The 57342-nt window shown below is 41.5% G+C and overlaps 1 protein-coding gene and 2 long non-coding RNA genes across 3 annotated transcripts in view; 1 reads left to right on the top strand and 2 right to left on the bottom strand.

Annotated features, from left to right (window-relative positions):
- Positions 1 to 2416, bottom strand: part of SOX4 (SRY-box transcription factor 4) — a 4107-nt gene extending 1691 nt beyond the window's left edge. Inside the window, exon 1 of the mRNA XM_085051694.1 lies at positions 1 to 2416. This exon is cut by the window's left edge and continues 1691 nt beyond it. Coding sequence (XP_084907820.1) covers positions 941 to 2263 — 1323 coding nt within the window. The 5' untranslated portion in view covers positions 2264 to 2416 and the 3' untranslated portion in view covers positions 1 to 940.
- Positions 2417 to 28230: 25814 nt separating this feature from the next.
- Positions 28231 to 53916, top strand: LOC146441431 (uncharacterized). Its single transcript, XR_014849911.1, has 3 exons — positions 28231 to 30506; positions 46123 to 46208; positions 53607 to 53916. It is a non-coding gene; the product is annotated as an uncharacterized LOC146441431 (long non-coding RNA).
- On the bottom strand, positions 38039 to 51300 carry LOC146441432 (uncharacterized). Its single transcript, XR_014849912.1, has 3 exons — positions 51124 to 51300; positions 44806 to 44876; positions 38039 to 43646 (listed from the first exon to the last, which is right to left on the bottom strand). It is a non-coding gene; the product is annotated as an uncharacterized LOC146441432 (long non-coding RNA).
- Positions 53917 to 57342: the final 3426 nt, after the last annotated feature.

The raw sequence follows: 57342 nt of genomic DNA, 5'->3' as shown, positions 1-57342 counted from the left end.
TTTTTTCCCAAAAGCCATCGCCCTCCGTTTCCCCTGTACCACATCATGACAGAAACTGTTCCCATTCGGTCTCTGTTTTCAAAAGTTATCAGTGTTCTTGAAGTTTCAGCCTTATTTTTCTCTCTACATATTACATGAGGTGACTGAGAAAAGCGCTGCCGCCACCTCATCTGTACGTGCAAATCCATTTCAGTTTATTATTATTTCCCCCCACCATATTTCCAAGACAGCTCTCAAGTTTAAGTCTGGCTCTTCTCCGCTTAACTAGGATCTCAGTCCAGCTCCATCCGCCTCCTCCTCCTCCGCCTCCCAGCATTGTTGCCTCCTCTCACCGCAGAAGAAACCACGACAGTATTTCTCCCCACAAATGTGAACCTTGCAAAGCATTTAGGTGGATTTTCTCTTTTTTTTCCCAAGCAGTTCTGATCGCTCTTTCACAGGAAAGGGCGAATGCTCAAGACATCCAGTGTGCGCTCAGCACAACGCATCGCTCCCCCTCCTCTTTATTCGTATAAAATGGGCAATAACAAAGAACCCAGAGGTGTGTGTGGTTTCCCCCTCCCTCCCCCTTTCTCTGTCTCTCTTTTCAGGAAATAAAAAAGAGGAAAAGGACAGCGTTTCGCTCCCGCCAGTCTCTCAAAAAGCACCGTCAGGCTCCTCTCTCGGGAGGGGGTGTGTGCGGGTCCGTCTGCAGCCGGAGGAAGGGGACTGCTGGCCTTTCCGCAAGGAGAGGGCGATCCCGCTCCTTCCCCGAGCACAAGAAGCAGTCTCTCAACAACCCCTTCCCAGAAACAAACAAAACACCTCTTCCCCCCCCTAAAAAACCCAAAACACAAACACCAAACAAAACACAAAAAGACAAAAGCGCCCTGCGGGGTGGGCGAGTCCTGCCGACAGCCACGCGCGCCGGTGCCTCCTCCAGCAGGGCCCGGCTCTCGCCTCAGTAAGTGAAGACCAGGTTGGAAATGCTGGACTCCAGCCAGTCCCCCGAGATCATCTCACTTACCTCCGGTGTGCAATAGTCCGGGAACTCAAAGTGCGAGCCCGAGCCGGGCTCGAAGTTAAAATCCAGGTCCCGGTCGAGCACCGAGGAGCTGAAGCTGCCCAGGGACATGCTCTCAAAGCCGGGGCTGGGGTTCAGGTCCAAGAGGTCGTCCTCAAACTCGTCGTCCGACGAAGAGGAGCCGGAGGAGGAAGAGGAGGAGGAGGAGGAGTGGGAGGACGCGGAGGAGGAATGCGCCGTCGAGGGGGCAGGGGAGGAGGCGCGCAAGCTGGTGTAGCTGCGGTGATCCGAAGGCGAGCCGGAGCCGGAGGGCGAGGGGCAGGCGACGCCGCCGCAATCCCCGTCGGGGCGGCCCGCGCCGCCGCCCCCCTCCTCGTACAGGCTCAAGGGGTCGCCGGCCTCCGCCGAGCTGCTCAGCGTGGGGCTGCCGGGCACGGCGCCGCCGGGGGAGGCGGAGGCGGCCGCCGCCTGCCCGCTCCCGAAGATGTAGACCCGCTTCAGCTTCTTCTCGGCCAACGGCTTGCCGGGTCCCGAGGGCGCGCCCGCCGCCCCTCGGGGCTTGTAGAGCGCCTGGTGCTCCGGCGGCAGCAGCGCGGCCGACGGCTCCCCGGGGAAGGGGGCGGCCTTGCCCCCCGCCGCCTTGCCGTGGGGCTTGCCGCCCGCGCCCGCGCCGCCGCCGCCCGCGGGGGAGGGCTTGGAGCCGCCGCCACCGCCCTTCTTCGGGGCGGGCTTGGCGGGGGCCGCGGGGCCGCCGGAGCCGCCGCCCGCGCTGCCCCCGCCAGCGCTGCCCCCGCCAGCGCCGCCCCCGCCGCCCTTGTCCGTCTTGTCGCCGGGCTTGGCGGAGCTGTTGCCCGACTTCACCTTCTTCCTGGGCCGGTACTTGTAGTCAGGGTAGTCCGCCATGTGCTTGAGGCGCAGCCGCTCCGCCTCCCGGATGAAGGGGATCTTGTCGCTGTCCTTGAGCAGCTTCCAGCGCTTGCCCAGGCGCTTGGAGATCTCGGCGTTGTGCATGTCGGGGGACTGCTCCATGATCTTTCGCCGCTCGATCTGGGACCACACCATGAAGGCATTCATGGGCCGCTTTATGTGCCCGCTGGGCGTCTTGCACCAGCTCGGGTCATCCGCCTTGCCCCCCGTAGAGGCGGTGGAACCGGGCGTGGGGGAGGAGGCGATGCCCAGTTCGATGCCGGCCCCAGAGTCGGAGGTCTCGGCGGCCAGCAGCGCCTCCGTGTTCTCCGTCGTGTTGGTCTGCTGCACCATCGCGGCGGCGGCGGCGGGGGGCTCGCCGGGGCTCAGCGCCGCTCCGGCGCGGGGCAGGGCGCGCAACTTCTCACAGCGGCACCGGGACGGCGCAGCCCCCCGCGGCCGCGCCCCCGCTCCCCGCACCACTTGTACTTCCACACCGGCGCCTCGTCCCCGCACCACTTGTACTTCCACACCGGCGCCTTGTCCCCGGCGGCGCGGTCCTCTCCCCCTCGAGGCGGCGGCAGCGGCAGCAGCGGTGGGGCCGCCCGCGGTCAGGCAAGAGTTTCTGCAAAAGCAGCGCCACGAGCCGCTCGTCCAAGTTTGCTTTTTTTTTCTTGGGGTGTTTTGGGCTTTTTTGGTTTGGTTTGTTTTTTGGAGGGGGGTGTCGGTCTGCTTTTTTTCCTCACCACATCGGGTTTCCCCCCTCCCTGAAGCAGCTGGTCCAGTTCACAAGTGCGTTCAGCCTGCCCCAGGCGTTTCAGGAGAGCGGCACGCCTGCCGCCGAAAGTCTCTCAGCGCTGGGCACGGCCAGCGTGCACCGCCGCGGGGGAGGGGGGAGGCGGCGCGCCCCCGAAGCCCCGAAAATCCCGGCTCCAGGACCCGTGGTGGCAGCGGGGTCGGCGGCCAAGAGTTTGTGCAGGTTGGATTTGGAAGTTGCGAGGTACCGAGCGAAAAGGAAACCCCTCGGGACAAGGGAAAAAAAAGAATAAAAAAAGAAATAAGAAGGAAATAAAAAAATAATTGAAAAAATCGCCGTAAAAAAAAAAAAAAAGCGCTCGTGCATGAACGAGTGTGTACGTCCCCGGCAGGAAGAGCGGCGAGCCGGGCGCTCAGCCCCGTCCTCCTTCTCCTCCTCCTCTGCCGACGGCGGTGGTGCTGCTGCTGCTGCCGCTCCGCGCGCGCAGAGCCCCGCGGAGCCGCCGCCGCCCCCCGCGCTCGCCCGCCCGCCGGGCGCTGCCCCGCGCCCCCCGCACGCCGCGCTCCGCCGGCCGCAGCTGAGAGCGGACCCCGCGCCCGCCCCGCGCCGCTTTATCCTTTCGCAGCCCGCCCCGCGGCCAATCGCGCGCTGTATCCAACGCCCTCCGCGTGCCAAGCCCCGCCCGCCTCCCCGGGATTGGCGGCCGGCACGGAGCGGTAATAATGGCCGCGTGCAATGGGAAGCGCCCGCGCTGACCTCATTCCCGGCGGCGGGGCGAACTTTTTAAAAGGGGCAGGAGGGCAGCTCCGCGCACCGCCCCGCGCCTCGCCGCGCACGTGCCCGCGACCCCTCTACCCCCCGCCCCCCGGCCGCGCTCCTCCCTCCCCTCCTCCCTGCCGGGGGAAAAAAAGCAGGAAATCAACAAAAATCATCATATTACAAATAATTAAAAGGAAAAAAAAGGAGGAAAAAAAAAAAGGGAGAGAGAGGAATCAAGCCGTCCCGCCCCCGCGCGCCGTGGCTTCGGGGCGGCGAGCGGGGACACCTGCCCGCACGAAGGGCCGCCAGGGTGTTCCTGCCGCCCCGGAGCCGCCGCACGGCCAGCGGGCAGCGCTGCCCGGGGCATGCCGCAGGGCGCCCCGTGCCCGTCCCCACGCTCACACGCGCAGTGTCACGGAGCGGTCGCCACTCCTGGAGAAGCGCCCGCGAGGCGCTGCCGTCACGCCCCCTCCGCCACGGAGCCGGAGCGGAGCGGCGCAGGGGGTGGGACGGGACAGGCGGCGGCACCTCCCGCGGAGCGCCGCGCCCCGCGCTGGTCACGGCGCTGAGCAACCGCTGCCACCCATCCCAAATTCCCCGGCGCGGAGCGAGGAATAGGTGTTGCCCTCATCGCCTTTTTACCCTCTGGCTCCTCTCCTGCCTTTCGCTACCTGCCGCTCCCCCACGCCGCAGTTCCGCCGCGGTGCCCGATCCCGATGCCGGGGAGAGGCTGTGGCTGGGGGTGCCGGCCCGGCCCCGGCGGCTCCCCAGAGAGCGGGAGGGACCGCGGGAGGAAGAAGCGGTGCGTAGCCGGCAGGCAGGTACCGACCCTGGGGCGGAGGTGCTGCCGTTCCTGTGCCAGTCCGCTCCGCCGAGCAGGGCCCCCCCTGCGGAGCCCTTCCTAGGGTGCAAGGTGCTTTTCGGGGATTGCTGTTTGATCTCATGTGCCCCTCCCTCTGCCCTGCCATGGTCAATAGTAAAGGAAAGCAGGGCAGCGTGGTCAGGCACTGTAGAGTACCCCTTAAGGCATTGTGGCATCAACCCCCCACCTCCCATATTCAGGTAAAAGGGAGAGACAGTAAGACCGTGAAAACAATGGCAGTGCTACTTACCAAAGGTTCCTCACATCATTCATCAGGCCAGGGAAAAGCTGTTAGGCAAAACAGCTGTGAAAATTTTTGTTCCACACAAGACCAGTTAAAAACACCTTTCAAATCAGAAGCAAAATAATGGTTGAATACAGCTAAAATGTCTAAGATAGAGGTCTAAAAATAAATTACACGTTTTTCCAAGAAAATTTGTGGTAGGATCCTTCCACAGAGTTTCTCGCTGGCTTGAGAACAGGCTTTGAATATTAAGATCTCACACTGGACTCAAAGTGCACTGCTGTGAAGTGCTGAGATAAATCCTGAATTCTCGGTACCTCCCTGGGTAGGCCACCTACATTACTGAGACTGTTTACAAAGATACAAATTAAATTGTAGGTTTGCTCGCAAAAATAAAACATTGGTTCCTCATACAGCCTCTGGTCAAGACTGGATAAAATACTGCTTTCTTCTAGGTTGACGACATCCAGTGACATCAGTGGAGTTTCTCACCTTTACGCTTCCTAAGTAGTAAATCATGCTGTGTTTTTCCCCTGCAGCCCCAGAGCTGAGATCAAATCTCTTCTATCCTATAGCACCAACATGTACAGAAATGGAGGCTCGCAGTGGGTTTGGTGTCAGGAGTAAGAACTGGCTTTTGCTTACACTCTTGGTATTCAAGTGCAGCAGTGTGAAAAACTGGAACTGGGAGCAGTCAGTAGCTTCTGGCTGCTCCACCTGTCAGCACGGTATCCAGCAGGATGTCAACCCCCAACTGTCGTATTTTACATATAAATATCAATTTGTTTAAACTACAAAGCAAGTAAAATATTCTCATGTTTCTAGACACAAAGCAAAACAAACAAAAACCAAACTGATAGGCAAACATAGAAAGAAAAAGCTTGAGAAGCTTTTCACTTGGTTGTGTTAGTTCTGCAAGGTCTTGACCACCATGAATGTAATTCATCTCCAGGTGAGGCGTTAAGTGTCTTCTTGATCAAAGCAGCCACATCAATTTAATCTTGGTTTGGAAAGTATGTGGGATGGACAGAAGAGTATTATTTCCTGAAAGAAAACTTCACAAAAGTGAAATTTAGAGCTGCTTAATAAAGCAAGTGTAAGAACACGATGTGAAACTCTATAAAAGCATTTTACTGCAATTTCTTAGCTGTTTCCTCAAAGTTAATTGCTTCCGCCCCTAATCCTCCAGTGGTGGACTGGAAGTACCTTCCAGCTTCCCCAAATTTTTAAGCCTATGCATAGAGCGCGAGCATTCAGCTGCCGCCTAGAAATGAAGTTTTAAAAGCATTGGCAAGACTTCTCCGCGGTTTACAACTTAAAAAGCCTTGAAATTCCATTCTGTTTCCTGCAGGCTCGACGAGGCCGGGGATGCGGCACGGGACGCGAGGTGGCAGCGCTGAGCCTCTTCTGCCAGACGTGGGAAAACGTGGAGCTAGTGAACCAGCGAATATTATTTTTTAATTATTTTTTCCCCCTGTGGTTTTACGGAGCAGCATAACGCTGCAGGTTTCTGACTGAAATTCGGAATCAAAGAGCGGCAGTGCCCACGCAGTCAGCTGTGCGCCGCCGGAACAGCGTGGGATTGCTGCCAAAGCCCGATGCGGGGTTTAAGGGCAGGGGCACTGATAACACCCTCCTCACACACTCCGGGACCTGCAGTTCGCTTTGCACATGGAGCGAGGGAGATTGCTCAGGAGCAATGCTCTGGACAAATCTACTGCAGGACTGGGCACCGCAAGCATAGATTCCAGCATTCCCATCCCTGGAAGTGTTCAAGACGAGGTTGGATGAGGCCCTGAGCAACATGATCTAGTGGGCGGTACCCCTGCCCATGGCAGGGGGGTTGGGCTAGGTGATCTTTAAGGTCCCTTTCGACCAAACCGTTCTATGAATCTATGATTCTATGATTGATTGCAGGTTTTATGTGTGAATCAGCACGTAGTCCCCACCGGTTAAAATGTCTTCGGGACACGCAGATTTAGCACCGTTCTTTCCACCCCTCTCTCCTTTTTTAAACTGAGGATTAGCAGCGCACAGGCTCCTTTAACTGCAGCCCTTGCAGCTGATCTTTTCCACACCCCCAGCTCTGTAAGCTGTGGGAAATGCTGCTCCGGCGGAGCTCTCGGGAACAGACCTTCCCTCCCGTGAGCGTGTTCCTGCGTGCCTTCGCCGGCGCGGAGCGCTCCCCTGCCCTGGCGCTGCGCAGCCAGAAGCCCCCGCAGCTGCTCCGGCTGCCTTTTACCCCCCGGCAGCCTCCCGCGCCCCGCAGCCGCCGGGAGCCGGCAAGCTCGGGTTCATTAACATGCGGGTTAATCCCCGCGCTGTGACCCAAGCAGACTCCCCGCCGCGCTCGCCCAGCCCCGGCTCGCAGGGATGCGCGGAGCCGCGCGGTGGGTGCTCCGCGGACGGGGGGCTGCCCGGCAGGGCACGGCTCTCCGCGCCCCCCGAGGGGCCCGCGGCACTGAGCCCGCGTGGGCCGTGTTCAGCTGCCCGGGAGGAGCAGGGCTCTCACCCGGGCGCGTCCTGAGCACTGCCATCCGCGGGTGGTCCAGTAGGGTCCGATCCTACGGGACATGCTGCAGAGAGTAAATGAAAGGCGATTCACGGACGTCTTGCTTCCCGTGCCCCCGTGATAGGCATCCACAAGGGTGGGGAAAGGTGGCATCTTGTTTTTCTTGAAAAAGCCCCTCTTGAAAAAAAAAGTGTTTTCCTCTCTGCGACCAAAATTCACCTCTGTAACATACATTTTTCGTGACATTCTGTGCCGCATTTGAAATAGGTGTATTGGGGTGATTTTAGCTTTCTTGAACTGCGAATGACAAGACCAGAGCAGTGGTATGCTGCTGGAAAAACACATTCCCCGCCACCTTTCCATTGCCTATTTTGATCCAAAGAAAATAAAGTAGATTGCCATTAAGGGGAAAAAAAAAAAAAAAAGAAGCCATGGCTTTTAAAATAACATGATGATAACAGATACTCATCAAAGATCAAAGAAGAGCGTGCTTAAGGATCAGAGGTGTAAACTGAGACATGAAAGTGGGCCCTCCTTCTTCATCCTGTTTGCAAGAAGAAAACTCCATTGTACAATTGCCTCACTCTGATTCACTGTACCTTTATTTAACGTGATTCATAAAGGCTTTGAACTCTCTCCGATAGCTTTGTGGAGAAGAACTTTTATTACTGGGAAGTGTTTTATGGAGGATATTATTTACTTAGGAGTGAAAATCTGTTGTCTAAAGCTGTATGGTATTGTTTCCTTCCAAACTCTATGTTCCCTTGCATTTTACTTGAATACAAGCCTTAGACACCCAGTGCTCCTGTTATGAGAATGCCAACACATTTCTAGCTCATTTAATACGTTAAGTATGTAAGAATACATTTGCATAGACATATTTATATTAATTCAGACATTTATCACTTATATGGAAATGTTTGGTTTGGGAAGGTAGGAACACCTCTACAGTTATTTTAGTAAGAAAATATGACAATACTTTTTATCTTTTATCCATTTTGGTGACTTTTTAAGTTTAAACTTGTTCACGAAGAGTAACACAAGTTCAAAAAGCTCTGTTAAAAATAATAATAAAAAAGAAACTTGAAAAACACATTGTTGGCATTTACTTAAAAGGAGATTTGCATCCCTTATTCAGTCCTGTAAGATTTAGTAAACTTTTTTTGTTTGTTTGTTTTTAACAGCTTCATATAAGAAGAGCTTTTAGCTCATTTTAAAAGATGTTTTGGCAAGCCTTTTCTGCAAAGTGAAAAGCCACAAGGCTGAAGAGGACTTACCGGTCTGCTGCATATGTAGCAGCAGATTGCATATGCATGAGCAGCAGCTGCGTGAAGGCCACCCCGGGAAGGGGAGACCAAGAGGAGAGACAGCGGAGGGGAGCAGCGGCTGGCAGTGCCTGCAGCCAGCTCTGCCAGGGCCTGTCCTTCCTCCCTGCAGGAGGGTCAGGGAAGGAGTGCCCCACTTCTTTGGACCACTGAACTTTTTGAACGTGTTCCTCTCCTCTGCCCCTTACGCTCCCTCCCAGCCATCTGTGTTCTCCTTCCTGCTTGCTCTCACCTTCCCCTGCCTTCTCCTACAACCTTATCACCACCATCCGTGTAACGTTCAGTTCATCTTTTCCTGCCATCTCTATGAAAGAGCAAACAGCTGCAAGCAGGCAGTTCAACAGAAGCCCACATAGTACCAAGAATGAAGTAATATTTGTGCCCACTTCCACAACATCCTGATGTCACCTGGACTTTAGCATCATTGATAAAAGGGAGCTGCAAAACCATTGTGCATTGAATTAAATGAGGGTTGTTTCTAAACATCTTTAAGTGGGATGTTGTGTGCTATTAAATTTGGTGTATGACTGTCTCCTTGTATTAAGCAAAATGTTGCTTATATTTAGCACTCCTGGAAAGGAGGCATAAGGCATTCCCTGTGCACATAGGAAAAGGGGTTTTGTAAAATGTAGGTCTTAGCATTTCTAACTTGGTTTTTGTGAGATCATTTCTTGAATTATATATTCAAGATAATTAAATTAAATTGAAAAAAAAAGCAAAAATATCTTGCATACTATTTAGTTGTGAAAATGGCCCTTTCTTTCTTTCGCAACCACTGGGTTATTAACAAGTGCTTATCCACAGGATCCAGCTCTAAGTAAAGAAAATTCCTTTGGCAACCTGCAGGCAGTTGGGGTTATCCATGTACTCGAAGATATTCTGGCAGAGGTAGCCAAAGAGTGGTCCTTCATTTATGACCTTAGAGAGTGTTTAGTCTTTCTTATCATAAAATTGCCTTTGTAATCAAAAATCCACTTCCTTCATTCAGCCCCACAGTCTTCAGACATTAACGGATTAATTCTTGTCAAACAAATTTTATTTAATTTCTCTGATTTGATGTTTCTGATGCACAGATCAAAAAAGCTACAGCAGGTTCTGGTGGGAAGAGGCAAAATAAATTTAAATCTAAAATGAATGAGAGAAAAAAGGTAATTTTTTTCTTTCTTTTGTGTTCTGGACAAATAGAAGTCTGGCTTTTGTCCTGGTTTCCTTCTATATAATTGTTCTTAATGATGGTGCTGGTGTGACAACTAGTAAGTAGATTTTGATTTTTAATCTTGCCTGAATAGATTGCTCAAATGATACCACTCTGTACTTGCCAGGGTCTCTTCTATAATCTCTGTGACCTACCTTAGGCTATATATGCAGAATAAGTTTACTAGTTTGATATAAAACATTAATATTTATTTCAAACAATAAATACATTTTCAAAACCTTGTTTTCTCTAAGAACTGTACCTTTTTTGAACAGAATGTCAGAAGAAGCTGGTTGAATTCTACACTATCCTAGGTAATCCTGATCTAGCTGTCACACTCCAGAGGTGTATATAGGAGTTATCTCAGTGTGCAGGTGTGCTCAAGTGAGGCAGGATGTCTGAATTTGCATTGCTTTATAGAGTTTGTATTTAAGTGTAGATTAATTGCTATGAGAAATAAATTGACCACATGGAACATCAGGAGACTAGAATATTATACACAACAAGAATCAGGCATTTTTTATGTCTTATTCCAAAATTTTAATCATGAGCTCCTATGTTTCCACCAATAACATGAAGTCTGGTGTCTTAACTAAGTATTGGAAATTAATAAAAAAAAACAACCCTGAACTGTTGAATTTTGCTATATAAAATTATTATGTTATTTAAATTGTATGAGAGTATGCTAGTCTAGTAATTTCATGGGTTATAAATGTAGTAGTTGAAAAATGTGACAAATACTGCATTTCTGCTAATCAAAGCTCATAGAAAGATTACCTAGTAAAGCATTTGTTTGTTTTTTTGGGACTGCCTTTGAAATTGGAAGTATAAATCTTTTTGATAAGTCAGAAAATGTTGCCATATTTAGGAAAGACTGTGCACATCCAAATAGTCTGCTCTTATTCTCATTTAATTCAATTTTCTTTCTTTTTTTTTATCCTTATTTAAATGCAAAGCTGATGGGCAGTTCAGGATGGGGATGACTTCTGCAAATTAGTAGTCTGCTCAGAGCTGTTGATAAGTTTTATACCATTAGATGCCAAATAAGATGCTTTATAATGGCCTTACAACCCAAGTATCTCCCAGATAATACAGAAAGTCAGCATTTTCACCAACATTGCTTATACTGCATCAAACCTGCTTTCACCCAGGGGCTTGAGATCTACTCCTTCATGCCCTCATCCTGGTAACTGGTCTTCGTGGAGGCTCTGAGGTGGAAGGTAAGGTGCTGGTGGGTGATGCTGTAGCATCCCCACACATGGACTGTTCCAGCCCCGGGGCTGGAATAACCAGCCGCTGCCCACGTGTGCCCCAGGGTGGGGGTGTTGAGGCACTTTGTTCCAGTGAAGATCTTAGGGTTTTCCTCAGGCTCTCACCCCTGTGACATAAAGCACCAGATAAATCCTCTGCTGGGGCAGCACGGGTGTTATATGGACACAGTGTTGATGTTTCACGGGGTGTGGAAATAACCAGGACACAAGGCTGTATCTTGTGTATCTCCTACCTGGTGCTTTAAGTAAGGCTTATTCTGGAGGTGTGTGACTGTCAAGGAACAGCTCTGAGGCACCACGGTATGTTTTTCTAAAACAAGCACGAGCATATGCACAGCCACTGTACTGAAGACTTCTGTGTATGACCTTGTCAAAGGGAAAAATAATCACTGGCTGAGAAATATAGTGAGACCACTGGGAAAAAAAACCCCAATATTTAGTCTACAAGGCCAAAAAAGACAGAAGTGTATCAAGTTCCTACAGAAATACACATTGGAGACACTTGCTTTGTAGTAGGATAGTTATACACTGCAGACTGTGGTGTGGTGTTAAAATACCTGAGCTAATTGTACATGAGCCATCTCAGGCATCAGAAACAATAATAGCTTTTTAGGTTCTCACCCATGTTTAATACATCCCATCAGCAGTGATTCAAGGGTGGCTCCAGCTCTCTGAGGTATTTACACAGCAGCTGGGAATGGGCTGTGGTGCTACCCAGCTCTTGTCCTGCTGCTCCCTGTACACAAATCTTCTCCCCATTCCATCTTGGGGGTAAGACTCTACCAAGCAGGCACCAGCAGGTTTTTGGGTCCTTTGCATAACTTCACCAGGCCACAGCTTCTGGCATCTTGAACTTTTCCCCTGTTCTCAGCCTCTAGTATAACTTCTACACTAATTTGTTATTAATCACATAGAGGAAATTTAAGCAGCATTCACCCAGAGCACAGCTCTAATTTCATCCAGCTTTGCAAAAATTTACCTATGTGTGGTTTATTGATTTCATCTTCAGAATCATACAGAGTAAGTAAGCAGAAAAATTGACCACCTACTGATGAAGATAAAAATCATTAATAATTTAAACTTTCTCAAGTAATCTATTTTTATTTTTCCATTTTATTATCCTAGAAATATATTACCATCTTTAGTTCTATAAAAGGAAGAAGTTCTGCTGTTCTTACATAGATATATGCTGATGTATTTTGTAATCTTATAGGCTTCATATCTCTATTCAGTAACTGAGGTTTCAAAATGCATGCTGCTGTACATCTGTGGCTAGCACAGGTCTTTCCCATGAGAATTCTTTTTGTGTTTTATAAATAAAGATAAAGTTTGGATGTTATTAAAAACAGTGTCCCAAGATCTGGACGGTGCAGGCCTGGCCAATCAGGCCTAGGGGGAGGTTTCTGACTGACCAATCTGGGTGACCTTTGAAAACTCTATATATATGATGAAATCAAAACAATAAAGGTCTTTCCTTCTTGCCACTGAGAACTGAGTTCTTTACTCTGCTAGCTGCTCAACAGTGACATACATCCTGGTGTTAAACAGGCTTGAAGCTGCTTCTCAGAAAAGCTCAACATGTAATGCCAAAATTAGTGCAAACTAGGGGAGCAGAAGTGGAGTCTGACTGCTCTTTGGATTGTTCACAGATTTCTAAGCAAATCCAGCTATGAAAGTATATCTGACACTCAGCTATCTCAAAGCCATGCTAAGACTTCAACTCAAAAATTTAATTGTATCTACTTTTTTTTTTCCGATTTTTTTACTTTCTTTCCCCTCCTGCAATTGTTCTTCTTTTGCAACACAGGGCAACAGCACTATATTAAGCAGACAGTGACAGGAGCAGTGGAATCTGTTGTTTAATGAGGGCTGTAATATTCATGCTGACTGCTGTGATATGCCATTACTTAAATGAGAGACTTGTATAGCTGACACTGTCATTTGAAACAAAGACAAATTATAGCACAGGTACATTTTCAGCAGTATGGTTGAGCAGTTTTTTAAGGTTTAGTTAATAGATGATAGAATCTAGCTGGAAGAAGAAAGTCCAGGGGGAACTGGAGTAAGAAAAGGTTCTGTATTCAGAGCATTCCTTATTAATCATTAAGCACTCCTTATTGATCATTCTGGCTTTTGATTCTTCAAATTGACTTGTGACTGCTAGGTCTGGTTGCGCATTTGGCAAGTCTACCCACGGCTGGTGATCCTTCAAGACACCTCTCAGGCAGCATCTTCCCATGATAAAGCAGCAAACCATCCTGCTGCTTTGGGCTGTGGTACTCCACTGTCCTGGCCCCTGCAAGGGTGGTCAGGCACCCACGAGCTCATGGCACTGCCTCACTGGAGAGGAACAGGGTGTTCCCCAGCCCTGGATGTGTTCCCTGGGCCTGGTCGGGCTTGCTGCCCTCCCTGAGCAGACGCCAACCTCAGCAGTGGTGTGTGGAGGGGGGCATCTGCTTTCTGGGAGGTGACAGAAGCTCTGCATGCCTTGGTCTGTGCAACAGCCCCGTGCTGCTCTTCACAGCCACTCTCTTGTGCTCAGCATTTGGACACCCACTCACAGGTAGCCAAGGCAGCAGCCGAACACCACACGTGCAATGTTCTTGTGTGGTTTTCTAGCCAGAAAATAAGGGATAGCCATCATCATCATCACCATCATCTGTTACTCAGGAGATGTGAGTGACTCTCTCCAGCTGCTGGTAAGTTAACCTACACTGTAGTTTTGTTCAAAACCATAGGAAGTCTTGCAAGGCCTTTGCAGCCCTGAGGGCTAATTCACTACAGAGGACTATTTCCTCTCTCCATCAGAAACAAACACATTTAGATGACTTATTCTGTCCACACTGGTGAGATACAGCTTCATTTATTTGATTTGCTCCTTCTCTCTTTAAAAGCAGGAAAACACCAGGGCAAACTTTGCACAAACTATAGAAAAACAAATCCGCTTCATACCAGTATTTCCTTATTATTTCCTCTATTATTTACCAAAGGAAAGAAAAAAACCACCCCACCAACAACAGTTACTCTGCATTTATCACAGTGACTAGGAGAAAGCATGTGATTCTTATGCTAAGCAGCAATTTACAGATGGCCAGGTGCAAACAACATATCTAATCTTATCATGAATTTGTTTTATTCGCAGCTGCAACAGTTGGTGTCAGTTAATAGGTTACCAACCATGAAGTATATTTATTTCCTTTTATCCTGCTTTGAGGCCACAGAAGTGATTTGTAAACTGTCCTAGATGTTGAATTTACATTTAATTTTTTTGTGTGTGGCTTTTTGTTACTTAGTTAGAGCTACTTCAGAAGAAAATGACAACGTCTTTCAGAGAACCCATTTTGTTTTCATTTTATCCATTTCCTTTTCTAGGGATTTAGAAACTAGAAAGTAGTGTGCTCTCTGGGTTTCTATTTTACCATAAAACACAGGGTTTTTTCAAGTATATTTTTTTCTTTTTTAAAGATTGATCTGTCATTGATGAGGACTCATTTTTGCCTGTTTAGTTCCATTGAGTCATGTGATAGATCCACAGCCTTTCCAAATAATCAAACACAATCTGTATAAGCTGAGTTTTAAATACTGGTCATAAAAAAAAAAAAGTATTTGTGGCTAGCACAGGTCTTTCTCGTGAGAACATTCCACTGTGTTTTGTAAACAAAGATAAGGTTTGGATGTTTTTTAAAACAGTGTCTCGAGATTTGGACAGTTCAGGCCTGGCCAGTCAGGCCTAGGGGGAGGTTTCTGGCTGACCAATCTGGGCGACCTCTGAAAAGTCTATATATATTGAAATCAAAATAAAAAACTCTCTTTCTTGCCACACTGAGAACTGGGGTCCTTTTCTCTGCTAGCGGCTCAACAGCGACAAATATTAAGTTCTCTTCTTAGCTCTTTGGCTCACACTGTTGACACCAGGGTGCATAGATATATATACAGCAGTGAACCAACTAAATAAATCATATAACCTACAAAGCTTTCCATATTCTGGTACAAAAATAAAGATGCTGTTTAAAATAAATGTATATGATCTTTACTAATGAGTCTTTTCCAGTTTTTGTAACGTGTGACAGTCTTGGTTGTGTTGTTTTTGGGTTTTTGCCTTCACTTACATCAAGACCATTTTGTATTGGATAAAGAGTGATAAAGTAAATAATTCCTTGATAGCTATATATATTTTGCTTAAATTTATCTTCAAATCTGCTTGCCAGCAAGAGGGGTTTTAATAGTAAAAAGCACAGCTATTAACACTTTTCCATGTGTGTAAATCAGGTGTTCTTGAAAGAAATGAAGTTGTAAATGTAAATGAGTTAAAAAAAAAACCCAAGAAGTTAAAAAAAAAAAAAAAGAGAGAAAAATTTCAGACTTTGATCATGATGATGGTTTTAAAATGCACAACCAGCAGTGTCTTGTCGTTGGCATAGTGCACTATATATATGCATAGTAATTTGAAATGGTTGAATGTATGAATTTAATGGACCTGAAGAAATAATTGCAGGGAATAATATTCAGAATAGCCCTCATCTCTGCACACATTGTTTTGAAGTGGATTGGAATTCCCTCTGACTTTTTATTCAGAATTACATTTTCACTTTTTAACACATTTTTATTGCTCTGATTCTTAATCCTATCATTATATTTGCACTGCTGTCTAAAACATTAAAAATAAGATCTTTGCTAAAAAAGCCAGTTATCAGTTTTTCATAGATTGAGCATCTAAGACGGAGGTTTTAAAGTATTTTGTAATTTGATATAAATAATGATTGGATGCATGCCAAGATTTTGCACAAACTGACCTTTTCTCACCACTGGCCTCTCTTCAAAGGCTACAGTGTTAATCCTCCTTTTTGCTCATCACATTATTGTAGATAGGAAGATTTCTCCAGCTAAGGCTAAAATCTCTCCACCTATATGTACATCAGTTACTCTGTCACTGAGATTGGAGACAGAATTGAGTAATATATTGTAAAAATGTATGAATTTACAGTTAAGGAAATAGGGCCATAATAATTTTTAAGCTTCCAGCTTAAGGAGCTTTAGTTTTTGGAAGGTAATGTTGCTGCCTTTCCTGATTTACTTGTCAAATCTGTACTTAACTTTCATATATTGAGTATTTGCATAGTAGACTGCTTATGCTTGGTTACCTGTGCTAAGGCAGGAGGTACTAACCTGTGTCTAACTGCTGTGATGCTAAGTAAATCACTCCAAGTGAGTTCACTCACAGTCTGCACTGTCGGGTGGGAATGGGGGTGCATTTGGCCTCTCATCACCAGTGTGGGACTTGAACCTTCTCTTTTTTCACTTTTCTCTAAGACTAAGACCTGCTCTTAACAGCAGCAAGGGCTATAACATGCTTTCCTTATCTCTCTTTCCTTATCTCCTTATCTCCAGGTCCACGGATGTGATTTCAATCTTTTACTGCCCAGCAAACCAAAGAAGAAAAGCACAGGAGCAGTGCCCTATTTTGATGCTGGGGCAGGAGGATGTTTAGGCAAATGCTGCTGTTCTCTGACCAGGTCACTCCGTGGAGTGGGACACCCTGTAGAGAAGTTCAGGGCATCAGAGGTTCCCATCAGCCTTGCGCTGAAGGGAAACAGACCACAGAAGTGCCTGAGTACTACCACTCCCAGCCAGGCTGTTCCCCACTGGGCATCCACCTCTTGTCTGGAAGCTGGGGCAAGATGTTGGAGTCTTCCAAAGCCCATGATAGATGCTTGCTGACCAAGGCATGCATCTCAGCAACTTTAACGCTTGGGTCACTTTTTCATGCTGCTTCTTTTTCTCCCAAAGCAAGGAGAGAGAACCTTTTGGCTGTTTGCCAAGGAAGTGCTGAGGCTCAGGTGCCATCAAAGGTCTCTGGGTATCAAGATTCTACGTACTTCCTTGTTTATTACTATTTTTGACTGCAGCCCTCTGAAGACAGTAAAAGGTAATCCACTGAAATAAGTGCAAGGTTCATATAATTTTCTTTAGAAACACAGGTGAATGCACAGCTGAAATGGGTGCAGTGTTGGAGAGAAGTGCAGTGTTCATACCCTCTTTGTGTCTGTCTATTCTTTTACTAATTGAATGTGGGCAACTTCCTAATGTGGGACACAACTTCATAAGAGTGCCTAATCTGATGTGTTCTCTGGGGAGTGTTATATTTTGTTTTTACCTTTTGCAGTGCAGAGCATGGTCTGACTCCTAATATCGTGTAGTCAGTCCTCCAAGCCCATACACCATTGTGGCTGCAGCAGCAACCCTGAACTGACCTGGCTTTGCTGTGCCATGAAACTTTTGGCTTTTGCCCTTTCATTGTAGGTACACAAAACAACATAGAGTTGTTTTGGCCCTGGGAGTTCATCAGTTCAGAACCTGCATGACTTTACTCTCCCAGGGTTGAGCCTTTCTCCCTGCAGGTGGATTAGGGAGGGAGTGCCCCACTCCCAAGACGACTTCTCAAGTCAGTTTGAGGGTTTTCTGCAAATTTGCCAGTTTAGAACTCAAAATGTTATTGGATTCATTTTGGTTTCTAATGACTAAGCACATCATTATTTTAATAATGACACTTCAGTCACCCAAGTAGTGACATGTTCATGAGCATATACAACTCAGAATACACTTCTAAAACCATGTTCTGTCAGATTTCAGAGCAACTAAACACAACTGACTTTTTTTTGTTGTTTTCTTATCCTCAAAAAATGTTATGTTCTGTTACAGACAGTTTTGTTGAAGTACAGAATTTTAGATTTTAGGAGTAATCTTCTGTCTCTTGGCTTAGGGGTGAGATTTATGAGAAGGGGTAAGAAATGCTTTTTTTCCTTCCTAGATTTATTAAGATGCACCTCCATTTCAGGCCTTAAAAAGATACAAGTCTCAGATGCTGCCTCTGAAGCAAGTGGGCATAAATTTAAGCATTAGCCTCAGCTAAGGGAAGTGAGTGCTGTTATTTGAAGGATGCAGGAACTTCCCTTTCCATTCACAGCAAACCTGCTTGAGAGCAACAGTTCCCCCTGGACTGTGCAGCACCATTTGTTGCCCGCAGTAGCATGCAGGAGAAAATGTGGCTCTCAGTGGTCTGTAAACTCTAACAAACCTCACAGGTATCTCACAGCAGGGACCCTTCTGTTTGTGCTCCAGACTCGAGACTTCATATTGTAAGCCAAAGTCCTCTGCTGGGCATAAACTCAGACAGGGAAAGACGGGATGATCCACTGGAGCCAGGAAACGACCTTCAGTTTTGACGCAAGTCTAAACACGTGAGACACAGAAGGCACAGATGAGACCATTGGTACCTTTGGTACTCCTAGTAATAACTGAGTTTTCAGAACAAAATTAGATCAAGGTGGTAAAAAGAAATGTCTTTGATCCTCATCAGTCTAGGCAGTATAATGTACAGATGGTAGATGGGACAAACACTGTCTTAGCTCTACAAAAGGTGTCTTATGGCTGAGTAACTCAAAGGCTGCATGTGATAAAGTAAAAAATTCTCTAGAAAAACAAAAATAAGGTTTTAGAGGTCAGTAAAGGGATATAGTGCTGCACAGGAAATAATTAATTAAACTGGAGAAGATGGGGAAATTTTATTTGTGAGATTGGTGAGGCATGGGGGCAGAGAGATCAGCTCTGGGGGCTGCTGAAAAAGGAAGGTCTGAGCTGGAGGGACGCTCATCGTGAAGTCAACAAGGATTGCTCCTGACATTGTTTTCATGTAGTATTTTCATTTATGATTCGGAAGCACATTAAGGAAATCTGCTCATAACTCATAGAGAGCAGGACTGGGATAACTCACAAAGAGAACTGGGTTACAATATGAATGGGGCAGGAGAAAAGGGCTACAAAATACAAAGTGCAAGTCCAAGCTGGTAGAGGTTACCAGCAGTCATTATTACTGTGGGATAAGTGTGCAGTGATTATAAATGACAAAGACAGACAGAGCATTCTGGATATACAAGTCTGTCACAGCAAGGTTAGTTTCTGTCAAGGTGCAGCAGCCACAGAAAGCCATAAATTTAATAATTTCATACATCATAATGGTTCTAAGATCAATCTCATTTTTTTTCAACAGAGATTTTGCAAAACATTAATACTGTTATACAAGGCCCCTGTAAGATGTCAGTGAGAAACCTGGCACACTAGTAATTCATTTTTCAGAAAAGATGAATTCAGTTTAGGGTAGGTTTAGAGAATAATCACTCTCCAAGGGAGCAGAAATATCTGATGGCTATATGGAGGCCAAAAAGATTGGTTTCTTTAACATGGCAGTTTAAAGTCTGAGAGAGGATTTGACTTCTACCTACTTAAAATAAAGAGCAAATGGGGAAAACAGCTCTAAAAGAGCTAAGCTAAAAATAGAGTTATCAAAAGATTAAATGGCTATAAAACAGCTGTAAGCAAATTGAGAACTAATTATTAAATACAAAGTTCTGTACAATGAAATTATGTGGTGAGAGCGGAACTATCTAAAACATAATTTAAAATGTTGGCTATATTAGTATATAGCCAACAATAGTAACAACAACAACAACAACAAAGTAATATCAGATATATTAGTAATGAATTTCTTTCATTTTAACCTCAAGCTTGGCATTCTGTAAAAACACTTTTTGTATTTACTCAATATATGCATTTTTATTATATAAGAAAAAGCTTTTCTCTTTTCAAGTAGTATGACTCTCCTCTTGGTATTGCAGCAGTCTTCAATGGTCACAAATTGCAAATACAGGGAAATGCTGAAGCCTCAGGCTAGATCATGGAATGACATGTGCAAAGGCCAGCCACATACCCAGAATTGCAAGAGGATGGAGCACCATCAGTCACTCTGGAGATGGATCAAGCAGAGCCTGGTGGGCAGTTCCTAATTTTCCACAACACTGAATACTGGACCTTAAACTCCAAACATGTGAGCTTGGATATTTCAAATATTCATAATTTGCTTGCATTATGTCAAATTTTCACAGTGATGCTGTTCTTTGAACTCTTAGATTTTCAGTCCACGCTTCAACAAAGGGGCTTCCCAAAAGAGCTGCTTGTAAAATGTGGTGGCACTCCTAATGTGGATAAGGCATGTTCTTTCTTGGTCACAGTATCAAAATGGACTTAACTACAGCTTCTCAGTAAAATGCCAGCCTGAGCTAGATGTGTGCCATGAAACTTTTCAGCCTAAGGAGTTTTAAGTATGGCAACAAGAAAATTAAGACAGTATCTCACAGTAGGAAGAGTTATTAATTCATAAGTACTGGAATCACCTAATTTTACACTGATTAAATTAATTTTATAATATCTTTCAGAAGCATTGGTATAATATTTTTAAAATGCATTATGACTAATTTCATTATATGGTAAATGTATACAACTTTGTTTACACTGCCCTAGATGGATACTGTATTTCTAACTTAGAATTTCAGTCTCTAACTCAACATGTTCAATCGCCTAAACTTGTTACCAAATAAATAAGAACCATACAGCAACTCACCAGCCCAAATCTTGCTCATGGACCACAGAACTAAGAAGATCAAACTGGAAGACAAATAAAAACAGTTCACATGAGTGAACTTTCAGGAAAACGGTTAACAGAGATCAGAGAAACCTCTTTAAGGAAAGTGTTTTAAGCATATACTTAAATTGAGGTTTCTGTTACTTTTGAAACCATTTAGTTCAGTTTTTAAACTACACCAGAAAGGAATGAGGGGATAAATTTGAGGCGAATGTTAATTGCATCTAATAGTTCAACTAGAAGAACTGGTTGAGCTTCATTTGCTGATTTTTTTTTTTTAAATCATTAATTATATTGTTGTTTAGCATAACAGCACTTTATAGTTCCAGATAAGATCAGAGATACACTGCATTCTGTGTTAAGTCAAAGACATACAGAAACACAATTCCCATCCTCAGACTGCAGAGTAAAGGAAATACTGCACATCAAATCCTGGCCCTGTTAAGTCAATGGGAAAATATAACCACTGTTATTCTTTTTAAGTTTCAAAACAGAATGGCACATTTTTATTTCTCCTGAAAGAGATTTAAATTCTGTTTTCTTTTTGATCATGCTGTATTTGATTTGCAGATAGAAAGAGGCATGACTAATTTTCAGGGGCTATATTAAAATACAGACACATTTAATAGAGTGAAACTGAAAATGTAAAGTGAAGAAGTCTGTAAACTCTGAATGGCTGTCAAGCACTCTCACATGGCTGGTGAATGAGATGTGGATGTAAGTGCATGTCTGCTAAGTGATGTGTGCTTGCCATGTACTAAATAGAATTGCATTAGAGTTCCTCTGAGTGGGGGAGAGTCCATCAGGCACAGTTTTCACTTCTGGACTGCAGAATGTTGATAAAAAACAAAGCATGAGAAAGTGGGAAATTCTAGGGTGGTATTTCCACACATACATGCCTCTAGACCTAGCAATCAGCAATTTCCTTGTTGTGCATGGATAATGAGGAGTTTGCCTGCCTGCATTTGTGTCTTAGTATGAAATGTAAATGTGGTTTACCCCTACCTAAAAAGGGGGAAAGTTCCTGGGTGAAGGATGAAACAGAGGTCATTGGGTGTATGGCCTTTATCTGAATGTGTTTGCAGGTGTGCCCATGTGTCTTACCCATGAAATGTGCATGAGGTGGGCCTGTCAAAAATCCACATAAATGTATGGAAGATTGTCTTCTAGATCTTACCTTTGGGTGCACTTGCACAAGAGAAATGTTTATATCTTTATACAGGAGCTTATGTGCACCATCTTCTCTTAATTTAAAAACTAAATCATAGTGGTTGCCTTCAGGAGCATTGAAAACAGTTTTAGTAATCTTATTAATTCTGAGTAATAATTCTACAAGCAACGTCACAGCTCCAGAAGAGTGAGCTACACCGTGTGTAGTATAAAAGCAGTACACAAGTGCAAGTGTTCTTGCAGTTCAACAGAAGAACAAATAACAAATCTGCATGTAAAATGGTTTCCATTAAGCTAGTGAGCAGACTGATGATTTGGTTAATTCCAACTAAGTGGCTGCATTGCCACAGCTCCACAGACCAAATACGAAACCTGCATTACACTGTGATTTATTGCCCTACTTACTCCAGAATGTCAGAAAGATTATTTGCAGAGAAAGCTTGCTAAGGCTCATTAAAAATATGTATTTTGGTTTTAGGAAAGCTAAGCTGACATCCAGGGTACGGGCAGCCCTCTGTCCAGAGAGGAAGACTATGCAGGAGGCTTTAACACATTTGCCTGTGGCCAAGCCAGGCTCTCACGACATTTTGCCTTGACCCTCAGGTCTGTTCCTTGGAGGAGACGTGGATTAGCTCCTTGCTACCTCACAGCTAGGTGCTTCTGTTAATGCTCTGAAAGGCAGGGTATTTAGACCCTGAACTTTGCACTGCACACATGTAGGAGAACTTCAAGCTGGGGCTTGTCAAATCAACACACCTGGATGGGTGGGACAAGAGGCTGAGCTCTTGCCCGTCTAGGCAGGGGAGATCAGACCGAGTCACAGTTGTGCCTCAGAACCAGACAGTGAAATGGCAAGTGGCCATCAGAGTTGTGCTGTGAGAAAGGGAAAAGAAAGAAATATGCAAGTTAAAATGAGAATAAATGCAATATCTTTTCAAAGCTTATTTAATAACTGAATGGGACCAGAAAAAAAAAACAAACTGTTGATTACCTTTCACCAACCCACATAGCATTATCTAAATATTGCTACACATATTTCTTTTTTAAATTTTGCCCAAAAGTACAGGTGCTGATATCCTTTTGGGCATTGGATACAATATTTAGCAGTTTTGTATCGCACAAGGCATGACTGAGGACACACAGCAGATGAGGGCTGGCAAGGGAGTAGAGGTCAGAACAGCAGATCCCCACTGTCTGCTTCATTGAATTAGTCCTGTTTTATGACAGACCATTAGATGGGAGCAGAGTCTCTGTCTATGGCTCTACCCACTTCCACTTGGATTGAGAGAGTTTGTTTGAAGCACATCTTTCAGCTGCTTTATACCAAGTAAGCCCCAAAAGTTTGTACAGGGCCGGTACCAGGTGCTTGGCATTAAATGTTGTGCTCTATCACTGAGCTGCCAAGGGCTGCACCCCTTGCTAATGCCTGGGAGCCCAGCCCTCACCCATCATAGCCTGTCAGAGACTGCCCTCTATGAACCTAGTAAGATCTGTCCCCAGGATTAATAACTTTTGGGGTTTTTTTAGCCCAAGTTCTCCATACTGTTAGCCTCCTCCAGACTCCTGCTGCTCCACTGATTAGGAACACTCCACCATCATTTCAGGAGGCTGCTTCCTTAATTTTGAAACCTAGTGCAAAACATATAGAAAATTAAGTCAATACCTCTGTTTCTTCCCATTTTTAAATGAGTGAAAATAGAAGTCTGGAATGACTCTAAAGAAAACCACTAGTAACTGCCATGAGTCCATGACCACCCAGTAGTGGAAAGGGGGGAGGGTGAGAGTGGGGAGGCTGGTTTAAATCTGGAACTGATTGCATTCATTTTAGCACTTCCCTGCATGTTTGTTTCTATTTGTAATGTTTAATTTCAATTTTTATTTTTAGCTGTGTGTATTTTAATAATTTAACTCAACATATTGATTTATTTTCCAATTGCATGATAGAGTGATCATTAAAACTGCATCTGTTATGAGCATGAGAATTTTAAATAAAATCATTACCTATCAAATGCAAAAAATACTCAACCATGTAAGCACTGACAGCTTGGGACTCTGGATATAAGTGGGAATTTTTTTTTATTAGAGAATTAGGTTCCTGAAAGTTTGTGGACAATTTCAAGTTTCTGGGTGGGCTGCAGCAGATTAATGGCTTTATCTGCAGACTGCTGCATTTGGCCAATACATTCAGTGCACTCACTCAGTTCTGTCCTTTTATAGAGGTTCCCCTACTTTATGCCATATTTTTTCACTTTTTCTTTCCCTCCAGGATTGTTTCCTCATTCATCCCTGGCACTACTGCAGTCTTTCTCAGCAAACAGAGCTACCAAGTGAAGCACAAACAAAAGATGAAAAAATAGAGGCCCCAAATGGATAATCTCATAGATTATTCCATGATTAATTATACCAGATTTATCAAATACCACATCCAAATAAGGTCAAACATATAATTGTAATCTTCCTCAAGACACGCAACCAACCCTGTGCACAAGCCTTGGTTTCTACCACGGAAAGTTTAAACCGACTTCCAATAATAGTAATAGAAAAAAGAAGTAATGTTGATACATTCTGAGCTATATACTCAACATGTCAAGGAGATCATTAGGAACTGACACCAATGATATGTCACAGACAACAAGATGTCTCTTTGTGCCTGTCCTTTACTGACATTCTTGTCACATCCTATTCACCAACCTTGCGCAGTGATCCTCTTGCACTTTGGATCAAAAAATGTCCATGTTATTGTTAGTGGTTTGTGCATATCACCAATTTGTTCTATTTTTCACATAGTCTCATTTGTATTTTAATCACTCGAATGAGAAAAGGTTATTAAAAGCAGAAATTAGCATTGATATATACATATATCTATCAATATATACCTGTACCTGTACCTGGTTGAATATAATCTTTTTAACAGCTTATAAGCCACAAGTCTCAGAGAGACCCACAAATTCACTTAATTTCCCTGAATTGACATTTAAGTCTCCACATTGGCTATAAATGTATAAACTCACATGGAGGTAGTTCCCGTTTACTACATAGCTGAGGAGGCACACGGCTCTTTTTTTCTTTCACCATATGGCTGAAGTAACACACAAGCAATTTGTTCTAATTCAGCTGTTTCAGCAGGAAGGATTTGCAGAAGCAGGATTGGGAAATACACAGGATTCTCTTTCACTTCCGTGACAGGAGTTGTATTTTTAATTAGCCCCTCTTAGTCTTCTGAGGGCAGCTTGTAAAAGTTTAATTCTGTATCTCAAATTTGAGTCCCATTTGATAAGGCCATTCTTAAAGTGTATTTAGGGACTAATTCTGAAAGCCTTTTCTGGTTTTTAGAAAAGTCAGTTCCTCTGCAAATTCTGTGGAAGAAAAGTAAGAGTTTTGGAGTTTCGTTTCTCCCGGTAGACTTGATTTACATGAAGCTTTTTGAAGATATAGAGAACCGGGGTAGTGGTACTTCACCGAAATCTTAAGAGAACCAGCTGTTGAGAAGATCTTATGCAGCATGTGCATATCATTTTAAATACCTGAAGGTTTGTGCACTAGGAAGTGGTGACAAAAAATAGGTCAATAAACAATGGACATGAAAAACCTGTAGGTTAATGTATTCCCCATTATTTGCTTACACAATAGTATCATTAGAATCAAAACAATCAGATTTACTTAAATCTGACAAGTAAAAAGAAAAAAACTGATAAGGTCCATTTGAAATAAATATTATTTGATGAAAAGATAGCATTTAATTATATGCATTGACTAAAACTACAAGCAATATAAGAAACATAGAGTGTAGAACATAAACCATCCTTATTAATTTGCAGTGATGCCCTCAGAATTTAAAATAATATCTGCTGAATGCATATAGTGTTGCACATGTTTAGGAAGGGGGAACACATCATCCAAAAGACTTGCAAAACATTCTGAGTTTGTAATTTATGTAGGATCATATGGGGGTATATATTTGGTGGTGCCTTAAAAATTAATCTCTAACACAGCATTCTGTCAGAAGTGCTATGGTTAAGAGCCTGTGAGAGAATGTCCCTTAAACGTCATTGGCCCCTCAGCTTTCAGTTTAATATTTAAGCTGTTTCTAATTGTGTTCAGTTGAAACTTGGCATCCAGTTTATGGGCTTGGATGCAATTTTCATGTCAGTAAAAAAGAAAAAGGGGAGAAAAGTGGCAAAACTTAAATCTGTTCCGTTCCTAGAGTGTTTAAGTGGTAAATGAGGTAAAAGTTTCAATCTCTTTTCCCAAATTTGACCAAGTGTGATTTCTTACCCAAAACATACTGTAACATGATTCAGTGTAACACAGTACAAATACATGGATACACAGCCAAGAACTAATCAAAACACTCAACTTTGAACCTTCTGCAACAGTCTTCAAGAAAACCAAATCAGGATCTTGTTCATGGGGGGAAATGTGTGTGTTAATGACTAGAAAAGGAGCTCTGCACACATGGCAGGAAATTGCATTAGCCTTCATCAACACCAGAAAACTAAAGTGAAGAGTCAGTCTCAGAAACAAACCCTGATGTGGGCTTTAAAAGAGCTTCTGAACTGTTCTCAGTGGCTATGTCCCATCCTACATTTCACACATCACTGATACCCCCAGGCACTGCTGGCTCTCCTCACCCTTTCCTCAGCAAAGGCTGCAAGACACATTTCAGCCTATAGGGCTTTGGGGGATTAAAATGCCTCTACCTACCAGCAAAGTGACAACAGGATTACAGGGAAAAAGATGTGTTGGAAATTTTGGATTTGTGATTGCTATAGCTGTAGCTGCCCCACAGAGCTGGTGACTGGGGAAGTGCTCCCTCCTGCCCTCCCCTCTCCAAAGGCCCTAATGGTTGGTGGAAACACGAATTCTGCCATCTACAGACTATCCTTCGCTTAGAAAGAGCTGTGGCTTGAAAGGCCCCAGCTGAAGGATAGCTGAAGGAACAGCCATCCAGCTTATCTCAAAGCCAGAAAGTGTGCTATGCAGAGCTCGGAAGAAAAAGACCCTTCCTTTGCACAGCCAAGGCAAGAGTAGCCACTCAGCAAATCCTGTAAGGCAGGAAAACCGGCATCCTCAGCTCCCAGGAGTTTTATTAGACTCCGTGCTTCTACCCGAGGCTTCTATAGGAGATCCCAGAAGAACAAATAAAAAGATAGTCTTGAACATCCAATGTATGGGGCTGAGGACGCACAGCCTGTAATCGAGGAGCATGGTCTAGGGATTGTAAAGGGAGGGGGGCAGAGCACAGGCATTTCCCCACTAGATGTCTGTGCTGATTTTGCTGATTGCAGGAATAGTGGCCTTCAGGGCATTTAATAAAAAATGATTAAGGAAGAGACAGGACTGTGGCTATATTACTCATCCATTAACTGTCTGCACATGAGATCAGACATCCCTCCCCCTGAAGCAATCCAGCAATGGACTACAGCCTTTGTTTGGGTGCTCTGCTCTTTGTGTTGTCCGAGGGAGTCGTACTTTAAAGATACAGCACGACTTTTACCAGTTTCATGGCTTTATTACAGTTTATTCAGGTTTTGGTGCAAACTGCTGTGTTCTAACAGAATTCTGTATTATGTCCATTTTAATGGTTATGTAATTTAGCATGAGTATAGAAATCACAGGACATGCCAGCTTGGTGTATCATGCCTGTTCCTTACTTGGCTGTTGCTAAACTCCAGGATAAGACTTTCTGGGTAGTTTAAAATTAACTTAGAGTGTGTCTCACTGAAATGCACTGTCTACAGCAGTAGCTGTTGGAGCCAATTAAGCTCTGGCCTGAGCACATACAACACATCCACTGAGATGAGTGGAAGCTGATCTGTCCTCAGCCAAGGATAATGCAACGTAATGTAAATTCTTTTACTAAATGACTGGCAAGTTGATTTATGGCCATTTCTGACAAACCTGCTCTAGCTTTAGGTATAATTTAAGTAGACAGACACATGGTGAAGGTTTTCAAGAACTTGCCTGGTGCTCCCCATGGGAACTTTCAAAGCCCCAGGTGGTGGTGGGGCATTTGACTCCTGTTGACTCAGAACTCTAATAAGTTCCCATATTTGCCAGCTGTAACTTTAAAGTTCTCCCCTCCTGATTTCCCAGAGGCAGGGACAGCCAGCTGTTCCCAGTGAATTTAGCTGGAAATTATAGAGAACTGTGAAAATCAGTCTAGGTAGTCAGATGCTTCAATGAGAACTCAGAAATATGCTCTTGCCAGTTAGGATTTGCCTTTCAGGGGTCTTCACCTGATAATTTTCTCTCTCCTGGAGCATATCCATAGTTGCAGAGAAGGGGAAGTTAATAAAACTCCACGATTTCTTGTGGAAATGTGGTTTAAAAACAATATTTTTAAAACAGTTTACCTAAACAGTGTTATTAATGATAATTAATTGGCTATCATCAGTTATCATCGGCTGTGCATGACCATATTGACTGTTTCATGACAGAAGAAAAACTGCTCAACAGATGACAAGTTCTGCTTGGCAAAGGAGGAAAGAAGAGAGGGAAAAGAGACCATTAAAGACTGACACACTCCCAATGATAATGCTATACATCACCACAAAATCACTTGCAGGTGTACACAAGTCTTGCCGCTCCTTCCAGCCCAGTTTTTGTATGCAAGGTCATCCTCCTGGTGCTACCTTAGAAAGTGGCCTTATTCTATAGAGGACATTGAATGATAACACTGCAAGTCAGCTGACTGCTGTGTCACAGAGCTGCTGCTTTCTACATTATCGCAACTGCCAGAGCTCTTACTGCTGCAGTTTTCTAGTCGCAGTGCGGCAAAGCAGACGCATAGAACCAGGCACAAAGCAGCATAGATTTTTTTTATTCTTATCTTTTTCATACAAGGGGAATATTCCTGGTGTTAGCATAGGAACAGACACAGCTTGGATGTGTTGGCTTCAGCCTGGCAGCATTTTCAGCTGAGCAGGGACTGCTTGGAGCTCTGTACCCAAATTGCCTCTGAGGAAGAATGCCTGATTTCCCACTTTGCGTACTAAGAGGGCTTTTTTCTTTATGCTACGGTGATGTACCTGCAGCAATAGGACAAAGGAGATGGTACTTGTCACTGTCTGTCCGACTGGGGCCTTTTGCAGGTACTCCACAGCTGAAGCTGTGCCAGCATCCCAGGGTCAGATAGACTGGTAATACAGATTGCCGCAATTTCTTACATCAGTTAGAGCAAAGCTCAAACAAGAAACCAGACTCTCTGACCTAAATCAGTCCCAGTTCTTCTGGATACAGGGCAGCAGTCGACTAGCAATGACACAACCAGCCATCAAGTGGAGAGTCTCTGGGATTGCAATCTGTATCAGTTGGAGTCTGAGAGAATGAAACCCTTTCGGGTATCCAGTCGCTTCTCCTTCTAATACTACAAATACTACAGCTACAACTACTATTACTACTACAACTACTACTGCTTCTGTTTTTCTTGCCTGTAAGAAGCTGTTAATTGCGGTTGGTCTCTGACTGTACAATTGCGTGGATTAGTCTGTCTATAACACAGTCCTTATCTGCTCCTGCTGGAAATCGGGGCACGAAGTCAGCCTGCTTTAACAGTTGCTTCTTTCTGCGTGATGCTATGCAACTAGAATGGGTTACACTGACAACAAAGGAACAGCACAAAGCACCACTTTCTTTGCTGGACTGTTACAGGAACATAGATCTTCTTTGATGTGACACCCTGGTCTCTTCTCTTTGCTGGCTTTTTATTTTTTTTTTAATTTAATTCATCTAATCGAAGAGCCTAACAGACACCATCGTGAATGTGGCTTTTAATGATTTGGAAAAGACAGCCTGTGGAGACTGCGATTCGAGACAGCAACACATTTAGGTTATTGCCAATTTTAAATACTTGGTTTGTGAAGCACAGCCCTAAGGGACAAGCTCAGTAACTGAGAAAGAGATTGTAGATAAAGAAATAAAAATGACAAGTGTAATGGAGGCTCTGCAAAAGAGACTGTCAGAGAATCAGTTCATGGATGGCAATTTCACCAGTCTGAATCTGAATAATTCATAGATTGAAATTACCCTGCTTTCACCTTTCCATTTAAACCGGCATGATCTGAATCTCTAATAAATTTTCAAGATAAAGTAAAATGCCAATTTGAATCTGAAGAGCTTTTAAAACCAGATGCTACACCCTGAATCTTTTGATACCTTTCACAATTATCCTGTGAGAACCGCACTTCATCACGAAGCACCATTACCAGTGAAAATTACTGTGATTACAATAGCAACAATGGAATACCATCAAATGATCTCTAATCTACCTAATTTACCAAGGCTGACTGTGTGCCCATTGTGTTTCACTACGTCTGGCATTGGATCAATATCACAGTGGAACAAAAATGCCTTAGTGTGTGCTTCCTTTTTGTACCTTAAACTTTGACAGCACAGGAAAAAAAATCTACCTACTGTTAAATGTTTTTACAGCCAATCTACATGCCTGCTGTAGGATCTGATTGATTCTCTATGATTTTACTTCTTGGGTATCAGATGTCATTGTGCTACTAATTAGTTTATAACGTATACTCATGCACAAAGACTGCAGCAAGCGAGTGCCAGCACAGGGACCCTGCACTGCTGCTGCAGTTGCAGTGCTCTCACAGGGGAAGCCAAAACGAGTTTGGTGCCTTATGTGAATAATTACTCCTGTCTGAGTTAGAAGTGCTTTGTAGCATCACCAGTCTTGATCGTACTATGTGAAAAATGTATGCAAAAGCCATGGTCAAGACAAGCAATCGCGTGTAATACTAACAAGATTTTCCCCCATTCAGCAATTAGCATGTGGTTGTGAGAGACAGGCTGCGACTCCTGTGTGCGTGAGTGTGAGTGTGTGTAGGTAAGCATGCACATACATAAATGTAAAGCTACTGTGCTCTGTGAAGGAATATGTGCTGATCTCTGAAAGTAACAACTTTCTCTGACAAGCCAGGCACTGTGTTTTGCTGCAATCTGCTCAGTTGTAACAAATCCCCCATTTGGAGGCGTAAATTTCCTATAGGATGATGCGTGACTTCTGGAACAGTAAGCACCATTTATGCAATATGTTGGTGCCTATAGCTATGCTGCAGAATAGTATTTTAAGCATAGTTTGAGTCCTTGTAGCATAACTAGAATGTGAAGAAGTGAGAAACATATACAGAAGGATAGAGACAGGCATTCTTCATGGAGGCGACTGTATCTGCTGTTTTTATGTGTGTGACTTGTACACTTCAGGCTTGTTTTTAATTTTATAATCAGATTTACTCTGCCTTCAGGGAATATTTTCTAAGGGAGAAGGTAAGCACTATTTATTCTTATTTCTATAGCTGTTGTATTTCTGTTAAGTGAAATGCATGATTACAAAACATAGTTATATAATACAGCATGATCTCATGACATCTAATTAAATATTTCAATATTTGTTCACATTAAAACTGGCAAGAAAGGATATTTAAAATACAAATTTTTATTGAAAATACACTTCTAGAAATCCTATGCAAAAAACAATGTACAGATTGTGTTTGCATTCATCTTTTGCTATTTACTATTTGCTATTTACTGTTGTTAAATAAGTGCCTATTCTATCTAAATATTAATTGTCTTGAAACCTTTGGATTTTAGATATTTTGTCTTTTCAAAACACAATTTACTGTACTTCTAAATTTTCTGTATGTTAGTGGAGACTGTTCTCTGGAGGTAGAAGAGGCAGAAGGTTTTACAGCTTGAGCTGTGATAACAAAGGAACTTGAAAGGGCACAAAATATGATTATACGAAAGACTCGAATTTTAAATAATTCAGTAATGTGATTTAGCAAACTGCTGTTCTTAGACAACACACTCTCAAGTTACTACACTATCTGGAAATAATTAGTCCATTCAGTGCTATATTTATATTCTTCATTTTCACGTGGTATTCAAAATCTAAGAAAAATATGAGACCAAATACAGAAACTTTGGTAAAAGTGTAAAACCTACTCTATGTTACTGTGCTAACAAAATCAAGAGATTTAGACTAAACTTTGCTGAAGAGAACTAGGCGTTGTGGTTTAACTGTTTTATGAAGAGCATTTAATGTTTTTATGTACAGAAATAGAATATATACTGATATAATGAGTATACTGCAAAGACCATGCAAACAGGAATGTGAATGTTTTGCAAAATACCATTTGAGTACCTGTCAGCATTTGCAGTTTTATTGTTACTGCCAGCATCATATGTTGCATTGACATCATGATCTGTTAACCAACTGGATTCCATGGAGTATTTACAATCCTAATTTTTTTATCAGTTTTATCTGCTGGGATAGCCTGTAGAAACCAGCTGGCCATGGGGTGCACGGTGTCCTCGCTAACAAGTGCAGAGCAGAGCTAAGGGAGAGCTATTGGTGGCTTCATGCAAGGGCCCAATCCAAACCCTTCTGTGGAACCATGCTGGAGTCCTCTAACTTTGTGCTTTTGTTAATGAACTTTAAACATGCCACTGGCTTTCTCCCACTGCTCCATACTGGCCTCACATTGAAAACATGCAGTGCTGGTCAGGCCTAATGCTGTTTACCAGTGCAAGTCCCTGCAGCAGTCGTCAGAGGCTGTTAGGACAGCATTCTCAGGAGCTGAGAGCGTCTGTGAGACTCTGCTAAAAGTACTATGGAAAAGTTTGGAAACCTTGGGAACTGAACTCTGCCTCTTAGGGTGGTGTGTGTTTCAAAGGCAGCAGGATTGCAGTCTGTCAGCAGGATCCACTGCACATTCAAATAGGAAAGAAAGCCTTTAAACCTTTTCAGACGCAGGATTGTGAAGAGAGTATTAGCAATATTACCTCATAGCAAGTATTACAATGTAGTCAAGTCGTATCATCCATGTATTTTCTGATATGGCTACACCCAATCAGGTAGCTACAGCCGACGTGTTTAGGATGCATAATTGTATATCTCAAAATAAATGACAGACTGCAAAATGAAATTTCTAACATAAAGCTACTAATTTCAGCCATAGTGATTCAAGAGTTAACATGCATCATCACAAGACATGTATTAGTCTGGTTTTGTGCTTATGTTTTTCACTGTGTTACACTTGTCTATAAGTAAATCTGCAATGGCAAAATATGGGCAAAACCACTTCTTTACATGAGTTCCCAACTAAACACAGATATCCACTTAAGTTAAATTATCCCTATGCATTTGGTGGACCCTCATCTGTAGCTAGGCAGTGACCATGATGTAGTCACACACATGAAAAGCATACTGGAGCCCATTCTATTACCACAAAATTTAATAACAAGTCTCCCTGTGCCATCAACATAGAAGATAGATTAAAAAATTTCTTCCCATTACATCCTTCCTGTGAAAGTTGCTGCTATTTTGTTGGGATTTTTTCCTCCTTGATTACGAGAGTTGTGTATAGTTGACACAATGCTGAACAGAAGATCCTTTCTGTTTACCAGGACACAAGACCTGAGCTGAACATACACTGCAATCAACATCTCAGGGTAGGTTTATTTGACAACTGAAGGGACCTTCTCATCTGTAGTTTTGTTGATAATATTTGTGCTCACTCACTTGTCAATTCAGCTCTATCATCTGCTATAAAACACACAAGTTCTGATCTGTAATGGTTGTATCTATTTGGACAAGAGCCCTGAGGATAGGAGGGTCTGTTGTGGGTTTCATCAGGGTTTTTCTTTCACTATACTGTTGCTTTGAATTAATTGCAACTGCATATGGAAATACGATCCCTTAAGAATGTAGAGAAATGCATTATTAATGATTATGTATGAAGAATTGCTAGATTCCCCTTCACTCTGGCTGCTATGAATTTTACACCATTATTCCCAAAGAAAAACATTAGGAAGAAAGTCAGACCAATGTAACTTAAAAGGAAAACAGCAGCATTTCCAAATCAATCATTTTTGAAGAAGGAAATTCAGAGTTAAACAGAAGAAAATCCAAATGGTTCATTGATACAAGTAAAATATCCAAGCAGCTCACTTCCTCTTTGATGCCATAACTCCAGGATGTGATAGAGGTAAATAATTTTGCCATGTCAGTTTATATTATAGAGATAGGATCAAAAACTACCTTTGGCTTTAAAAGTATTTGCACTGCATTTCACAGTATCGGTTAAGTTTCTTTATGGACTATAAATGTACACCTGCTCTGTGATTTTAGCCTTATAACATAACCAGAAGATCTGAAAATCAAATGATTTCTGACCAACCAAAAGAGGAAAATGAAATCCTAAATGGGAATTGCAGTAGAGGCAGTGGGTTGCCCAGGTCTCATACCAACAGATTCTTGCTGTGGGTTTTCCAGATCAGGTTAAACTTCTTATTGTGTTAGAACTTGTTTTAAAAAAAAAACCCATCATTAAAAATTAGTGTGAATTCAAAATATTGACAGATTTGTGCCCAAAAACCTGAGTTTTTTTGTTTTTTTTTCCCTAACTACATTTGACATTATTTCTGCCACAGGTCTTGTCTCAAAGTTTACCAAGAAACTGTATCCAAAAGAATATTTGCCGTGGTACACCTCATATGTAGCTGGTCATGCATAGTGAAGCCCACACAAAATGAATTAGCAATTGTGGTAAATGCTAAACTGGGAAATGCTGAAATGGAAAATATATAAATTGATAGATTGTGATATTGCCACTCAACTGTTCACTTATACTCAATGTTTCAGAGAGATGATGCAGAAATGAATGTACAGCTAAATTATATGCAGTTACACTCCATGAAATGCTCAGTAGAAAAGCCTTTTGTTGTACTCACCTGTTTCTGTTTCTTCCACCTATGTTCATTCAAAACCCCTCTCCAGTGGCACAGCAGTCACAGCAACTGGCTGCCCCTCTGTCCTGCAGGTAAGAAGTTTCACTGAGACAGCAGATGGATGAGATCTCACATCCTGTGCTCCTAAAGGCAATGTCCTGGTTGGTGGGGCCAGGGGGAGAGGCAGGTGTGCGTTGGGGCATTGATGTGACACATTTCTGACTCCCATCCAAAGCAAAAGTGGGAAAATGCCACTATTGAGTAGTTAAAGAGGAGTAGGAACAGCTTTAATTTCTACGTTTTCAGAGGCAGCTCTTCTGCAAACTTGTCAAATTTATACCTAGCACCAGTATCCTGTGGTGAAACTCTGAGTCATGCAGAAAATTCAAACTGCCAATCAATATTGAGATTGTGGAAAAAGGGTTCAGAACCCAATAGACTACACCAGTGTTGACTCATACACATATACAGTGCTAGCTGCTCAGATACAGCTTTAAGGCCTTTTAATTTGCATGCAAATTTAGCTACCTATACCACTGTAACCATAATGTCTGTAAAATGACCACATATTTCAGATTTGCCTTAAGCAGCTACATCCCATTTAAACTGGCCTTTATGATAATGGTATTTTTGTTTTTCCTTTGAGTGACATAGCATGCCCCTTGTTATGCATCTAAGAAAGCATGAATTGTTGCAACTCCTTTTCTCAAAATGTATGATTTTCCTCGAAGCTTGTCTGTACTAAACTTACCACCTTTTCATGAGGGGCAGCCTGTCTTTGGCAAGCTGATGGGCTTGATATGGTTATGAATTGCTTGTAGTTTGTGTTTTTTGTATTCTGTGTTTGTTTTATTATATTTAGGAGCTGGAGTGTACCTTTTGCCACAGAACTTGATGCTAGGTAACTACTTAAAACATTCTAAGGACATGTACTTCATCTTCTGAATGGCCAACAGTGTGTGTGACTTGCTGAGCTCTCAGAACAGTAGCTGGAGTCCATGGGAATATGGTGCAGGATGGATTTCATTGAGGAAAAAACCAAAAATGTAATTTCTGGTGCTTCTGATTGTTTGCCTCCATTTAGACAATATTTGTGACCATGATCTCTGAGCCTTTATTTTATTTTTGTGAATAAGTACCTCAAAACACAATTCCTTCACCTTACAGGGCACTTTTTGAAAATAATGAAAATAATTTCATTAACAAATGTCAGTCAAATAATGAATCAGTAACAGCTGGGGGAAATCCTGATGGAAAGCAGTGCTTTCATCGTTAGTGCTGTTTGTGACAGATTAGGAGCAGGTTCTTCAGGAAGAGAGGACAAAAAGGTGAAATTGCTGCTCATTGAGAGTTTGTCTTGAGCACAGAGTTCATGCTTTTTAAGAACAGTAAGAACATCCTAAGTCTCTGTTTGAGATATAGATATAGATATAGATGACATAAATATAGATACACACACATACGTATCCATAACTTGGGGGAATTTTGATCACTAGATAATACACAAAAGTTATAAAATTGGCTACTCCAAAGAATCTTAAGTTTCAGTGGTGCTTTGGGAATGTTAGGGGCAAAAATTAAAATATAGTTGTCAGGGGGTTTCATAAATGTGTGAAAAAGACTGAATACTAAACCATAATATTTTTTGTTTACTTATAAAGCATTAAAATGTCTTAATGTAGTACTGAAAAATTCCCAACCTCCCTTCTGTTTCAAATTTGGAGACATCCTTTAATGCTCCACTACAGCAGTAGCCTAGGGACTCTTGGCAGGCAGATATTTCTACACAAACAGTTTACATTATTTTAGATAAATAATCCACTTTCTTCCACACTTTCTGTGCATTCATAACAACGCAGTAGAAAATATTTGCATTACTTTAATTTTAACCACAATACCTGTCAAGAAAACACAATTTTATTGTGCAAGGCACTGTATGAATGGAAAACAAAAGATCTATAATTTGGAGTAGATTTTTATCTGAAGGAAAAATAGTCACTAAATATTTGAGATAAAAATGTACCATTTTAAGATAGAGAATATAATTTTTAGAAAACATATAATAGCTATAAACAATAGCTGAAAGATTTGTATTATAAGGGTAACCCAGGTTTTTTTAAGTTTAACAACTTTATTGCAAGCCTCTTATCTATTTTTATCAAAACTGCAGTGCACTTGCAGTGATGAATTGATGATTTTATTTAAAAGAAAGTGTGGCTCCCACCCCTTCCAAAAAATCATACACTTTCCAGCTCTGCATAGGTGTTAGAAATAACAATAGCAATACCCCTAACCAATCACTCTTGCGGCATTCATAAACTTACATATAGCAGAAAGTAATTTAATTTTTGTGTAAATCTTGAAAAGCTTTTCATCTGCCAGCACCAATTTTGTAAACTTTGTGTGTCTTCTGCAAAGACATAAGAACTTATCAGGCCCAGGCTGGAGTGGCTTCTAGGAATGAGGTAGCCAATATTCTGTATATTTATCAGTGGTCACTTAAATGCAGTGCAAACAGATCTTTTCATGCTCACGTAACAACCTACCATGATAACAGGGAAGTTTCTGTATTTTCATTTAAACCACTCACAGTATGTTGCTGGTTTTCACTACCCACAGACAGAACACTGAATTTTAAGAGACAGGTCTGAAATAAGAAAATCTAGAAAATAAATTAATCCTGGAATATCAGAAGCAGGGAAACTTGTTGGTTTAGACAGACATGCAATTTACACCAGAAGAATTTGTAAATATTCCCATTACTTGCATGTGGTTATATTGTAACTATAAAGTTGAGCTGGGTTTTTAGTTTTTTGGGGGTCTTTTGGTTTGTTTTTTTTTTAAGGTGATCATTAACTGCATCAGGACTGTGACTATTTGAATTCCTTCATGCTCCAGGTTTAGTCAATCTTGCTGTATCTGCATGGGACAAATATTTAAATGAGTGAAATTATATGGAGGAACAAGGTGGCTTTTTCACAATTAGGAATGCAATTTTCATTGATGCTGGATAAATATCTAGTTATTTTAGTAGTGCCTGTCACCAAGTTTCTTACAAGTATATTTACTCTTTCTCCCTGATTTTTAAAGATTTATTGCCATTTGCAAAGTACTTTTATTTAATACTCTTCCTTATGCTAAGACAGGTTTATTCAGTTTTCTGATAATTGATAGACAACACAGAGGGTATTGAAACTGTATTTAATACCTTCCCAAATATTAAATTTTCCTGCTGGATTAGAATGCAGTCTGTTGAGAAAACTTACTTCAAAAATCAGCACATCCAAATGGCAGAGGCAGAAATTCAAATTAGTCCAACACAGAGATAAATCAGAAACCAAGGGCTACCGCCTCCATTTCGTATTTCCAATGTTGCTTGATAACCACTAGAGCCTTTCTACTAGTTTCATTCTTTGAAGCTCAGTTTGCTAGTTAAATCATGAATCCTTTCACAGCTGGAAAACTACTTGAAGCAGAATTTTGGATTTTGCCTGTCCCATTGCATCACAGCAGAGACATGAGTCTCAAGACTGTCTCAAGTCTCAAGACTGGAGATTATAAATTGAGGTTGAATGTAACTGTAGTAACAGAGACTGCTAGCAGTGGGGCGTGGGGGCCAGGATTGAGACATGGGTCTGAAGTTAGAAGGAACAGGACTAATATCTGGTCATCTTCATTGCATTTTAAGAATCAACTTTGGCAGGATGCTCTACCTAGTGTAAGCCAAATAATCTTTTGAATCCTTGCCAATGGTTTGGGTTTTGCTCATGACCTCTTCACCATCAGCAAAGGTGTAAAACTTAATGGGGTGAGACACCTTTGCTTTCATCTACCTGACCGCTACTGAGCACTGATCACACCCCATGTGTTACAATTCATCCCATATTGTAGTTGCATTTCCATTGTTCACAGCCTTCAGAAACACACAGTAACCTGGCACTTATGGTCACTTCTCTTTATGTCTCCTCCTTGGAAATGGTAGTTTCACTTTCAAAAGCTAAATGAGCAGCTATTCATTTACAAGCCACAGTAAAACTTTATCAAGTCCCACCTGCTGGTTGGGTGCTATTGGGATGGGCAGACCAGACTTCACAGAGGGGAAACACATTCCTCTGTTTAACAGACAAGGCGTAGTGTCCTCCCAAAAGTTTACTGAGGCATTCAGGCTTGGAGCTTCTTTCAGATGTTAGTGGCAAAAGCTACTGAACACAGTAGCTAGTAACTGTAGGTAAGAAGGGGTTAAAAAAAAAGAAGAAAAACAACATTTTCATACAAAGGTGAATTAAATTGAACTGAATACTGAGTTATGTTTTCATGTATTTTCACAATAAGCTAACAGATATGCAGTTGATAATACAGTTCCTTCATTAGTAAATCTTTTGCAAATGGGCTTACAGGGAACACAAATTATAAATAATTTATTATAAAAATACGTTTATAATTACATACATAAGTGCACACATACACTTGCAAATAAGAATTTTTAACATGACTTTATGCATATGCAGTCATTAAATGTTATTTTCAGTAGGGTACTGTAGCTTATTTATATTTTTACACTGATAGGGAAATGCCACTACTTCGCCTTTGCAATGTTTTTCTTTCTGCTGCTTGGCATTGCTGATGAGAGAGCACAGATTAGTTTTTAAATAACTGTAATTCTTCAGATGGCACAGTGGTATACCACAGATCTGAATTTCAAGAGCCACTACGGTGTTGGGTGAACCATATTTATTAGCTATTAATAGTGAGACTATAACAGGCATCAGAAACTGCACAAGAAAACCTTAAGAAGTGCTTTCATGTTGGGTCTCTAGACTAAACCCCTGACTGCAATCTCAGCAAATTCTTTCTGTGTTAGTGGAAATTAGCTTCATAACATTCTCCTTGTTTTCTTTGGACATCCTTTCTGAATTTTAAGTTATTCTTCTAACTCAAATATGTTTGGTTTGTGCTTTCTTCTTTCTTTCTGATATTCAGATTCCATCTTTCCATGGTGACAATCAGGGGTTTTTTTCCTAGTACTGATTTAGACTAACAGCAAATGCTCATCTGAGGAACTCAGGGGCCAGCCAAATGTGGCTCAACTGGTATAAATAAAAAGGCAGATGCTATTTTCCATCTGTCTCTCATTGTCCACACACTAATAATAATGTTTTCTACACCGTTAAAGAAAACAAGGCAAAATAAAAGTAGTAGAAAGATACACTATAAACCCCAGGAAAATTGGAATGTGACAAATTGCATCTTGACATTAAAAAGAATTAACTGCCAACCATTGAAATACAACGTGATACCTATTTATCAAGTTAAATTGTTTTCCTGTTGCAAAGCACAAATGTGAGTGCAGAGGCCATTTACATATGGATGGCACTTGCTTAAGGACTGTTTTTAACACTGTATGCATAAATTTCAATTTATTTTTTTTTACCCCCCCCACTTTCAGAAGATAGGCAAACATAATGCTGAAAACATTCTCCTGGATTATCAAAATGAGTAGTTTACTTACCCAGGGAACAATGCTTGTGGCATTTTCCATGAACTCAACATGGAAATACCCATCATTATAAAGCTCGAGCTGTTATTTTTTTGTCCGCACAATTTTTATTGAAAAACTACTCTAGAACCTCACCACTTTTATGGCCAAAAACCTTCTAGCTTCCAGCCTAAATTTATTCATGGCCAAATTACACCCATTTGTTCTTTTGCCAACATTGTCTGCTAGAGTAAATAGTTCTTTTCCTTGCCTACTGTTTACCACCCTATTGTGTTTTTAGAGAATAATTATTTCCTGTATCAGTTTTTGTTTCTACTAGACTAAACAAGCAAAAATTTTTGAGCTTTGCTCTTAAAAAAGACTTCACTCTGGTAATCTATCCAGCTTTTCACCTGTTTCACCTTCCATGAATGTGATGCAAAAAAATCTGTGTGAGATCTCCCAGGTGCTTCAAGCAATGGCACAGATTTTTTACTTTTCTCTGATAAGAAATAGTTTATCTGGTTCATGCTTGGGTGGCATCTGCTTTTTCATGGTTGTATCTCACTGGCAACTTAATAACCCTGCAGTCAGCTAATATGCATACATAGATCTACCTCCTGTGTTATTTACAAGTGATATACTCCTGGTTTACAGCAGATTTTTAAATTAATTGTTGAGTGCATGCGTCCCCTGCCAACACCATGCATTTTAAGAGTGAGTTTAGCAGTGTGTATTTTTAATGTGCTTTTTCCAAGGGTAACACATGTTTGGGATAAACTGATGCCAAAGATAATAGAAAAATAAAAAGAAATAATGTTGTGAGACTAAAGGGAGCACTCAGCACACTGACAGCACCAGGCGCGAGGTATTAAGGAGTAAGGAGTTTTCACAAATGCTTCAGTGTAATATGATAGAACATAAAGGTTTGAGTGTGGTACATTGCATACAATACATTAGGAAATTCTTTTTTGACCTTGTATACTCACAGCTGCTTAAATATTCTGTTTCAAAATAATTAGAATTATTATATCAATTACTTCCAGAGTGAAAAAAAAAAAAAAGCTTTGATACTGCTTGGTTGTAAATGTTCCATTTAACGACCCTACAGTTTGGAAGGAAGACTATGTAACTCTTACATTTTAAAGGACATGGACATCTTCACAAGCATGTTGATGATTTTGGACTGCAAGTTCAAATAGCTAGGAATTTGGAAACTTTGAATCCTTAAGAAAATGATAGACATTTCCTCATTTTGATGTGGAAGCCAGCAATTTATAAAATACCTTTAGCTGTGCAATTATAGATAGCAGAAGATTAGTGAATTCCCACACTTAGAAGCTTTGCCCTTTATTAGAAAGATAAACTAGATTCCTGAAGGATTTTTTTAGAGGGAGAAAGATTATTTAAAAGTCATGTGATAGCTATATTTTTTTTTAATTTTGCATAAGAGTTCTGGATGAGAAAATTTATTTGAAAGAGTTATCTGCTAGGCTGTGCAGCTTTAATAAATTCTTGAAAAATCTTTTTTGTCAGTTTTAAATTTGATGGGAATCTTCTTATTGGAAAGGAATCTGTATCTGCTCAGGATTATTTTATTAAGTTATTAAAAGGTAGTTTTACTTAGTGTGCCCTCCTTGACTATTGCTACATAATACCTTCTTTGATGTTGAAGTGATGAAGTGAACATATTAACTTTTTGATGCATTATAAGTAATGTTTAATATGTTATATTTTGTTTGGGACACCACTGTGGAGCTGATAGTTGCACAAAAATCACTGGTATACAAAGCAGGCAAGAGCCTGGAGTGCCACATCCAGCTCTGGGGTCCCCAGCCTGTGCTGGAAGGACATGGACCTGTCGGAGTGAGCACAGACGAAGGCCACCAAGATGATCAGAGGGATGGAGCATGTCCCCAGTGAGGAAAGGCTGAGAGAATTGGGGTTATTCAATTTGGGCTGTAGAAGAGAAGACTTTGGTGTGATCTGACTGTGGCCTTCCAATACCTGAAGGAAGCCTACAGGAAAGATGGAGAGGGACTTTTCACCAGGGCATGTAGTGAAAGGATAAGGGGAAATGGCTTGAAACTGGAAGAGAATAGGTTTAGATCAGATACTAGGAAAAAATTCTTGACTGTGAGGGTGGTGAGACACTGGAACAGGTTGTCCAGAAAAGTTGTGGATGCTTTGAGCAAGCTGGTCCAGTGAAAGGTGTTTCTGCACAAGGCAGGGGGTTTGAAACTAAATGATCTTTAAGGTCCCCTCCAACTGAAACCATTCTACAATTCTGTGATTTGCAAATAGTGGCTTTAAAGAGTAAATTAATTGATATTTCTGTCATAATGAGTTTATTTTTGTTATCTTTTATTCATTGTATTTTTAGAAACATTTGACACATCAGAAACTTGCAGGCCTTCACTGCAGCAGGGTGCAACCAAAGGATCATTCTGATTCGACAAGATTAATTTTAAAACAGTTCTTTCCCTTAATACACCTCTTTCTTTTTTGCTAGTTGTAGCTAGTAAAAGTATTTGTCAAGCTGGGATAAAGGTTTGTAATAAGTCTTTTCTCTTTAGACAATAATACACTTTTTGTGTTGATAAAGGAAAGGGATTTGCAAGGTGCCTGACAAAGTGAAATGTCACAGAAAGTAAAACATGTAGTAGATGGTAACACTACCCTACTGATTTTAATCTCATAGAGGTGTTAAGCTAATTAAGAAAGAATTAGACTACACATGACAGCTGCCAATCACGTTGCTTCATATACTGCTGGAGGATACAGAGGACCATAGCAGTGATTAAAGCATTGCAAGAACATGCAAAAAAAATAAAACACAATTGCTGCATGCAAGTACAGTGGATTTTGCAGGTAAACATGGCATACTTGTTTGACAAGATGTTCTTTTGCACAGTATAATTTTGTTATTAATACAGATTCTATATAGAAAAGTATTTGTTAAGTGATTGAAGATGGGGGGGTCATGAAGCAGAGCAGAGAATCACCTAAAAGCAGTTATTTACATGGGAAATGCTTGCACTATTCTCTTAATACAAAATAAGAGTTTCTCCACTTGTGCAGTACCTTCTTGGTGCCATTTTGAGGTGAAAAACAAGAATAATTTCCCAAGCTGAGAAAATGGATGTTTCTCTGAGAAGATGGCCTCATCGCCAAATTAATACTGTTTGGCACTATATGGAGAAGCATCCAGAAAATACTTTCTGTGTAAAACAGAGATTTTTTTTTTCTCCTCAGTTATTTTCTCTCTATTACTTGTGTTAGCTTCCTTTCCATTAGATTTCTTGGAGCTCTGATGCCGCAGCTCATGAAGGTTATAATACCATAGGTTACTGTAATTATGAAAGGATATAATTCCATAGGTTACTGTAATTAAGAAAGGAACGGGAAATAAATAATCAATTCCTCCCTTACAATCACTTTATATACGAGATGTGCAAAATGGTGGAGTTGAAAGGGAGATAAGGCTGTTCACACTCTGCACCCCAGCTGGATGTGGGTTACTCCCTTTCAGGTGTGTGGTCTGAGCTTCAGGTGATGGGAGTGGCTCCATGTTTTTTCAAGTTTTACTTTTTCTTCTTTTTTCATCTTCCTCCTGGCATCTCACAGGCCTTTCCCATGAGCAGTGTCAGTAGCAGAAATTGAATAGATGTCTCACAAGGCTGCTCCCACTTTGCTACCGCAGTATTACATACACCGAGGCAGCAGGCTTTCTTTTTGTGTGTTCCCCCTCTCTGTCTGAGCTTCAGCTGAACAGTCTGTTCATTAAAGAAATACTGTCAACCCCAAAATAAGAACAAAATTACCCTCAGAAATCCCCTGCAAGTTCAATTCCAAATTTGAAGCTGCTATTTCTTTTTTTCCAATCCTATGACTTTATCTTCAGCTCTGCTGAGTCTTTGCAGGCTTTGTGTCATTGCAGAGTCCTAGAAGGTGGATTACTTTCTATTAAATTAAGAATAGACTCTTAGAGGCTTCCAGTGTGACCATCCAGGTTGAAAGTCCTTTTAACAAACTGAATCAGTTTAATGATTAAAAAAAAACCAAGAAAACTTTCAAACCATTTTGTCTTTAATAGCAGAGAAAAACCCCCAACAAAACAGATACTCTGACAAAAAGAAAATAGCAAATCCACTTATTACTAAAAAGTATAAAATGTTAACAGAAAGGGTATTTTTAAAGTAATATTTATGAGTGCATTACACATGAACATTGAATATACATTCCCTTAAAACAGTCTAGTAAGGATTTAATACATCCATTTTGCATTTTACTTTTGTGCATACGTTTATTAAGATAATATATGTATCTTTTTGTATGCTGAGCCATTTCTTTGTCTCTGTCTTGGCCTGTCCAGCGTGTATGAATATTGACTAATGTACACCCCATGGTGTATTATTGCTTACTTGAACCATAATACTGCATGACCTTGTTTTTTCTCTTAATTATATTTTTTTTCTTAATTATATATTTTTTTTCTCTTAATTATATTTTTTTTCCTTGTAAGAAAGTAAGTTTACTCACTCTGAATCATGCCAAACCTCATAATTTGGAAAGAAATATTGTGGCTCTACTTGGAAAATACCAATTGGGCTCCAGCCATCACTGGGAAAGCTGTATAATCTTTTATTATTTTAACTGGCCAAATGCCCTTTGTTACCACATTAACAGTCTCCCTATGGTGCATGTAACTTTGATATTATTTTCACTTTTAAGCTAAATTTGACCAGATGAAAGACACAAACCCTCCAATTTTGAAATTAAAAAACAGCATGTTTTGTTAATCCTGTATTTCAGAAGGAAAGTCTGTGAAAATGATAACCTTTGCCTGCTGGCCAAAGTTTTTGTTCAGTAAACCCATCCCGCCAGCTGTTCTCATTGGCGAGAGGAAAGATAATATTTTGGTATCTTTAATATCTCCATTTTGAGCCCAAGTTTTGCTTGTGCCATCATTTAAATCATGCATGCTAACATTGGTCTGGCAAACAATACTGCACTTTATAAAAAGACCTCAGTTTGGATGGTATTACCGCAGTATTGCAATAAAGCTGCTTCAGACTACCACATGCAGCTTAAATCACTCACTGCCTATGGACTCTTGCAGGTGCTCTGGACTGTGCTGCTGAAGAACTGCTTTCAAAGTCCTAAAGGAGACACTGAAAGAGACATAAAGGTGCATTTTAGTCCAATGTCACCAGGAGCTAAAGGCGCAAAACACCTCAAAAGACTGGGCTCTCACTCACGTGCCTGGGGTCCTCATCTCTTGAAGCAGAATGGACAAGGATCAGCTTGGTGACTAAGATCCAGTCCCTAGCACATGAGGAAGGATGGCCAGACTGAAACACTGGCATTTCTAAGAGGCAAGAAGTGGTTACCAAAAGCTCTAGGCCTAGACAGATACACTGAAGTGTGGGAAGTGTTCAGATTGTGATGATCTGAATCAACATGTGCATAGGGAATGCTCTCTCTCCAGATCCATCTTTGACTACAAGTTTTAATTTCTGCTGGGACATAAAGGGTGTTCTCAGCATGTTTAAGAACATTTAAGAATGTCTTTCTCAGTTTACAGGTAACATGAAGCCGGAGTGGTTACAGGTAACATGAAGCCGGAGTGGTTACAGGCATATTGGATCCCACACCTTGGCAGAGGATTATTTCTGCATGTGTTTTGAGACAGCTCAGCACTAAAGACTTACAAGGGGAGAAACAAAAATCTTGATCCTGCAAAAATTTGCTTGGATCCCTTGAAGGTTTCAAAGATTTCTTAAAGTCCTCAATGAGCAGAAGCAAATTGATTGGTATAAAACCAGTTCTCAATCTTTGCCTGTCTAGACATAAAGCCTTTCACTAAAATGAAGCATGAGGGAAGACAAGAGTCTGTTAAAAGAAAAATTTAATTAATTTGTGCATTACTGTAATTATACTACTGCCTTAAATGCTCTCATATTGATGGTGTTTGTGACCTTCCCAGTATGTTTCAAAAAGGGGGCGGTGCAACCTTGCAAAGTCTGAAACAGAACTGAGCCCTCCCATCTATGAAAGGTGTCTTAGGCAATTCAGTGAACACCTTACTGGCTCCTTTATTGCCTTCTACTCGTATTTGAGAGTGTAGGGCACATTCCAAGCAAAATGTTAGTTCCTGTGTCCTGTTTACCTATTGCTGATGTAACACCTTGATGTTAAAAGCTAATAACAAAATAGATAGTGCATTTTATTTGCAGGGCCCAATCCAACAACCCCACCAATAATAGTGCAATTATACAGGGGATGCAAGTTTTCATTTAAGTACTTTTTTTTCCAAAAATTTCATCTCCAGCATGAAATTTTTGGGAAAAAAAAAATTTCAAGTTTAAATTTCCTCCAGAAACATAAAATCATTCAATACCTCTTCCTCTCCTTCAGGTTTCATCACTGCAGATACAGCTACAGTATTTATTTCAAGTTCTCTTGCCTGCTGAACTGCCAGAGCCTTTTAGGGTACATTTCAGGTAAGGTAAATTCATCAATCAAGTGCAAAAGCACTAGGGAAACATATTTTAAAATGAAAAATACTTTTTGGTAGCACTTTCTCAAATTACTTGCCCAAACCTGGCTTTTTGCAGTTAGCATGCCTCATGCAACAGCCTGCCCAGTCCCCATATGTCTCTATGTTATTATTAATGTGCACTGCAGTTCCACAAAGGTGTTCTGGGTGGAACTTGGCCCAGAGAGCTTGGTCAGAGTGAAACTGTAAACCCTGGCCTCTTTGGAAGGCCAGTGTTCCTACGCTCCTGCTCCAAACCCTGCAGTGGGTGGCTGAGCAGCCCAGGCAGCCTCGTCCTGTGCAGCACAACAACAGAGCAGCTTCCAAGACATGGCCAGGAAACACGCCAGGCTCGGCCCTGCAGGTTAAGTTACTGACACTCACCAGCTGCTCCTTGTGTGGAAGAACTTAAACACCTTCCTCTTGCCTTGCAAATACAGATGCTGTAAATAATACAATTATGCCAGTAAAGGTAGTGCATTGAGAGAAAAAGAAACATCTTTCATTTTGAAACTTCCTTCAGAACAACTTAAAAAATGTACATGGTCACATCATCTTAAATGAAAGGAAAAGTAATTGGGAAAAAGAAAAATTCCACAGCCATAGTACATGAAGCAGACCATGAAAGCCATCTGACCTGTCATTTGAATCCTTCTGTATCAAAGAACTATGTTAACAATAACTGTAATGAAATTAGACTTATTAGGCATGCATAAGCAATAAAAAACCCAAAGAAATCTACTGGTACTGGAGATACCAGTGCTACTGGTGGTAGCAATCAAGGTTAAGAAAAAGAAAGTGGACACTTGTAAAAGACATATCAAAAGTGACAACCCCAAGAAGAAGATACTTCCTCGCAGCCCAAGGTCTCAGGGTAAGTACTTTACAAAAAACTGCTGTGGTTACAGAGGTAATTTAATTATCAAAGGTAACATCCCTCACAAAGTTTAAGGTGAAAATAAGACCTAAATCATAAACAGATCATATGCTCAAAAATATATTGACAGCCATCAAACACTTGTAGTTAATACTTTTCTGTAGCAAGCGATACACCTGTCAAAGAATGGTGCAGTATATTCCTAAGATATAAAAGGAGCATTCAGGAGAGAGAAGGTCACACCAGTGAGCTGCAGGAATTTTTTGCACCCCTGTTTGTTATAAACTCAAGGAGGTTCCCTTGTTGGAAGCCCTTTATATGGCATACATTAGAGAGATCAGTGAAAATTATCTATCAGTTTGTTTCTGAGAAAGAGAAAATAGAAGAAATAGAAAAACTAAGTTGTAACCATTTCAAAGGATAACAAAACCTAGGATTAGAAAGAGAAGACAAAGAAGTGAAATCTCTAAAATCAAGAGTAGCAAAGACAGGTCAAATGGGGAATGGAAGTTTTAGTATTATGGAATGCACTGAACAAGGATGCATCAAATAATCATCTGTTTGAAAGTAAATGAAACTAGAAATACTTCTTCATACATCCTGTTGGTAACTTTGACCTCCTTGCCACAAAATGATATGGTTTACAGAATTTGACATGAATTAAAGATCTCCCAGACAAACTCATCCATCAGCACTTGTTAAATAGAAAGACTGTACCTCTGACTTTGGAATTCAGATCGCTAGAAGCTCAGAATGTAAGGCAGGTAGCTACCACTACATGATTGTTATTTTATAACAATCTTCAGTAACAAACCTCCATTTTCCACCACTTTTCATCACTTCTGGAGCCAGGATACCAGGCTAGCTGGATCTATTTTAGTCTGAACTGTGACAACCCTTCTTACATCCTGCTTCTGAAGTAGCATCTGCAGTCTGTGAAGAGTCCTCCATGGATTCACTTGAGTCAAACTGAGTAACAAGAGTCAGATAAAGGACTGCAAACAGAATTAAGACTCAAAATACTAAGAAGATGTTGCAAAGAGAGCAGGGCCACCAAGTAATGTAAAGAAAAGATAAAGCAGACTTAAACCTGCATATATTCTGTAACTCTCAGAGTGAAAAATGGCACCACACATGAGGTGACAGAAAATAATTCTTCATGCCTGTAAAAAAAAAAATATCTCCCCACTGTTGAAATGACAAGAAAATTGTAATGTGTCCTTAAACTAAAAGAAACTTAATTCCCAGGTCAAAATTATGTCAATACAAGTTAAAAACAAAAACAACAAACCCCCCCAAGTGGACGATTAAATATACATAGAAAATTAAAAATATACTAATATACAGAAGTGCAAAAATGATAGAAACAACATTATTTGTCTTTTTTTACATAAAAAATCCTGAAGTAAGATCATAGCTACATAACCCATATGAAATGATCTTGGTCATGTCAAGTCCTCTATCATGGAAAATGATTTAATATAAAATGTTCTGTCTTATTTGCTCTGTAAAAGAAATCCCCACATAGAGTGAATTACTCAGGATTCACCCACTTCTGCAGATCTATAACAAGTTACAGCAGCTGAGAACATGCCCAGAATGTTCCATGTTGGCTGACACAGCAAAATTGGAAATCCAGCCTGACAAAGCGCAATTTTCAGTGCGCTCATTATCAACTGACCATATACTGAGCTTCCTATGCACCAGCCTCTACCTAAAGGGAAAGAAAAAAGAGAAGCAATGGCACAGTCTGCTGTCTCCCTTTCCTACAGCCCTTTGCTCACAGGAGGTTTTCTAGGATCTACACAACACAGCAATGAAGGGAGGCCAGGAAGCCATGGGATCTGCAGCTTTCATTTTCATGGATAGTTTTCAGTACAAGACTCAGCTGAAACCTTTGTCTGCCATTTATTTTTACCAGCTTTAAGGCATCAGTTCTGGCTTAAGGCATCACCTTCTGCTCCCTTTTTCCCATACACTCAAGAAAATATCCCTGATGGTACATGCTTCTACATTTCTTCACAGTGAAATCCCTGAGACTTAAATAACTCACTGCTAGCTGTCCACCTAAACTTTCTCTCACTCCAATTTCCAGGTCAAATAACTGCATCAAGTAATTTAAACTTTATAATTCATAGGAAACACTTTGCTTTGAACTAAAATGCAATTTTTTTTTTTTTTGCATTTTCAACCACTGAAGTAGAACTGCAGTCATTTGGCAAAGATCATATTTTGATCATATTTTTTTCAGGACATACATTGAGAGAGAATTTTTCTGTTGTAATGCAATTCCCTAATGAACCATAATTAACACACTAGTTTGCTTTCTGTATAACCTTGAGAAAAATACAAAAAGTATTTAATCACTGTATGAAAGAGATATGTAAACATGCAAAGGTTTCCTGTTGCTTTAAGTTTTAAGGAATGACTTCTGTAAGCAGTTATCTGTAGTACATCTAAATTAAATAGCCATGTTAGAAGGAAGAGAAACCATTTGGTATTTAGTCATTAAACAGAATCAGGAACAGTTGCTAAAATAATGGATCCCCATTATTCATTACTACTATGCTTCACTTGTAGGAATAGATACCTGATAAGAATTGTACCAGAACTAAAGCTGCTAATGAATGATTAAAGGCTAGGGAGCAGATGCGAAGGGCAAGTAGAACAAGAATACCTCTTTCCTTTTTTTTTTTTTCTGAGAACACTTATGTGCTCTCCTTCATTGTATTCCACTGAGTTTTGCTTTCAGATCTCTACCATATAATGGGCTGAACTAGGACTGGATTTGGACTCTTCCCAATCTTGCGGAAAGCTGTCTTGCTTAAACTGTGACAAAATAATAAAAAAACTTGACAAATTTTATTAACTAAGAATAATATAAATGTACAACATCAATAGAAATATTTAATTTAGGTGATTTTCAAAGCATTTCAACTGCACTTATGTCTTATAACTAAAAGTCATTTTACAGAAAACCAAAATCTTTAATTTGATGTGTCAAAATCTTGTTTTATAAAAACTAATTCTTCAGGGCCTTGAAATCTGATTTGACCTACTTCTGACAAACTAAGACAAATACAGGCATTTTTGGATGAAACTCATTTTGTCAAAAAGCTCCAAGCTAGCTTTGCTGCCCATGATAGTCTGTACAAATATCACAGGAAACTTCTGGTCTACGCAATGGCTTAATCAGCTGGAACTTGAACAACATGCAGACACGTATCTAACTGATCCCCAGCTGACTAGGAAATCTGTGTCCCATATGCTGTTTAAAAAGGGAGGTCATAAAATTTAATTAGACAGGAGAAAGAAACAGAGCTTGGTTTCCTGGGATCTTTGTTTATTTGTTTATTTTTTAAATCATCATTCTATTTTTTTTTTAACTTTATATGCCTATTCAAACCCTGTATATTTACCTAATCCACAGATTGCTCCTACTTACAAGGTTTGTCATGCACTACCTAAATTTGCTGAGAATTTTATTTGCATCCCAAGAATTTAGGTCACAGAGAAACCACCTTGAGAACCCAGGAGATGAGTGAACCCATTATGGACACACATGCTAGCCTGCCTACATGCAGTCGTCTGTACCACAAATTAATACTTTAGCAAATCAGTATCTTTCAGTCATATCTGTCTGCCAACTCCCCATTTGCTTTTTCTTCCTAGTGGAAGGGCACAGTTTATGTGGCAAATCAAAGCCCCCGGACTCTTAGTAGGTAAATTTGCACAGACCTCTTGTAAAAAGCTCACAGATGCCCAGGATCCATGGACTACATGTGGAAAGCAACACCAGCACCAGTGCTACAAACTTGTTTCCACATAGAAACTCTTTACAGTGCACAAAGACTGTGAAGTACTTTTACACTGCTTTCAAAAAAATCCATCTATCTCAAGTTCAGCTACTTTCTGGTTGCAAACACAGATCTGGGTTTCTAAGTGACTTGTCCAAGTGACAAGGGGAGATCTTTGGATTATGATTAGAAGGATGATTGATTACCTAGTCCCATAGTCCTGTGCTTTCTGGTTCCAATTCCAGGGTTTTTACCCAACCACTTTGGGAAAATTTTCCTCCTGCTCAGTGAAGAATTGTGCTGGCTGTACAAAACAGAAATGTTGCTACATTGCTCGGGTATAATGAAGTGCTCACAGCACCAGCAGAGACTCTGACTTTATACTTAAGCCTTATTAAGGCTTAGTTACCTTTTAGGGTGGCAGGAGAGCAAGCAAAGAGCCTGATGTGCTCTGCCAGAGTAGCTTTATCAAGCTCTGCAGTGGCAGTCCAGGGGATTACCAGCTGCAACTGCCTGCCTTCAGCAGGGTGGGATGCCAGCCTTCAGCTGCTCCCCTTGCTCTGACTGCAGAACGTGTACAAGCACAGTTGGGTCTCCTCATGACATCTGCACTTAAAAAGCAAGAGGAAAATGCAGTGCCTGGGAAAGACCATCTCCCTGATGGCAGGGCACAGAGAGTTAGCTGTCCTCTAGCAAATATAACCACAGCCATCCGTGCACTGAACAGGGTGTGACAGTCAGTTCAGGCTAAAAATAATCAGACCTTTTTTGGGAGTGTGGCAGGGCAGAATCCAGGTTGTTGGCCCCATAAACAACTTCACAAGAGCTGAAGGAGGGCATAGGCTGGGAATGAGCAGCTGGGGGCTGTTAAGATGTCATTGTCAGTGAATGGCACCGCTTTCCTGAATTTTCACTGTAACAGAGCTTGAGTGCTCAGATAATCAGCCACGACATCTGAGATATGGGAGCAGATGAGCCAATACCTGCTTAGAGTGCTCTAGTCTGAGTCACTGAAAAGGACATCTGTCTCTACTCTCAGGCCGGGCGCCTCAGCGACCCCACTGCAGCTGGGCAGCATCTTCTGTGTGTTTATGAACAGGTATTTCTCAGAAGCCTGTATTCTGAGTGCTATTTTGAATGAATTTTCACAAGGCAGCCAAAACTCCTCCTGCTGTTAAGATGTACTGAATATTGAGCCCTTGTTGCAACACACGGAGGTACCACAGCTCCCCAGAGAAACAGCTGCAAGAATGTTTTTAAGATGCCAAACCCAGCAACCTTTTCCCTTAGCCTTGTTCAGCAAAACAATAGTGTCTGAAACTTTTCACTCTGAAGCACACAAGTTTTTGAGACTTCAGCCCTCAGAATGAAAATTTAGTACAGTTAGTGTTATCTGGAAGTTGTATTTCTGAAGACAAATACTGGATAACTGTGTCTATATGATCCTTAAATCTAAAAAGTTGCCCTGTCTTTTCTCTCGTATCAAACTCCATCACATTTTTGTCAGTAACAAACACTCAGGCCAGCATAAAACACTAAAAGTATATAGAAATGTCTAACATGAAAGTGCTGAATAAAAGGCACTAAAAAAAATAAACCAGAAATAAATCATTGCTTAAGAATTATTGTTTTATTTGCTTGTCATTAGACATCTGTGCATAGGCACTGCAAACGTTCCACTTTGTGCCTGGGCTTAATAGTGTCAATTTTGCAGGGATGCCCTCTTCTTCCTCATTGCTTTCACTTGGTTTCTAGGGCAAACAAAACCTTTTTTTAAAAATTTTTAGCCCTTTAATAAATTAAAGCTGTTATAGAGCTAGAAGTACATAACTGCAGAGTCCAGAAATTTCTATCCAGCAAGCCTCAGAACATACCAAAGGTCACTACATACACCGTAGCAAACTCTTTCTTGCTCCCTTTGTGCCCCCTCTCCACACCACCCCAGTAATACCCAGAACTCTGTGGTGACTGAGTAGAATTTGAGGTCAAGTTTTGTCCTGAAAAAATGTGGAGCTAGCCCTCCTCTTCCTCCCCTCTCCCTGTCATCTGCTAACATTTCCAGATGACAATGTGCTGAATCCGAACTGTTTCTTTTGCTGGGAATGCCATCTGTTAGGTGGCAGCTGGGGTGGGAGAGAAGGCACATAGCAAATGGACAGTGATAAATATAGACAGTAGACTAAATTAGGGGAAGTTCCACTTCTTTCCAGTGTTACGGATCTTTGCACGCATCCATGAAGTGGATACAGCTTCTCCTTAACTGGTGTTTGAACATCTGGATTGTTCAGCAAGAGAGCAAAGTAGGAACATTGAAGCAGAAGTGTCAAACAAGCCAGTTTGGTCACAATGCTGAGACTACTGATATTTCCTAAGTCATTTATTGTTCCATTCCATTTCTATCGTATTACACTATCCTGGAACTAGCAAGGGTGGAGAAAAAGAAGATGAGTATATGTATATGGAATATGTATATGTATAAGGAATATGTCATAAATCCTCCAAAAAGAAAAATCAGTGAAGTTCTGGAGGAAATATTTCTTGCACAGCAGAGATAAAACCAAGGTCCAGATCACTGACAACTGAACAACATGAATTCTACCAAAAAAAAAAAAAAAAGCTGGCATAACATTTTAATTTCTCATTTTATTATTCAAACTTACACTTCAATCTTTTTTTTTCTGTATTACAGAAAGAATAATTCAATAATTAAAACCCCAACTTAAGGCATTGAGCTCTGTAAACAAGATGATGTCAGAGGAAATTCTAGAAACTGAAACTTTGCTCATATCTCTTCACTAGAAGATTGCTAACAGCATCTTGTCTACACAGAGACAAGAAGGCCAAGGAAGGAAGGGTCCTCCCAAGATCATCAGGTCCAACCCCCTCCCAAAGCAGGGTCCAAAAGGTAGCAGGTTGCTCAGGGCCATATCCAATTGCATTCTGAACTATCTCCAAAGACACAGACTTCACTTCCTCTCTGGGCAACCTAATCCAGTGTATGATTATGAGAAAGATTCTCTGAGCTTTGCCCCCCTTCCACCAGCACAGGCGCCTGTCTGTGGCTTCCAGGGCTGAAGGCTGAACTCTTAATTCAAATTCAAATTGTAGGTAACAGCTCTGGCCTGATGGCTTATCAGCTAAGCATGCATTTGAAACCAGCACAGAAACAACTGAATCATCCCATGAAGGACCTTCACCTTGGAGGGGGCTTTGGGGGTCTCCAAAGACCACCAGGATATACGGAGCATGCGTTGTGCACATGCTAATGATATTAATGACTTCTGAGAAATGATTTGTATAACCACTCCTATCCTGAAGAATGTAATTAATATTCATGATTTTACCTATAACACTGTGTCTCTGGGGTACTGAGGTATGTGTGTTTGGTGGAAACAATTCCCACACATCCAGTGCACCGAATAAAGCAAATACCCACTTCTCTGACCTGGTCTCTGAAGTGTCTCTGAGCTCGTTTGGGGTGAATCAAACTGGCACCCCAGATGGGACCCTGACTCTGCTCGGCTGCCGGATCCAGGGGTAAGCAGACCTCCCAGTCGCGACCCTGAATTTTCAGGGGGAGCTCAGCTGTCCTCTGGCTCACGGCAGGAGTAGACTGAGGACCATCTGCACCAAATTAAGGTATTTGCTACTTTCAAAAGAAATGTCTTCAGGTCCGGGGTGCTAGTCCCCAAGGGTGGGTTGAGACTGGGTCTCCCAAAATTAGTCCCGGGCAAGGGGTTGGACCCCCGGGGTTGGACCCCGCTGTCAAGAAAAGGTACTTTTAAAGGGTTGGACCCCGCTATAGTGAAAGGTACCTTTAAGGGGTTGGACTCCACTGTATTACACCATACTGTGATTTTTGTTCTGTCTGTTGTTATTTTGTTACTGTGTTACTGTCATTATTTTGTTAATATGTGAGTGTGAATGAATGAGACGTGTTTCCGACACGGAGTGAGAGCGGAGCTCTATCTGCGTTTCCGTTCTCTGGCGACAGAAACGGCCAGAGAAAAGCGAAGTGACTGGCAAAAGAGTGAATGAGTATAAGTCATATATAAACCGTTGGTTTGGAGTATCTGGAGGGGGGCAGATTATATTATTGAATGGAAAGATTTTAGCTGCTGAATTGAAAACACTCATGCCCCAACACCTTTCTAATATTGCTCTATTTGATTTTGCCTTTAAAATTCTGTGTTTTGTGTGTGGAAACCGTTGTGAAACTTAAACTTAGTGCGCGTGTATTAATTGTGAGAGGAAGTAATGTTGTCTATTTGCTCAAGTGCTCCTGAAATTTTTTAATGTGTGTGCATGTACTGTGTGTGCAAAATTTTACCTGTGTTAATTTGTATTTTTGACGGCATATAAATTTATGCGGGGACGCCCGTGAGATTAAAATAATTAATTGATTCTAAGAAGTACCTCTTTAGAACTCCTGTGTGTAGCTGCTGAAATATGGTTGTATAGAATGTTGTAGTAGATAGAGCTTGCAAGTAAATAAGAGTAAAAAAGAAGGAAAAAGAAGGAAGAGAGGAGAAGTGTTTCAAGACCCTCCCCCATCTTGCCTAAAATTTTGGCAGCTGACCCAAGGCGAGCTGCAATTCCCTGTATCCTCCCCTTTCGGAGCAGCGGGAGCGAGCGCAGAGGTGCAGGGCTGGATGCACAGGCTGGGGGCCTGAGGGGAGGTGCGGAGCCGAGCTGGAGCTGTGGGACAGCTGTGAGCTCAGCACCAGGCAGTCCCTGACCCTGCCAGCCCCTGCGGCAAGGCAGCTGTGGGACACACCGATCACCTGTGGTGCTGCTGGCCTTGCCTGCTGAGAGCCTAGGAGGGGGAAGGGCTGCGTTTGGATACTGCAGAGGGAATGTTTAGAAATGTAGAATGTCTGTTAAGAGTTCTGTTTGGGTCACCAGAATAACTTTGTGGGACAATGAGCACCCCCAGGGAGTAGTACGGGTGGGGGCTGGAGGAAAGGCTGAATAAGCCCTGAAGAAACTGGTTAGAAAGATACTGCAAATGTATGTAAGAAAAGATAAAAGAAGGCAAAAGCAAAAGTGATGCCAAAGAGACACTGAAAGCAAAAATGTCTGTAGAAAAGATATACCAAATTTTGTAATTATATATTTCAAAGTTAAAATCTCCTGCCTGGGTTACTCTGAGTTGCTGTTTTGGTTTTTTGAACGAAGGTTTGCTCAAATGCTTTTAATTCAAATTCTTTACCCTTCAAGCAGCCAGACAAATTGCCTTAGAAAAAAAAATGCAAATTTGGAACTGCTGAGGAGAAGGTGGAGACAAGGTGTGTCTCTGAGCCACTGTCCAGGCTGTTCAAGCAGCCAAGAACATGACAATGTGTGCTTAATTCAAGTCCCCAAAGGGGTTCAATCCTTTCTGTATGGTTTGTTGTCATGGCAAGTAACTTTTGCAAAAAGTGTTCTTCCCCATGCTTTGAGAATTTGACAGCCACTTTTGGAGGACACGGTGGCCTGATGCTAATTTTATAAGTTTCCAAATCCAGTGGCTGGCAGCTATTAATTGTCTCAGAATGTAGCCAGAGGCTGGCCGCACTGTCAGCAAAAGTTGTGCAGCCAAAGCTCTGATGGTAAATGAAGCCCGAAGGCTGACAACAGGAATATACCTCATAAGTTTCACACCAAGCTAAAGATTTATTAACTCAAAAGGCATCTGAGTAGATGACCAGCGCAGTTATTGTACTGTGAATCTTGTCTAGTAAAACAAGAGTATTTAAGGAAAAAAACCAAAACACAAGGGGTTTGACTCAGCCTCCTTGAAGTTGAAGAAAACCCATGACTGCACAGCATTCAGGTGATAAATCTCCAGACCCAGGCTAGGGAAGACTCGCGAAGCACTCCCTGGTCTGGGGAGAAAATGTATTTCGTAGTGAGTCTTCAAAAGTACTGGAAGAGTAACAATTTGAAAAATACACTATAATTAATGAAAGAAAATTAAAATAAGTAAAACATTGCCTCTCACATAGTCAGCTCAAGCAGCAGAGCTGTAAAGTCCTTCAAAGTATATAGAGATAAAAAAGTGAATACTTTTACTAATTCTAAATATGCATATAGAGTAATACATGCATTTAAGAAATTATAAGGAAAAAAAGAAGTTTATTAACCTGCAAGAGTAAAACATTAATTCATAAAATCTCAATTTCTCACTTATTAAAAACTTGATTTGTATAAAAATTTCCAATGGGGAGTTGAAAGAGGCAAGAATTCATCCTTCTCCCCACTCTAACATGTGTTATCAGTGTGCAAGTTTGTTTTAACATCCATCAGTGTGTCCTCATCAGATAAAAAGCTGTGTGAGACAAGGAACCACTCAAGCCACAGAAGCAAAAGAACTGCTGACTTCCCTCACAACTGTGATATCTACAGCCAGAGACTCCTCTCCAATGTGAAACTCCAGACAAAGA

Source organism: Lichenostomus cassidix, chromosome 2 (assembly GCF_008360975.1).
Source record: "Lichenostomus cassidix isolate B80296 chromosome 2, HeHo_3.0, whole genome shotgun sequence".
In the NCBI taxonomy this organism is placed as follows: domain Eukaryota; kingdom Metazoa; phylum Chordata; class Aves; order Passeriformes; family Meliphagidae; genus Lichenostomus; species Lichenostomus cassidix.
This window is presented reverse-complemented; position numbering and strand designations above follow the sequence as displayed.